This window comes from Tiliqua scincoides, chromosome 3, assembly GCF_035046505.1.
Source record: "Tiliqua scincoides isolate rTilSci1 chromosome 3, rTilSci1.hap2, whole genome shotgun sequence".
Taxonomy (NCBI): Eukaryota; Metazoa; Chordata; class Lepidosauria; order Squamata; family Scincidae; genus Tiliqua; species Tiliqua scincoides.
Genome location: NC_089823.1, coordinates 220,257,689 through 220,329,777, shown reverse-complemented (window position 1 = coordinate 220,329,777; position 72,089 = coordinate 220,257,689). Strand labels below are relative to the sequence as shown.

Genomic DNA, 72,089 nt, shown 5'->3' with positions numbered 1-72,089 from the left:
GGCAGCTTCGCACCCCTATCTTTCTGTGGAGGCTTCCCTTCAAGAGGAGCCTCCACAGGAGAAGGAATGGGGGGTACAAAACTACCAGTGCCTCCTCCATAACTAGGATGGAGCCTGAGGGGCAGTCATGCACCCCCTTTGGCGTAGCATCCGGGGCAGATGCCCCTCAGGCTCTGCCCCTGTGACACCTCTGGGAGTAGACACAGCCATCAGCTTTTCCCTTGAGTTACCTCTAGTTGTCTCACCAGCAAATCTCTGCTTCTCACCCCCCCCCCTCCCAAGTCTCACCATTGAAGAGAAGAAGAAAATGAGACTGAAAAGAAACTGGAAACACTAGCAGGAACAGATGAGAAGGCAAGATGGAGCCCACTATCTTTAAACGTTAGAAGCTTGAAATAATATGTTTTGGAACATGTTTATTGCAAACAAAATTACCAGAGACTGATGAACAACAATGCCTTTTGACATTGTGCCAGCATTGAGCATAGGAATCTTCTTTGACTGTGGTGCCAGGGCTATCAGGGCTGGTCCATTCATGAAGCTGACGGGCAGCCTAATCCTGAGCTGCTGGGAAAGGGGGGATGCCAAGGCGCCAAAATGGCTGCCACGGCATCCTGAGTGCACCGGGCAGCCACCGGCAGCTCCTCAGGGGAAGGGGGCTTTCATCCCTTTCCCCTGCATAAGGAAAGTAGCCCCGCAATGGGGCTACTCAACTTTATACCTGCTATCAAGCAGGCGCAGAGTAATGGAGTTCCATGTTGAGCGAAGAGGCTCGACGCAGGACTCCGGATTTTGTGGAGCTGAGCTCCGCTGGTCCTGCCCCCTCCCTCCATGCCCCCTCGCCACACTCTCTCTGCCCGCCTCCCCACCTCCCCATGCCCTAGAATGACTCCTCCCCGCCTCCCCCATGCCCCAACTCACCTCTAGACTGCTTAGCAGTCCAGGCTGCTGCCAAGTGGTAAATCACAAACCTCCAACCAGCACTGTCCCAATGTGGGCTTGTGCCGGGCCAACTCTGGCGCTTGGTCAGTGCTAACCCTTGCAAATGTGCTTTACGGCACATTTGCATCATTGTACGCTGGCAGTAAGCCGGCACGCTGAGCTCAGGATTGGGCTCTTAGCCACTGCATCCAGTGCTCTGCTCCCAGGGAGGAAGGCATTCCTGGGCGGGGGGAGGGCAGGCAGGTGGGGAGCAGGAGGTGGGGCTGGGATCCAGCACTTATGCTAGATTCCAACCCCTGTTCCCGGGGAGTTCGGAGCAGCTTTAAGCAGCTTTAGGAGGTAGCGCAAGTCCAAGGAGACCAATAGGGGCAAAGGTGCTTTCGGGGTCCCTCTGCACCCCAAGACGCCAGACTTACTGGGGGAGGAGGCCCAGGGAGGAGAGCCACAGGGTGAGATGGCCTGGGGGCACCTGGAGGTCCCTTCCTCCGTGATGCCCGCTACGCCGGGCCTTAGCCTGAGAGAAGCGGCGCCCTCAATGATGTCACCAAGAGATGGCACAAGCTGCTGGGGCCAAGAGATGGAGGAGGAGCCACCCTGAACTGGGTGGCACAGCAACCACCAGGGGAGGGACCAGTCAGCGGGGTTGCCCTATGGCAGGAAGGGGGCCAGAACCCATAGCCAGGATCCTAAGGCAAGTCTTTGGGCAAGGGAGACATAGCCAGGTAAGGTCCAGGGCTGGGCCCCTTTAAAAGGGAGGCATCTTCAACCCAGCAGGAAGAGGAGGGGCCAGGGAAGGGAGGCAGTCCCATAAGAGGCGAGAAGCCTTTGGTGACAGGCAGAACAGAACTGGAGGCAAGGCAGGAGGCTGTGCAGCCAACAGCTCCTGCCCAGGACCCAAGACAGACCAGCCAAGGCAGGGAGAAGGACCAAGGTGCTTTAACCCCATTCCCCTGACCAAGTCTGAGGCATCTCGCTGGGGTGCCCTGACTGCACACCCCCACTACAGGCGCCTTACCAGAGGTAAGGTAAAAAGTTTTCCCTTGCCTCTGGCTGAGCCTATCCTGCACTGGATACAGCACAAACCTCTTGGCTTGCCTGTTCCAGCACAGGGTAGAATTGCACCCTAAGAATGTTAGACGGCTTTCCCTGTTTCATACCTATATAAGTCAAAGTAGATCATTACTTTAACTTACCATATTCATCAGGATAGAAAAATGAGGAGGAAAAGGAAAGTTCATTTTTAAACAAACAAAAATCTGATCAATTACATCATCTAACATGGTGCAATTCCCAGAAGCTGTATGCAAATAAGGTATTTCTTAAAAAGCATATTTCCACAATTAATTCTATATGGAATCCACTAATAAGGGAAGTTTACAAGATGGGAGGAATACAATTCAAGTGTATTCTCAGCAGCTTGAGGCACCTTGACCAGACACCATATATCAGAAGGACTCCCGGTCAAAGAGCCAAGAAAACATTATCTTAATCTTCGGGGTTATGTTTTATTGCTCTTCTCGCTCAGTTTGACACACTTATCTCCACCACTGATTGCTGGGGGCGAGGATTCTCAAGCACCACGCACATTTGTACAGAATAATAAAAATGCTAGCGTTCAACTAATTTATCCACTTCTTCCTCTCATCCTCAAGCCGTGTTGAAACATAAAGGGAGTCAGGGGTGTTAATCTTCTGAGATTATGTCCAAGGGGATTTTTTTTTTTTACAAAGAAATTCGTATCTGGCATCAACTTGCATATAAAACAAAAAACAGAGTAAATTTCCAATTCTCAGGGCTGTGGAAACACTTTTCCCACAGATCGTGGCCCGCATCATATGGGTACAGATCATGGTCCACATCAGTAAGGAGATTCTGAGACACACATTGAGGTACCCCATCCACAAAGGTGTCTGCATTCATGTCAGCTGAGGTGATGTCATCTCCACCTCTGTACTCACACCATCTAGGATGGCAGCCTGTAGCCAAGCAAATGTGAGTCAGTCAGATAGTCAAGCAATGAAGAAGCTGCTATAGATTATACTATACTATGCTGGTATTGCAGCTACGTGGTTCTTCTGAGGAATAAAACCTGGTCTTTCAAACATAAAGAAGAAGCACAGCATAGGGATGACACATGAGTGAAGGTGCCGTATCCTAACTGCTGAGTGGCAGTGGTGTAGTAGCAGTGCAGTAAGTACTACAGGTGCTGCAATGCACCCTGTAAGCAGCCCAACCCACTTGCCTTTGGAGCCATTCTGGGTAGCAATGGCAGTGTGCAGGTGCTCTCCAAACCAAATGGCATCTCCTATGGCTTCAATTGCAAGTGGGAGGGGCTACTTATGCTGCGTGCTACTTGTGCTACTTGTGCTGTGTGCTATGACGCCTGTAGTACTTACCATGTGTCCCTCCCCATAGCTAAGAGGGCCAGTTTGAGACGAAGCCTGGTGCCTCACAAGGGATGAGCCAAAGTTATCATATCTTTTCTATTGTGGCTGAAAATTACCACCCATTTTTAGCATTTATTAGGAAATATTCATGAAAGGTATCTGTATTTTGAACCAACCATAAAGCAAACATCGTCACAGTCTCATAATTATGTCATCATGTAACAATTAAAAATTTTCATATTCTCCCACACTTTTGGCAACTTGTGATAAGGTCTAAAGTACACACATGAGATTAAATGCACCTAAATGCCTTTCTTTGTGTGAAAGAGAACTGAAGTGGTCTTTTAGCTCTGAAAACTAACTGTGGGGAAAGGACCTGATCCAGCTAGGGAACATGCAATGTAGTGAAAAAGGAGTTGACACTTTCCACCTCCAAACAGCTGCTTTGGGGAAAGCAATTTAGGATGTGAAAATGGCTCTGGCAGAAAGTGATGTAAAAATGGCTTAGAGAAAATTTTTCACTTCCTTCTCACTTCACACCACACTCCCAGGTCAGATCAGAGTCCCGTGTGACTAATTTTTTAGAGAGGAACAGGCCGCTTCTGGTCCATTTCTGCATTAAGCCTGTCTTCTAAAGACAGATTTAGTGTCAGGTGGAATTTGACCCTAAGATTTGAAAATTGCAGTCAGTTTGTTCTCCAGGTGTGGGGGTTTTAGTGCTTTTTGCTTTTGGTCCATTTTTGCTTGGCTTTTCTCCATGCCATTTCATATTAGATATCTGGTTTTAGCTTGTTAAGCCACCTTGGTAAACCTGCTGGGTTCAAAACACAGAAAGGAAATAGTTTAAATATATACATTTATTTTAAGGTTACAAAAATGTTTCCATCCTAAAAATTCCAAAAGGAGCTCAGATTCAATGATAAGGTCTTCCCCTTTTTGAAACACCCTTTTTTGGGCTAAACTTACCACTTGTAAGAGTTCTTCTTGATGAACCTGAGAAAGGAGATGAAAGAAAGCTCCACTGAGCAGGGTGTCTGATTGAACTAAAGGTTAATGATAGTGACAAATGGCATGTGCTGGAGAAGCACACTCTGTTGAAAGTACATGATAAAATCAAGCAGCTGATTAAGGTAACCACAGCAGTCAACATTTCCGTCAGCACAGGTGGCCATAGTCGTCTCTGTGTAATGTCTGTGGCTCCAGCAAGCAGAAGAATTTGTCTGAAATCAAACCTGAACACAATTCTCCTGATGTTAAACACAAGGCAAGAAACACAGGCAGAGTCATTTAATTCAATGTCAAATATGTCATTTTAACCCTGAGCTGAATAGAATCACAAGTTTTGAGTGAAAGTTTTATAAAGATCTTAGCAATGAAATAAGGGCGGAGTACGTTTGCTAATTTGCAGTGGTATGGAGAAGAGAGAGATGGATATGCATCTGCTCCATCCTACATTGCACAAACATGCAGGCATATGTGTCTACTGGCACATACACAAAACACAAACACACATGCAGACACACAGAACATACAGAGTTGGCTGTGCACAAAACATACACATGGTTTATGTAGGGAAGCAGGACAAAGGAACTGAACTCCTTTGCCTGGCCATTGTGGTTTGTGGCCCAGAGATCTGTCGCATGGGACAGCCATCAGACAAGGTTAACCAGATTTCCACCCAGTGTTGACATTACCTCCCAGTGGGGATGTAACGAGAGCTGTTATATGAGAGATGGCCAGCAACATAGCCAGTCAAACGCTTCCCTGATTTGGTGTCAGCTAGGAAATGGAGGAATTCAAAAGGTCAAGGGACAGGCATGACAAGAGATATGAGGGAGAAAGTTGTAGCAACGGAAGAGGATGGAGCAAAGAAAAAGGAGAAGACAGAAAGAGAAGGACAAACAAGGAGATGTGGAAGTTGAACAGATGCTGGACTGGACGTAGAAGGGAGCAAAGCTGTAGCCAGGGAAGGGGCAGAGGGCATATTGGAAGATGATGGAGAATGAATCTGGGAAAGGTCATCCATGTAAGCTCCATTGAAGACTTCCTCTAACCAACAGCAAGGGAGCAAACAGCAGCTGAGTAGAGTAACCAGTTGTGAATTGAGATCCCCCACACTACTCCCTTTCTCTTCTGTACCCTCCCTCCTATAGATAAATTCCAAGCCGCAGAAATTAGCACCACTGTGTCTCTATGAATCCCATATGCCAAGCCATGGTGTTTCCCACACCTTTAGATGTGGGCTTCCACCCTTGGGATGAACAAGAGAGGAGTGGGGTGCCCACACCCTTCCAACCACATACATACATACATAGATACAAATAGTGCCAGGTATGGGGCAATCCTTCCCTTTGTCCTTCCTCTTCATTTCTATGCACCTACATTCACATACAGAGATTCATGGGAATCCTCCTGTCCACCTATTCATTCCCCTAAACCTGGGGTCTGCAACCTGTGTTTTTAGAGCTGCACGCGGCTCTTTCAGTGGTCTGCTGCAGCTCCCAAGTGGGGGCTGAAAGCGGGGCGCCTTCCCCGCGGCCGCCACCCAGCCAGCCCAGTCCCGAGGGCGCCTCTCTCCGGCGCGATGTGCTGCGGGTGCTGGTTGCTGGTGAGTGTGGGGTCGGGGCACCGCCCACGCCCACAGCAGCTCCTATGGCAGGCAAGGGCAGCGGCGCTCTCCCGCACCTGCTCTCCGCGCCCCACTGCGAGCAGGCGCTGCGGGACAGGGCCGCTGGTGGCGGGCGTGGGGGGCGCATTGCAGGGACCCCTGTGGCCAGGCAGCGAGAGCTGGCAGCACTGGCACGACCGCGCATGGGCTCAGCGGGGAAGGGCATCAAAGGAAGGGGCAGTGGCGCTCTCCCGCACCTGCTCTCCGCGCCCCACTGTGAGCAGGCGCCCGCAGGCACACCACTGCGAGCAGGCGCAGGGGGCAGCCAGGCACCTCTTCCCTGCGCCCTTCCTTCCTTCTCCCTGCAGCGGCAGGGGGCTGAACGCGCGGGGGACGCTTTGCAGGGACCCCTGTGGCCGGGCAGGGAGAGCTGGTGGCACATGGGCTCAGCGGGGAAGGGCGTGGGAAGTGGCAAAGGGGGTGACAGAGCGCCTCCTAATTACTATGTAAAAATACAAAGGCATTTCTGAGGCAGATAAACTGCGCTCCGAAGCCTCCTCCGACCCCTCCCTGCAACTTGGAGTGCTCAGCCCGAGGTGCGCGTGCACCTCCCCTGCGCCCAGGCTGGGCTCTTCTCACCCTGGCGCCGTTCCCCCCCCCTCCGGCACAGAGCAGGGAGGGGGATCCTTTGGCTCCATCCCTCTGAGTCTGGCAGGCTTCATTACGCTCTTTGCCTTAATGTTGCCCCCCCCCCCCACTGCAGAAGAGATGGGGTGACCGACCCTGGAGCTCCCTGGAGTGCGCCTGCAGGGAGTGCACACTTTCCTGGGAGTAAACCCCATTGAAATGAATGGGACTTACTTCTGAGTAGGCATGCTTAGGATTGGGAGCCGACTCCGGAATCAGCCCCTCTGGCCTTCGTGCGATTTCTCTCCTGGTCAGTGTGCCTGAGCATGGAAGTCAGTCCCTCTGAAACCGACAGGGCAGACTTCCCAAAAGAAGTCTGAGGGTGGAGGATGCGATCCTAATACTACACACACTGACTAGGGAGGAAGCCCCATGGAAATCAGAGAGGCACTTACTTCTGAGTAAGCCTGCATAAGTCTTCCCATTGCTTTGACTCCACTTTGGAGTCAAATGAAATCCCATTGATTTTAACACACTATAGTTTTTTTATACATAGCATAAAGATTAAAAAAAAACTATATATGCAGTGTTATCTTCATTTTAGATGTCAAGAGGCTTTTGTGGCTCCCGAGGTTTTCTTTTCTCTGGAAAACGGGTCCAAATGGCTCTTTGAATGTTTAAGGTTGCCGACCCCTGCCCTAAACTTTCACTCCTCCATCCCCTATCTTACCATTTTAGATGTGAAAAAGGTAAATAGAGAGATACTTCTCAAGGCCTTGAGGTTTATGACTGGATGGAGAAGTTATAATGGTAAAATAAATCAAAAGAAGATTTTAGCAGATCTTGACAATAGTTAAAAACTCAGAAGCAAAACACCTTGGGCAGAAGAAAAAGAACCAAAAGAACTCAACATGAACAAAAAGGCAAAATTAAAACTGGAACTTAAAACATGTTGACTATGGCTGCAATCCTGTCCACACTTACCTGGGAGTAAGGCCCATTGAATTCAGTGAGACTTACTTCTGAGTAGATACGGACAAGATTGCTCTGTAAGTATTGTCAAACATCATAATATATCTTCTGTCAAAGAAAATGATTGCACTGCTCAGATCATAAGCGAGAGCTGGTTTATACAGTCATATTCATCACTTGAGTTCTCATCATTTGACAACTTGATTTATTTAAAAAAATCGTTTCATTCCTACATTTTGTGCCAAAGAAAACACTTTCAATCAAGCAGCCATCTTACTTTATTATAGAATTCTCTGAAGGAGTACAATTTGCTTATGTACAACAGCAATATTGTACATGGTTAGATTTTTTTTTAGTACATTGATTACATGATACAATTTCTACTTTCATGCCATTATATTACCCTGGACCTTGGATTGATAAGCAAGCTCTCTGAAATCTATTAATGTGTTTGGAAAAAAATACTCAGAGTATTTGTAGCTATTAAGTGCAGGTGCTTCTAGGTAAAATCCTACAGTCCTACAATCCTACAGATGAATCTGTATGATTCATCTCCGAAGGGGGTCATGATTGACTCAGGGGGTCATGATTGCATAAGAAGTGCAAGACTTGACCATGTCTGCATTAATCTAAAACTGAAATTGATATCACAGTGTAATTTTAATTAGCTAATTACCACAGAATTAAAATGTGAATTCTCTTTGGAGATTTCATCCGGCCCATTGCAAAATGCATTTCTGTCAGGCTTTCCTATGTGACAGTGAAAATTATCTCAGAGCAAATGCCACGTACTTTAGGGCACTTCTATTAATAAGTGTCTGTAAAATAAATATGAACTAGGATACGAAATATGCTTCTGTAAATTAACAACTGACAGAGGAAATAGTTCTTGGTAAGTCTTTGAAAGCCTCATGTCCTACTTATAGCAAGGTTTCAGATACTCCATCTGGGTATAAGAGAAAGCCAGAAAATATGCTATCATCTTCAGCACTCACATAAACTCCGTTCCAGTCTCGTGTGACTTCCAGCCAAACCTGATCCCCCAGGTTTAATTTCAAAATGGTGAGGAACGAAGCCTGGTCTATCTCTTGACCATAAAGGGTCTCTCGGGTTTTGACCACTTTCTTGTTTTGGGCCACAATACTAATTCGGGCAGGCCGCCCTCGTATAGTCATGTGATAGGAGAAGATATAAGCCCCAGCAATGCTGCAATTGAACTTTCCTGTCAAAGGGTTATAATCTTCCTGGTCGTTGTACAGAATCTTGTCAAACTTAATAGGCATGTTGGGGGGTGGGAAAGGCTTGGATAAGCCAACACTGAAAGCTGACCTTGGCATACTTGGGGTCTCCCCTTTTGAGCCTTTGGGACCTTTGGCACCTTTTTTCCCAGGAGACCCTCGGATTCCTTTCAAACCAACAATTCCTTTTGGCCCAATAGGTCCCATAATTCCAGGTGGTCCTGGGTGACCTTTTTCACCTCTAATACCAGGGTCCCCCTTTTCTCCCTTTAACCCATCCATACCATGGATACCTTCTACTCCCATGTCTCCTTTGATGCCCTTTTCCCCTTTTAGCCCAATTTCACCCCTTTCTCCTCTTTCCCCTTTCTCACCAGGATCTCCACAGGAGCCCTTTTCACCAAAGTCCCCCTTTTCTCCTTTTTCTCCATTTTCCCCATCAACGCCTGGTAATCCCAGCTCCCCTTTGTCTCCCTTCTCGCCTTTGGTGCCATTCTCACATGTTTCCCCCTTGGCACCCTTTTGCCCCTTGGCTCCAGGCAGACCATAGTTTCCTTTGTCTCCTTTAAATCCAGTTTCACCTAAAAATGGAAAAGACAGGAAGACTAGGTCACAAGAAAAAGTAATCCTTCAACATAAATGTAGCTTAATTCATACATGATAGAACCCAAAAAAAAATCCCCTCCCGTAAAGAAGAAGCAGGCACTTTCCCTTCCTAACACCCTGCAGCTCCTCCCTCACCCCTCCACTGTACAGTTACACACTGTAGTAATTAAAAATGTTTATTGATGGTATCGCAATGCAACTTGTTATGCAATTGTGACATGTGGCAATGGAGGAAGGTTATCTGAAAAGGAGGGCTTTAAAATGTGACTATGAACAGTCTCATCTCCCTGATTCCTCTCAGGTTTAATGCAGTGTACCTTGTTCTCCTGGTTTGCCGGGATACCCTGGGATTCCATTTGTTCCTTGGTCACCATGTTCTCCTTTATCTCCTAAGACATTGTCAACATAATACATGTCATTAGTGTTGCTGGTAGCATTGCTACACATTCATTGACATCTACCACTCTTCATGATTTCCTTTTGAGTTAAAACAAGTGCAAAACTTAATACAAATCAGCAATTGGCATTAGCTTTCATGAGTACAACTGTTTGCTAAGCCATTTTGGCCTGTAGAAGAAAAGGACTCAATTTGAGTCTTTTCACAAAGTTAGAACTAAGAGAACCTTTTCGTTCTTCATTACCATGAGTTTGGTTCATAATGATAGCAGAAGCAAATATTCCAGGTTCCTGTTAAACAAGTGATTTTCAACAACTCTGCCACAGCACAATGGTGTGCCGTGAATCATCCTGCCATGGGAGTTTGGGGAGGGTCATTTATCAATAGGGCCTTTGGGGGATGTGATTCCCCCCATCGGCAGGGTGGTATGCCTTGTCAATTGTCAAAAAACTGATGGTGTGCCTTGACAATTTTAGCACCTTGTCAGTGTACTGTGAGATGAAAAATGTTGAAAATCACTGCTCTAAACCATTCATCTTTAATGTCTGGATTTTGTGATACATCATGTCTACTATTTATGTGTAATATACAACAATACTTTCAGACAAGCAGTCTGCAAGGACTTGGATATACAGTTGGCAACCTTCAGTCTCGGAAGACTATGGTATCGTGCTGAAAATCCCAAACAAGGTTGGCGCAAGAACACAGCCCTGCTTCACTCCATTTCGGATGTCAAAGGGGTCTGATGTGGAGCCATCTAAGACAACAGTGCCTTTCATGTTCTTGTGGAAAGATCTGATGATGCTGGGTGGATAGACAAGGAGTTGGATAGTGCCCACTGGCTCAGCTTCTGCCCCATCACTGCACATTTAGCCAAAGGTCTACATGAAATCTGCACATATTGGCTCTGCATGTGGAATCACCTTCAGCCTGAATATGTGATATTCAGGAGCAGAGAGCATGAGAAGGATCTCAAATCCTTCACTGACCCCCTCTTCACTGAATGCAGGAAGAATTATTGTTTCCTCCTTTGGTCCCCTGGAAAACATTGTAATAAAAACAAATCCTCATTCATGTTTGAAATGATGCACTTTGTCACTGTCCTTGCCTTTTTCTCCTTTGAATCCTTTGGGGCCTAGTAGACCAGGAATTCCTGGAGGACCTGGAAGGCCTTTCTCTCCCATTTCTCCTTTAGGTCCTATAAAAACAGTCATTTGAAAAATCCATTAAGCAATAATATTGTCATGTCACATGAATGAAGAGAGTAACAAATGAACTGTGAATGATACAGTCCCTAAAAAATAAAGCCACAGCAAGTCATATGGCCACACTACTAAGCAGTAGACTTGCAGACAGGACCTTGTAGTGTTTACCTCCCCCAATGCTTGATCATTACTAATTGTCATTACTGCTGTTGTCATATTAGCAAAGTTTTATGATCCAAAGGGCTTCATAGACAGTTTCAGGAACATTAAATTCAGTAAGCAGTGGTAAGAGATCCTCAAATTCCTGATACTAGAGATAATTAGTAGAATAGAATTGCTGCCTTTGTGCTCTGCTTGCAAACGTCCTAGATAATTTTATATCTATGCACATGCATACTCATATACATTTTCTTTTCTATCCCATCAAGAATACATGCTGACTACATGCTGTTGGAAACAGATTCTGGACTAGTTGGACCTGCAGTATGGTCTTCCTTGGGTCTAGGTTTTGCCTAACAAAGACATCCCCACTCCTTCTTCCCCAGAAATCAAGCTGTGATGAAAATAAAGCTCTTACATTAGTACTAATGAGCAGTTTGATTCTCCTTCATTTTTTTTAATACCACTGAGGTGTGCAGATTCTTCTTCACATTCTTCTTCAAAGTATGCATAACAAAGTACACATTGAATCTCTTTATATGCAAGGGTTCCATTCCCAGAACTCATGTGGATGGCAAAAATCTTGCACTAAAGCAAATCCATTTAAAAAACAATGTCCCTTTGCAAATTGATTTAAAAACAGCCTTGCTGACCTTTTGAAATGCACACAGAGGCAATCAGTCTCTCTCTAGGCACTTAGAAGTACTTAGCTTTGAGCCAGTGACCCCTCCCTTCCCCTGGAGCCCAGCACAAGGAAAGAATGGAGGAGGTGATAACAACTTGCATTCTTTCGTGCCCTCAGGGGAAAGGGAGGGGGTCGCTTGCCTTGGAGTGAAGCTGTTCTAAGTGCCTGGAGAGAGAATGACTGATGGATTGTCTACCAGCTGCCCTCTCCCCCATTAACGAGGCTATTGTTAAACGCCTTTTTTCTTTTGATTTAAAGGACCCTTCTTGTAGCACTGAGATAAAACTATGGGTAAAAAATCCATGGGTAATTAGGTTATACCTGTATTGCCAGAAACATTCAATAATATTGTTAACAAGGGGAAGTATTTATTTTTCCATACCTGGCAATCCAGGCTCACCCGGATCCCCTTTCTCCCCTGGTGTTGCAGCACAGCAGTCACAGCAGTTAAAGAAGAAGTCAGCCGTGTCCAGGGTATAGTTTTCAAAAGGGAAGAGGGTGGTGGCTGTTCGGAAGGCATAGTTTGGAGTGGACAAATCCAGCGTTGTGTCACTGGTTTCAGCGACTTCACTGAAGTGGTTTTCCTCTGTTGGCAGAGCTACAGATGTGTCGAAACGCTCAGTGCCTTCCACATCAATGGCTTTTACCTTAGTAATCTTGGGTAAAGGTGTACTTTTGCCCTCTGTGCTTAGATCAGCAACAATGCCGGTTATGATGAAGATAGCACAACGCCAACACTTGCTCCACATTTTTGCAGCTGCGGGAAATGATTAATACAACAGTGAATGTGTAGAGAAGGGGTGTCATACTTGCTTCATACAGCAGGCTGAATACTATTAATGGCGCCTGCTGAGGACCAGAAATGATGTCATTAAACAGGAAGTGATGTCATAAAGCAGGAAGTGACCAGAAATATGCACTTAGTTTTCACCTAGGAACTCATTAGCTGCAAATGACAAGAGGATAAAATATGTAAAACTTGATCAGCCATAAAGTAACCTCAAGTCAGCAACTTGATGGTGCCTTAAAGAAGGCAAATGCTACTCTGTAATGTATTAGAGGCAACAATTTTCAGTACTGTTAGGGTAATCATTAGAGGTAGGTCCTGTATTGTGCCTTTATGCATGGGTCTGAAGATAGTCATAAGAACATAAGAACATAAGAACATAAGAACAGCCCCACTGGATCAGGCCATAGGCCCATCTAGTCCAGCTTCCTGTATCTCACAGCGGCCCACCAAATGCCCCAGGGAGCACACCAGATAACAAGAGACCTCATCCTGGTGCTCTCCCCTACATCTGGCATTCTGACTTAACCCATTCCTAAAATCAGGAGGTTGCGCATACACATCATGGCTTGTACCCCATAATGGATTTTTCCTCCAGAAACTCGTCCAATCCCCTTTTAAAGGCGTCTAGGCTAGACGCCAGCACCACATCCTGTGGCAAGGAGTTCCACAGACCGACCACGCGCTGAGTAAAGAAATATTTTCTTTTGTCTGTCCTAACCCGCCCAACACTCAATTTTAGTGGATGTCCCCTGGTTCTGGTATTATGTGAGAGTGTAAAGAGCATCTCCCTATCTACTCTGTCCATCCCCTGCATAATTTTGTATGTCTCAATCATGTCCCCCCTCAAGCGTCTCTTTTCTAGGCTGAAGAGGCCCAAACGCCGTAGCCTTTCCTCATAAGGAAGGTGCCCCAGCCCCGTAATCAGCTTAGTCGCTCTCTTTTGCACCTTTTCCATTTCCACTATGTCTTTTTTGAGATGCGGCGACCAGAACTGGACACAATACTCCAGGTGTGGCCTTACCATCGATTTGTACAACGGCATTATAATATTAGCCGTTTTGTTCTCAATACCTTTCCTAATGATCCCAAGCATAGAATTGGCCTTCTTCACTGCCGCCGCACATTGGGTCGACACTTTCATCGACCTGTCCACCACCACCCCAAGATCTCTCTCCTGATCTGTCACAGACAGCTCAGAACCCATCAGCCTATATCTAAAGTTTTGATTTTTTGCCCCAATGTGCATGACTTTACACTTACTGACATTGAAGCGCATCTGCCATTTTGCTGCCCATTCTGCCAGTCTGGAGAGATCCTTCTGGAGCTCCTCACAATCACTTCTGGTCTTCACCACTCGGAAAAGTTTGGTGTCGTCTGCAAACTTAGCCACTTCACTGCTCAACCCTGTCTCCAGGTCATTTATGAAGAGGTTGAAAAGCACCGGTCCCAGGACAGATCCTTGGGGCACACCGCTTTTCACCTCTCTCCATTGTGAAAATTGCCCATTGACACCCACTCTCTGCTTCCTGGCCTCCAACCAGTTCTCAATCCACGAGAGGACCTGTCCTCTAATTCCCTGACTGTGGAGTTTTTTCAGTAGCCTTTGGTGAGGGACCGTGTCAAACGCCTTCTGAAAGTCCAGATATATAATGTCCACGGGTTCTCCCGCATCCACATGCCTGTTGACCTTTTCAAAGAATTCTATAAGGTTTGTGAGGCAAGACTTACCCTTACAGAAGCCATGCTGACTCTCCCTCAGCAAGGCCTGTTCATCTATGTGTTTTGAGATCCTATCTTTGATGAGGCATTCCACCATCTTACCCGGTATGGATGTTAGGCTGACCGGCCTATAGTTTCCCGGGTCCCCCCTCTTTCCCTTTTTAAAAATAGGCGTGACATTTGCTATCCTCCAATCTTCTGGTACCGTGGCCGTTTTGAGGGACAAGTTGCATACCTTAGTCAAGAGATCTGCAACTTCATTCTTCAATTCCTTAATAACCCTTGGGTGTATGCCATCAGGGCCCGGTGACTTATTGATCTTTAATTTATCAATGAGGTCTGAAACATCTTCTCTTTTAACCTCTATCTGACTTAACTCCTCGGTTAGGAGGGGCCGTTCGGGCAGCGGTATCTGCCCGAGGTCTTCTGCCGTGAAGACAGATGCAAAGAACTCATTTAATTTCTCTGCCATCTCTAAGTCTCCTTTTATCTCCCCTTTCCCTCCCTCACCATCCAGAGGGCCAACCGCTTCTCTGGCGGGTTTCCTGCTTCTAACATATTTGAAGAAGCTTTTATTATTCCCCTTAATGTTGCTGGCCATGCGTTCCTCATAGTCTCGCTTGGCCTCCCCTATCACCTTCTTACATTTCTTTTGCCACAGTTTATGTTCCTTTTTATTCTCTTCATTAGGGCAAGACTTCCATTTACGGTCCTTGAAGTTGTGTAAATTGAAGTTGTGTAAAGTCCTTGAAGTTGTGTAAATTCAACTCCTTAATCTGGACTATTAAATGATGCTGTAGCCACAATATTTGTTTTTAAAAGTTGTCTTTCTGTTATTTAAAAAAAATGCATATCTAGGATGCAGGTTGCACATACTGTCTCTACAGCAATTCCATCACCCTTCATTTCCCTACATGCTGGGAGATGCATTTGTTCAATAGATTACTGGAAGAGGTGAATGGATGCATTGGGAGAAACACTTTCTCAACATACTTTGATGCTGCAGTCCTATACATGCTTAGTTGAGAGTTGACCCATTGAAAGTAGCACCCAAGGGAGCATTTCAGTCTCCGCAAACTGGACATTCCGTGTAAAGGCGCCATTCTTCAATAGGAGAGATTTCAAAACATTCACAAGTGCATTTATTCAAGATGCATCACAAAGTTGCTAAATTATAAGTCATTCGCACATCTGAACCAGTCGACCTAATACTGAATGCACAGACACAAGCACACAAGCTGCTACGTGCCTCTAGTTTTAACCTCCCTCATTTGTGAGCCATTCTCAACTGACTGAACTCAGGGGAACGTAACTTCCTAGTGAGTTAACACAGTGATGTTTTTATACAGGCTATTTAGCTTCATCTTCAGAAGACAAAAAACATTCTTACTAAATGGTTGAAAGCAGAATAAAAATGGATATCCGTGAATTAAGCCATTTTTACTATCTCAAAGCACAATTGTTCCACATCTGGGAGTGGGAATTAAAAAACATTTTCAAATTCAAAAGAAGTCTATGATATTTTTAGATTTATTTATGTTAGGTGGCCCACCAAACTGAACACAACTTAACAACCATATGGCCAGTGGCGCAGCTAATGATCATGTAGCCTAGTGCCAAGCTCAAAATCATATCCCGGAAGTGATGTCACAACCAGAAGTGGTGTCATGCCCGGGTTTTTTAAAACGTGAAAATCAGAAGGAAACCTGCCTCCTCCCCAGCAGATCACCACCCGCTTGCTCTGCCACCTCCCCGCCAGCCAGTGACATAGCTAAGGCATCTATCTGCTACCTAGGGTCAAAGAAGATTTTTAGCCCCACCACCAAGACAAAATCAAATTTAATTAAGTAAATAAATAAAAAGTGTGCCCCGATTGGTGTAAAACTCTGTGCTGGGGTGAAGAGAGACAGTTAATCTCCCCCTGCTAAATAGAAAAGGAGCACCACTTGAAAAGTGTCTTTTTACCCTTTTAGCATGGGTAACTGTATTATGATTCATGGAAATGAGATATAAGCACCTTATTGGTTGCATGCTGTATCATAGTAACATCTCAGTGGCTCTCAGAACAATCAGTCTTATAGGTCAGTTTTGAGTTGAGAAAATCCACTTTTTGTTCCATAAGGCAGTTGGTTTTCATTTTCTGGTTAACTGGCCATAACTTTTGATAGAATACAGATATTCCAGTGTGGTTTGCTTCATTGCATTCTCTATTAAATTACCTTCCAATGATATATAACATGATGGTATTATTCATACATACCAAGATTTAACTATTTTGGTCACTAGTGAAAACCTCAGCTTGTTGCCCCCCTAAAACTTGATGCCCAGTGAAACTGTTACCCCCTGCACTCCCTTAGCTATGCCATTGCATATGGCAGTCAATCAGGAGTTCATTAAACCCAGGCTGTCTGGGCTGTTAAGCACCTCACAGGCTACCATATTTGACTGGTGGACTGTTTTTGGCTTGGTGGATCACAAGTTCTGCAGGACCTGGGTCTGATTTGAAGGTCTGTGCAGCAGTAACCTTGGTGATGCTAAATAGGTCTAGGTCTGGTCAATGCCTGAGAAGTCTAGGATGCTGCTCTCAGTTCCATCATGGAGGATGTTTGGGATATGGATATTAAGATTCACAGCGCGATCCTGAGTGAAAGCTAAACCCAGTGAAAAGAGAATGAGATTGTACCTACATTTCTCATTAGCTAGAGAAGCTACTGATATTCTAGCTCCATAGTTCAGGACCATTAACCAATGTCTTTGTCCTAAACAAATGCCACACTGCTATACTATCCTGAATTCAACTCATGTCATTCTCATGTCATGTCATGGAGAATTCATGTCATTCTCCAGATGCCCATTATTGCAGATTGCCTTTCATTATATGATGGCTTGCTATGAGATACATTTTAGACTTCAAAGGGCCCAGCCCTATCTAACTTTCCCGCACCAATGTAGCTGCAATGGAACACCAAGGTAAGAGAACAAACATTGAGGAGGTCTCTGCAACTGCCCACCCATCCAAGGATGCAGTGCATGCCCCGTTGCCATGGCAGCATCAGTTCTGGAAACTTGGATAGGATTGGGCCCAAAAAGAGGTAGCTGAAAATTAAAAGGAACCTCCCCTGTGACAATGAGTTGAGCTCCATTTGAATGTGCTGCAACAAGTTGTGTGGAACCACCTGGTGTTCAACATATGAAGAACATTCCTTTGGTCATGGGAAGTGGTACACAGTCCATGAAACTATCCTTTTCCGAAGCCTATAAAACCATCTGGAAGATTTTCCTTGTGCTTCTCTTAGCACTCTTCCTGAAATAATTATCTCTCTTAGCAAATGTATGTGAAATTTTATGAAAATGGAGAATAACGTTGGTCCACAGAAGACTGCGGTTTCCTAATGCATTTTCTCCCTGAGCAATGATTGCCTAATTTTCCTTCCATTTATTCCTTCCTATTAAAACCTTTCAATGTGTGTAATTGTGCCTGACTTGATAGCAATTAAAGAATTATCTCTGATAGAAGTTCAGCTTTGCTGTCCTCTGAATGAGCTCCTCTGAATGACCTCAGGTAGCTTGGAACATACTTACTCACTCAGCCTGATGCACCAGACTTTTCTTCAAGTTTGATTAAAGTAATTATTAGAAAAATTTCCATAGACAAAATTTTATTGAGGTTGCAGTCCTATCCAAACTTACTTGGGAGCAGGAATGGGAACTCGAGTCAGGTGACTCAAGTTCGAGTCACAAAAACACATGCTTTTTGCTGACTCATGCGGACTCAAGTCACCTGCGTCGATGACTCGGGCATTGACTCGAGTTTGAGGCCACTGACAGCGCTCGGTCCCCACACATGCAGACTTGAGTATATCTGTGTCTGGGTACGCTTGCTTACATTTTTTGTGGCAAGATAGACTTCATGGGGCCATCATTCAAACCGGGTGAGCAGCAGCGAAGCTCCAACCAGGAGACAAGGAAGGGTTAATGTTTTGGTTTTGCTTCGAGCGGGGAGGGAAGGGGAGACAGGAGCAGGCTTTCTTGTCCATCTCTGAAGGAACAGATGATCCCATTTTTCACCTCATGCATTTGCTCTACATTGAGCAATAATCACAGGCCTACAAAATTGAGAGTCAGAAAAGTTTTTCCCAAACTTTATGGTGGTTTGATATGAATTTGGGGTGCCGATTCAAAAAATGGCATCCATTTTGCCCCATCACATCTAGTTTTGGAGATATAGTATAGCCTCATTAGTGAATGGTTCAAGCAGCTTCCTCATGAGGAAGCCATGGTGTAGGCTCCCTCATGAGGAAGCTGCCTGAACCATTCACTAATGAGGCTATACTATATCTCCAAAACTAGACATGATAGGGCAAAACGGATTCCATTTCTGGAATCAGCACCCCTAATATACCCAGGAATTGGTGTAATGTTTAAGGAAGCAAAATGTGTGTTGGCCTGTGTAATCTGTGCATACAACTAACCTGATACCTTGCACCAATCTCCTCAAGACCTGCTTTTTTTCTCCTTTGCTTACCTCGTCTGATGGGCCTGGTCCTTTTGCTGGCATGCAGAACACAGCTGCTGTTGCATCAGCGGCCCTGCATCTTGCATGCCAGCATGTGATAGAATGGGGCTGTTGTTCCCACCAAACACAATTTCTGTGTCCCACTGATTTCTGCAGAGTCTACTTCTAAAAAAACTAAATGGGTTTAGTTTCAGAGTTTGACACAATGTGCCCAAAGGATGGAGGGATAATTCATTTGTTCACGTCTGTGGCAGTAATGTCCTCTTCCCACAGTGAATTTGCCACCTTTCTTTCATGAGGATATTCTTCTCTCTGAACTCTCCCTCATGGGCAATTGCTAAAATTACCTCATCAGAGAGAATGCTGCCTGCTCTCTGATGTGCAAATGTGGGTAATTTGCATGTGAGGACAATTCCAGACCAAAAGGGTTCCCTGACTTCCATGTGAAACTGCAATGATATAGTTACCATGTGAGGATGTTAACACCTTTGAAAGGAATGGAGGAATTGATCCTGGATTCACAGGGCATCTGTAGCCACACCACACACAACAGAGAGCTGGTACCTCACGCTGAGGGTCCATATTCAGGTTTTAGGGCAGTAGCTGCCCAGGGAGTTGCGGAAACCAGCCAGGGGAGCCACAGAATCCTCAAAAAAACCAAAAACCTGCCACCTAATACAATGTAGAAGATTGTAGCCCTAATGTGGAGCCATGGCCAATGGCCCAGTAGGTTAAGTTTGGGAACCACTGTTTTAGGGGTACACATGACTTGTTTTAAGTGTACCCATAAAAATGTAAAGAGTGATATGATGAGCAAACTATGCACAAATATACACAAACTAGCATTCTAGTATACCTTTTATATTTATCTGGGATATTTTTTAATTCCTTTTTCCATTTTTCTATGCATTTGTTTTAAATTATTGCAGCCCACTTTAAGAGTTTTTGATGAAATGAGCTAGATCTTTAAATGCAGTATAATAAGTTTCAAAGCAGAAATAATTGGCAAGAGCAGAGCAGAAAACGCTCTAATGAAGAAACTGAAAGTTGATTGTTGCAGTTGTTCTAATCTTAATGGGGTGTGGCTCTAGGGGCGTGCGGCTCGTGACAAGTTCACTAACAGGCTCACTAAGGCCATTGTCCGTCACCCTTTAGGCCTCCTCACTATAGCATTTCTTGCATTTATTTCCAGCCTTGTTCAGGCACATTCATTTTAAAAAGTGCTAGCCCAATGTGTCAACAATTAAACGCCTCTTTGGATTAAAAAAAAAGAAGTATTAAGGCCCTACCAGAAAGTTTCCAGAGAGGGAACCATTCTTAATTCCAAAGGCAAGGAGCCATCACTGAGAAGGCCCTATTTTTAGCCGCTACCACCTCACCTCTACTGGTGGCGGCACAGTCAGAAGGCTCCCTCTGATGACTGAAGAATGCGGGTAGGATTAAATGGAAGGAGGCGGCCCCTCAAATACCCTGGTCCTGAATTGTATAGACCTTTAAAAGTCAAAACTAACACTTTGAATTGGGCCCGGAAATGAACCGGCAGCAAGTGTAGCCACCAAACAGTGGCCCAACTGAGTCTAACTGATGAGCCCCAGCAACCACATGGAAGGCCGCATTCTGCACTAGTTGCAAGTTTTGGAGCATCTTCAGTCCTTCAAGCATACAGGTTTACATGCAGGGGCTCCCTAAAGGTTTTCAAACTAATGTAATTTTGTTAAGGGCTGAGTCTACTCTCCCCACCAGGGTTTCATTCTACATGAATGTACAGATGAAGAGATCTGCTTGTTAAGGTGGACCCCAGTGGCATACCTGAATGAACACAGGAAGCCGCTTTATCCTGAATCAAATCATTGGTCTATCTCACTCAGTAAAGTCTGCAATAACAGGCTGTAGTTCTCCAAGGCTTAAGACAAGTATCTTTCCAGGGCAGGAATTTTTAACTTTTTAACACTTACAGACACCCCCCCCCCCCAATGGATTACCCTGTAGGCTATATATCCTTTCCCAGTGCTACTTGAAGACACTAGGGAAGGAGCTCTTAATGTTATTATTATTACAGCCCCTCAATGGATTGTGCAGTATGTCTCTATGCCCCTTCACCAGACTGCGGAAATCATTATCATCACCAGTCCTATTAGGTACCAGTATGACTTCAAAAGATGTCAATGGCTTGGTTTTACTTTACATTTGGGTAAGAACTGAACGCCTCTGTCTGAATCAATTATGGTGATAGTTAATAATCTAATCCAGCATTTCTCAAACTGTGGGTCGGGACCCATCAGGCAGATCATGAGCCAATTTCAGGTGGGCAGGGTAACCAGCTAAAATGGAGGACAGAGTGCCTGTACCTTTAAACTTTGTATAGAACAGGCAATCTTGGCAGGTGCAGCTTTTTAAACCCTTCCATGTTGAGCTGTACCAGCCAAGATTTCCTCTTCTCTACAATGGTTAAAGATACAAACTCTCTGTCCTCCATTCTATCTGGTCACCCTGCAACTGGGTCGCATAGAACTGAGCTCAGCTGCCATTGAAAATACAGAACTGAAAATGCAGGGTAAGAGCTGTTGGGCAAGGTGGGCTCCCAGGGGGGAGACAGGCATGGTGCTATGCCCTGAATAGGTGAGGAGATGGGAGGGAAGAAGGGTGGTTGGAGAAGGATCCAAATCTGTGTTCTGCTTTGACTTCTGAGCTGGAATGAATTCCAAGCTACGCAAAATAACAGCACAAGCATGCTGTGTAATGGGACTTTTGGCTGACTGCAGCTTAGGTTTGAAGCCTAAATTAATGATGTCACTTCCAGCCATGTCGTCACTTCCAGGTTAATGACATCACTTCAGGTGGGTCCTGATATTCTAAAATATGGGTTGCAGTGCTAAAAGGTTTGAGAACAACTGATTGAATCTAACTTTTTTTTTAATTATTCAGAGATTGAGTCCCATATCCCCATCATTTGGTTCCCATACGCCTAAGTGGTATGGTTATCCCCGGTTTAGAATGCTTGCACGAAGGGCTGAACAAGAGACTTTCTTCATGGAAAACAGAAGGGTCCCTTGTGGGGGAGAGGGGGGAAGGCAAGATAAAAATACTGTAAATAAATGAATAAATAAACCAGGCTTTCTACCTCCAGGCTGCAGCCCCAGCAACATTTGATGTGCAGTGCATGAAAGAATCTGAAGGTGTGCACATGGAGAAGGCAATCTGCTTAATTGGTATAGATCAGTACTCATCAAAAGTTTTCTTGTATCTAAAGTTTCTTGTCACCATTTTGTTTAAAGGGTAAAAAGAAAAAGCAGGGACTGCTTGCCAGACTCTGACCTAACAAATCCAGATGAGTATAGAGATTGAGTGAGTCTGACAAGAGTATATAGTTACTGTGGAGAACAAAATTTGGGCCTGTTGATGAAAATAAAGCTGAGAATGGCATCATTCCCCAAGCTAGTAGTCCTGTATATTTGATCGTTTGTAGTCATGCGATTAATTAGCTATGGAAGAGTTTTCCTTATCAGGTGTAGGAGAGAGCAGGGCTTGGGTAGCAGAGCAGAGCATGGAAATATATTTTAACTGTCCCCAGGCAGCTGCTTAGGTGTAGGCCAGTTTCATTAGAGATAAGGGAAGGATGTGCACAAGGAAGCATGTAGGGTACAGAAATGTTCAATTAGTTGAGGATGGACCTAAAGTGCTTTAATGGTGCAGAGAGGGGTCCTGCTGTCTTTTGATGCATGTAGGAAAAATAGAGGCAATGCAATTGAATGCTAGCCTCTGCTTCATCATCAGACGTTAGAAACCATGGAAAGCAGCTCCATGGTTATAGCAGCTCCAAGGTAAGGAACAACATTCCCTTACCCTGAAGGGGTCTCCCAACTGCAGGATGCAGCACATGCCCCATTGGCGCAGCTGTGCCAGTGCTGGAAAGCTGGTTAGGATTTGGACTCCACTTACATGATGCTAACATAGCAGGTTATACACTAGTCCAGCGATTTTTCAAACTCTCTAGGAGAGCTTACACCGCTGTAAGTTCTTGTGGGGGCAGGGATAAGGCAGCAAGGGCAGGGGAATGCAGTGATGCGATCCCCAGGATTATGTCGCTCAGGGGGGCTGCAGGGACTGGGATGCAATCCCTGCAGACACTCGCATAGGTCTCCCCACACCCCAGGACAGCTGCTGCAGGGACTAGTGAGTGCATCCCAGGCCCTGCAGCCCTCCTGAGCAGTGCAATCCTGGGGATTGAATCCCTGCCTCCTCCCTGCCTCCACCCCTTAAGGGAAAAGAGGCCAGGGCCTTCAGGCTGGAGCATCACAATGCCCCAGTTTGAAAATCACTGTGCTAGTCCCTGGCAGGGCTCAAAAGACAAGGTTTCCCTTATTCTAAGGGACAAGGGGGGGGGGAGTATGGAGATTGGACTGGTTTTAAAGCATGAGCAGTTAATTCTGAATAGAGGACAAAGTTTACAAATAGAGGGCTTGGTAAACTTTCTGATTTTGTTATAGGCCTCCACCGCATCCTAACCCTTGTCCCAAGGTTGCTGGCCTTACATGGAGCTACTCGGTTCTGTGCCAACTAAATAGTTGGTCCAGATCCGAGTAGCCCCATTGGGCAGGCTTGAGCTTGACATGGTGTAAGGGTGCAAATGTTCCCTAAGGGCACAGTCCTAACCAACTTTCCAACACTGGCATAGCTGTGCCACTGGGGCATGTGCTGCATTCTACAGTTGGGGGGCAGTCATGGAGGCCTCCTCAAGGAAGGGTATGTTTGTTCCCTCACCGTGGAGCTGCATTAACCTTATGTCAGTGCTGGAAAATTAGTTGAGATTAGCCTTAGCCGAAGGAACCCTCCTACCTGCTCAGTGGCAGCACTGGATACTTCAGAGGTCTTGCAGCTCCACTGCACCAGTGCTGCATAGGATTGGGCTGTCCATTTAATTGTAAGTGTGGCCAAACTGAGGTTTCTTTGCTTGAGTAGAAAGTCCACTACTCCTTTAAAAGGTTGTTCTTGAGGATATTTTCTTGGTACTATTGGCTGTCAACAAGAAATAGAAAACTAGTAGTGTACTTGTCTTCTGGAAGGTTCTTTCAACCATTGCCCAAATGCAATTCACTATCATCATGAATGCACAGGTGTCCTGCCTGCTTACTTCATAGAATGCTTCATCTCCAATATGATGAGGGGACCTTGTGCCAAGAAGTGGACTTTAAAAAGGCACACATCTCAAGAGCACCAGTGGCAAAGTCAGCCAAGAGCCAGACAACAGAGAGGCTGTTTTTAAGATGCTGGCAACAGGTTGAGGCAAGATGTGAAAGGTTATGTGGTCACTTCCCTTTTCAGAAGAGCTCTGGTATGTTCTACTCCAAATGGCTGAGGACAATCTGTGGCATTGTACAAGCCCTGTAACTCAGACAATTAGCAAGGTAATGGCCTGTGAGGTTTAGTGGAGCAGAACACCAACTTAAACACTCAGAAAGAATCTTTGGAAATGCCTGTTACTATCAAAATGCTACATGCCAGGAAATGGAACAGGAGAGTGTTTACAGCAGCCATGCCAAGGCTAACAAAAAGAAGAGAGAAACCTAGAAGCCCCTGGATAGTTGGTTCATTCATGGAGACATCACAGAAACACAGTCGGGGAAACATATAAAATATCTGCAGAGTCAGACATCATCTAAGAAGTGCCAAGGAGCACCTTTCTACGAGGGCAAAGTCCTGGGAACATCGAGGGCACTGTCACGATGCAATTCAAAACAGAGCATGCTTTTCAGCAGAAGTTGCTTTTTTCAAAGGTTGTTTTGGAATGTTATCATACAGAAAAAAATTCTGAAAGAAAATTGTTTGGAAGGGATGCGCAGGGTCAGTCTGAAACACTGCTGGTTCAACACAGCTACTGAGACACCATCGGCTGCCTTGCCGTATCACCCAAAATCTGTCATCCAAGGTGTCCACCTGACTCTCCCACATGAGAGAGCCAGCTTCTGATTCATCAGACCTCATTATCGAAGCAACCGGAGCTAGAGATTTCCTGATGTGATTAAATCCAGAAATGTTAGAGTGTGCAAGCTCAAGAATTCACTACCTTCATTTTCTTGTGAGAGGTTATTTAAACAGAGGCATATTTAGGGTGCAGGCACCCATGACCCCTGGCCACCACTTGAAGGGGGGTGGCACTGAGTAGCTCCAAGAAGCACCCACTCCAGGTTGCTGCACCCTGTTCTCACGAGGGCTCACAAGAACAGGAAGCAGTGACTCAGGAAAGCTCAGAGGGGGTCGGGTCTCCCCAGCTGCGTCTTTGAGTCTGTGCATGCTCCAGTCACTTCTTGAGTCAGGAAGTGAATGCAGCGCATGCACACTCACTCACAACAGCTGTGGCAATTTTCAAGAGGCTCCTCCTCTTCACCAAACATGAAGAGGAGGAGGCCACTTCCTCTGGGACAACCCAGAAGTGCTCATGTGACATCATGACATTGTGTGATGTCATGAAGTCAAGACATTGCCATCCCGGGTGCTGCAGCCCCTGGATGTGCCACTGTATTTAGATACATTTCTTGCCTGATCCCAAGCTCTTAGAATCACTTACAAGAATTTGAGTAAACTGACCAAGATGGGTTTACAGAACCAAATGCCTCTACAAGAATGATATGTCATTGAATGATCCTAGAGAGAGAGAATGAGAAGAGCAAGCAAATTTCTCAGTAAGATCCTTCATGTACTTTTTTAAAGTTTTTATTCTTAAAATACCCCATCTCCTACATATGAAAATAAGATTGTGAACCCTCCAAACTCGGGGAATAGCCCGTCTACCTGATGCAAAATTGTGACTATTTTTATTGCAATGCCTGAGCCCACTAGGTACACCTTGCAATAAAACTAAATGAATTGCTTGATTTTCATGGGCACTCTTCATGGATCCTTCCAGACAAAGAGTTTAATAAATGGTAGGCACACAACTCAGCAGACCAAGGGCCCAATTTTATCTTTTCCCCTGCCAATGCAGTCACACTGCTGGAGTGTGCACTGCATCCAATAAAGGGGTGCAGTCCCAGAAATCTCCTCTGGATAAGGGGACATTTGTTCCCTTACCCAAGGGTAAGCCTCCCATGCTGAAATGAATCTAATCAGACCTGTGCCAGCAATTTCCCTGGCAAAAGTCTGAGTGAGCCCAGGAAGGTGGACCAAGGCCTGGAGTAGGTATAGGATTTGTAGCTGAGGACAAATCAAAGTGAAGCAAAGGGAGTGGGGGAGGAAGGTGGGAGTAGATCAGGCTGCTCAGAATAGCAAAGAATCCTGACCTGGAAGCATTTATAGGGATTAGGGAGTATCACCTGTAATACTCAACCTTATCAGTGTAAGCAGGCATAAAAGTATAGTTCCCACCTTGGTAAGAGGCTGGTGGCACACAGGACAACTGTTCCCTCAATATCTGTCAGCTCACCAGTCCAGATCACTGCTGGCTCCAGTCCATTCAGTAGTACAAGGATTATAAACTGATCCTAAATCTCTATACTGCCTCTCTGTCACTTTCCCAACTGAAGGTTCTACTATAGGAATGGACACTGTAGGGACCAGAGTTTGATTTGAGCCTCTAGTCCATGTGTTCTGGACCACCAGCTCAGCAGCGATGTGCAGGAAAATGTCCATGCACCTATCAAGCCATGACCCCACCATTACTGTTGCAATGACTAATTTAGATTTCTCTCCTACTTGTATATTTATTTCTGTGCCTTTATACCAGGAACACTGTATGGAGAACTCGTGCAAGGAAAGTGCCCTACAGGTAGACCACAGCTGCGATACAAGGACATCTGCAAGAGGGATCTGAAGGCCTTAGGAGTGGACCTCAACAGGTGGGAAACCCTGGCGTCTGAGCGGCCCACTTGGAGGCAGGCTGTGCAGTATGGCCTTTCCCAGTTTGAAGAGACACTTGGCCAACAGTTTGAGGCTAAGAGGCAAAGAAGGAAGGCCCATAGCCAGGGAGACAGACCAGGGACAGACTGCACTTGCTCCCAGTGTGGAAGGGATTGTCACTCCTGAATTGGCCTTTTCAGCCACACTAGACGCTGTGCCAGAACCACCTTTCAGAGCGCGATACCATAGTCTTTCGAGACTGAAGGTTGCCAACACACATACCAGGAACAGCTTCCCCCTTGCCTTCAACCTCCTTCACTTCTGCAAAAGCTTGCCTGAACTACTTTATGATATTCAACAGCCATCTCCTGCATTGTCAGCTATCAATGAATACTCCCACACCACCACCCAACTTGCCTCCTGCAGAGTCAGTCTGTTGGTCCCTCTGGACTTACATTGTCTAGTTGACCACTAGCAGCTCTCCAAGGTCTGAGACTGAGATCATTCCCAGTGGTGCAACCCGAGATCATTTCTTGGGAGATGCCTGGAACCTTATGGACTCCTTAGCTATAAGTCACTCATTCCACCTTGCTACTTCTTATCAAAAGTGGTGGCCCCTCTTTCTACAATCCACACTTTTAATGGGTCCATATTGGGATACCTCATTTACGAATATGCATGGTCTTTCTAGATCCACATCCAGTCCACCTGCACATTTCCCAGTTCCACAAAGAGATCTGTGTGCACCTACCTTTGTTAACACTGGGAGCAACAGATTTGTCAGTTAGAAATAGCAGTGTGTAAATTTGTATAGTTAAATTACGTATGGCATAAGAAGCAAACAAAACTACCCAGAACATTTGAACAAAGGTGCAGTCACATTCTTCCTTGGAAAGAAGTTCAACTTTGTTCCATGAGACTTGCTTCCATGCTTCCATTCCAGGATTACAGTCTTACAGCATTATCCTATGCATGTCTAACCTAGAAGTACGTTCCATTCGGTTATATAGAATTTTTCCCCAGATAAGTTGGTATAGGATTGCAGCCATACTATAGTCATGTTTATAGTTACGCCTTGGGTGCCCTTCAGGGAGAAAGGCGGAGTATAAATCAAATAAATAAATAAATGTTTAAGTCCCATTAAATTAATGGAACTTTGGTGAATTGTAATTAACATATTTCGTTGATGCCCTATAACTCTTTAGATTGGTGCCATCTTTCTTTGTTTCTTCATTACATTTTTTAATCACTGTGCAATTTGAGGGGGAAAAGCTTTATAGTATGCTGTCTTGAAGAACCTCTATTTCACAGAAGGCCTTTCTTTAGAAATACATTCTTTTGCAAAATATCTAATTTTCCTCCAGTTACCTTACAGTTCAGCATTAATCTCATTCCTCTAACTCTGCTTTTACACCTTTTATTATTTATTTTGCTTACAAATAAAATAATTTCTAAACTCTAGTTGCCAGAATTTGTTTAGTATGGAAGGTTACATAAAAAAAAAAGTCCCTGTATGTGCTTCTTTCTTCTTTGCTCTGAGAACCCCCATTTTTGAGCTGCTCTCCAGGAAAAGAAATAGACGGTCTCTTGCAGCCATGGACTGGTTTTCTATATAATTGCTTCCATGAATCAAATTATACTGACAGCATCATTTGAAGCCCAAACATTTCTTGAAAAAGCCCTTATTCAAGATAAAGAAGCACTTGTTATTCTCTCCTACCTTTTGAGTGTTCCCCTTATCAGGAGTTTCCACCCTGCACAGCACATTGGTGAAGCCAATCTTATTTTCTGGCAGGCAGTAATCTATTTTATTTCTTTAATTGCTTTAATCATAGCCAATGAGAGGGTGCGGTTGGCAGAGAAGAAATGGGATTGGTGCCTTCTCCAGAAAGTCGCCACTATGACACTGTAATTGGAGTAAATGCAAATCAAATGCCATCTGCAGGTCAGGAGTCTGCTGTCCAACTGGATCTTTGACAACTGGTATCTGGGTACTTGTTACCTGCCCTCACAGACAACAGGGGTTTCCTTCAATGGTCATGTTTTAAGCAGCTGCTAGCGATGCACTTTGCAAGTGCTTTTTGGTTTGTGCTCACCTTCACACCAGTGACATGCAGTGAAGTGAATGGCTGGGGAGGCACTTGATGTGGCGCCGCAAGACATTCTGGGGGCTACCCAGAAGCCGCAGTGCCTGCACAATCACAGTGGAGACTGGTTGGTTGGTTGGCAAACTTCAGTCTCTAAAGACTATGGTATAAGCCTACAGCACCCGGTATTCCCTCTCCCTATACAGTAACAACTGTATGGAGCACATGTGCAATCACAGGGAATCACATTGCACATGCACTCCACCCAGTTTCTGAGTATTAGCATGTAGCCCTGACTTCTGAGCATGAGCAAGAATATGATCATGCTAGAACAGTGTTTCTCAACCAGTGGTACTCGTACCACCAGTAGCACTTGAGGTGGTATTGGGTAGTACTTGTGGGACCCACAGATCTGCTTCACCAGCAATGCAACAGGACAAGCAGCAATAAGAGGCTCCGCTTGGTGGGCAAAACTCCAGTGTATGCTTTTTGCATGCTCGGAAAAACCATCCTGTCTGCCCTGAGCCTCTTACTGGTGTTTGTCATGTTGTGTCTGGCCTCCCAATTCAGAAGTAACTGGTGATGATATCATTACCAGTTACTTCCAGTGGTACTTCCAATAGGTGGACCATGCAAAGTGTTATGGAAGGGGAACAACATTGAGACACACTGTGCTAAACTGTTTTATATCACAAACAGCTAAAGACACCTACCACTCCATGTGATTGACCTCCGCACATTAGGCCCATTTATTTATTTATTTATTTATTTATTTATTTATTTATATGCCACCTTTCTCATAAACTCAAGGCAGTTTATACCGGCAGGTTGACCATAAAAACCTTTTTTTTTTTTTCAAATGGAATTTTTATTTCAAGTTATTCTATGAGAGAAACTTTCAGAGTGTGATCATCCTGGCTGCACAGCTCTTGCACGTTCCACAGGCAGCTGCAAATCACGTCCCAGGGTGGTTCTCATGATGTTATCCATTCTTTCCAGCTGACTCCTCCACATTCCACTGTTCTTGCCAGCGGCTTCCCATTACCCACCCAAGGCAAGACCCAAGCTGATCCTGCTTCGCTTTCCAGGCAAGGTGACAGCTCAACATCCAAACCTCATCTTGATAAAGTAAATTGGGGTCACCCATGGCTCCCAGCTACCTGAATCCCCCCACACACACAAAATTTTACTACCCCCCTGCACAAAATGCAGTCCTCCACTCCCACCCCCCTCAAGTGGATGAGCAGGGAGAGTAAGCAAGCTGTTCATTTGAAACAGAAGTGGCATGGAGTAGGCAGGCTGAGTGCCAAAGAAAAGGCAAGGGGGCACTCTCCAATTTTTGTTTGTCCCTGCCCACTTGGTCCTTCATAAGCACCAGGTGGGCAGGAAGAAACCATCTGGGACCATGGCACCTTTTCTCCCCCTTCTCCTTCCAGCAACGAAGGGAGAGGATTGCAGGGCCCACTAGAGCAGCAAGCTGGAGAGGGTGACAGATGGTCAGACTGGGGGCTCATCCTTTCATTGCCCCCTCCACTTCATGGGCAGGCAGGCCTTGCAGTCAACAGTAATTAGGAATTTTGTTGCTGTTGACCACTTTAGGGTGCAGGTGGCAAGCTGCATGTTTGAATATGTCTACACACAAAAAAACTGTCTCTGTGCCTACAAAGAAAATAACAAGGTTAGGAGAAGTCTGACCCCTTCTCATGCTAGTTTTCTATGTGCAAAGAGCCTTTTTTATGGGGAGACATTAAACATGCAATCCTCCTCTCCATCTCAAACATACCCCTGCAGCCTGAGCAGTGGTGCAATCCCAGGAGAAGCTGATCACTAACATTTTAGCATGAACTGGACCTGCATTTTTAAGCAGTTGCTTTCTGACCCGTTTCCCTATTCCCACAAAGGGTGTGCATTGGCAGAGAGGTCCGGAGCTCAACCTAGCCCTCCATGCTCTTTCAACCAGGCGCTGCTCAAACCGACTTGATGTCATCTTGGTCCTGGCCTTGTTTTCCTCCCTCTTTCTCATGTAAATGTCTGCTTTCAGTGTGGAAGCAACTTTAAAGGTCACCCATTTTTAGCATCCTCCCTTAAAGCATTATCCCACTTGAAGCACTTTCATTATTTTTATTCAGTTACACCTGGAAAGCTTCCAAATAAGACAGCATACGAAATCTTCTTCATTGATTTTCTCTCCTCCCCTGAAGTTTGGCTCTCTGTTCCCACATATGCTGGGGGGTGTACGTGCCATGATGAAGTCATAGCTACATTCCAGGCTGAATGCAATACTTGGTGGTGTAATTTAGGATTGGGCTACTCTACCTTCATAGGTTGTGTGATTTGATGTAAATAAGCGGAATTGCATCTTCTGGGCACAGTTACAGGCTCCTGACCCAGGAATCAGGGTCAAGTTTCATATAAAAAATTATACAGAGATAGGTAAGTGAGTTCCAGACAATGGCATCACTAGGGAGGTGCATCACTAGGGAGGCATCACTGCAACCCTTGGGGTTGAAGGGGGTGGATCCTATGCTCATTTTTCCAGCCTAGCCCTCCCAACCTTCCTATCCTTGGGCTTATGCCAGCAAAATAGCTGGCATGGGTCAGAGACGACTCATTGGCAACCAGGCAGAAGGGAAGTAAGTAAAACATAGGTTTGCTTACTTCTCACTGACTGTTTGACACCCCCCCCCCATTGCTTGCAGTGCATGTTCCATTATCACAGCTGCATGGCGGAAGTTAGTGGGGGATAGATATTGGAAATATCTACAAAATATTTTAGGGTATGCAATTTTAGTTTCAAACAGCAATATATAATCCATATGTACATATGACATGACAAACTCAACTGTAAAGATATCACCTTTATGGTGATGTTGTTAAGCTATTGGTCTCTTCACAGTTTGTAGATGCACATTAATTGGGGGGGGGGGGGCCTACCAAAGGTTGACTGCCTCCTGCAAATGGCTAAATATGCTCAACCCAGAGTAACTGCATAAACAAATGCACAAAGGCCAGGCTCCTGCCACAATGAACAATGCCAGTGATGCATGGACAAGAATTTCCTTTTAATGTTCATTGAGTTTGAATGTTTCCAATTACACTCTATTGTAAGTAGCAGTAAACAGTATGAATCCAATACAGTGCACATTTATTGTTCACAATGATAAATTTACTGCATTAAGAGAAGGGTGAATCTACATTTGATAATAGCCCTGCATCCCAAAAATTAGAAACGAAACGAAAAATAATAACAGGCAAAAAAAATTGCAATGTTGTTACAAAAGAACAATTTGCGCTTACATTTTGTAAGGAAATTGCTTGCTTGGGTTCAAACAATCGCATCCTAATTATAACACACACTTTTGAATCAAGAAGTTTAAATTTTACTTATGCATAAGCAAAGTTACCTCCCCATTTAACCGCCTCACAATTTCTCGATTTCATTCCTTCCTTGGCTATTGTTATTCTTCCAAGCAATATAGTTCTTCTGAATCACTTTATACTTCTTCAGTTTAGAAGAAGGGGAGATTTGTAATTTGAAAAGGGGAGAACAGCAGCAGTTCTCAAACTTTTAGCACCGGGACCCACTTTATACCCTGTTTCCCCGAAAATGATCAGGGCTGCGGGAGGTGGAAGGGGTCCTCGGGTGTGGGCGGGTGGACAACATGACCGGGAACACTGCACTCCCACGCGCGCCACCTAGAAAGCACCTCCTGTGCTGCCTTGGGCAGAGGACGCTGAGGAGGAGCTGAGGTGGGAAGCAGCAAGGGAGGCAACCCTGCCTACCGGGCTCTGGGGCTCTCTACACTTTCCAGGGAGTGTTCCATTAACTATAAAGGGACTGACTTTGAGTAGGCAGGCAAGCAGGCATCCTCCTGAGTGCTGAGGGGACACCCTCTCCACACCTTCCAGGGAGTAAGTCCCATTAACTATTAAGGGACTAACTTCTGGAAAAAAAATAAGACCTGCCCTGAAGATAAGACCTAGTGTGACCTAGTTTTTTGAACCCCAAAAAATATGACAGTGTCTTATTTTTGGGGAAACACGGCAGAATGAGAATCTGTCAGGACCCACTGGAAGTGATGTCATGAGTGGAAGTGACATCTTCAAGCAGGAAATTTTTTTTAACAATCCTAGGCTGCAACCCTACCCACACTTACCCAGGAGTAAGTCCCATTTACTATCATTGTTAAAAGCATATTTATTTATTTATACAGGTATTTATATACCGCCTTTCTTTGGTCGTCAGATTTCTCTTCAGACTTTAATCCAAGGCGGTTTACATAGGCAGGCTGTTCTAAACCCCTGTAGGGATTTTTACAATTGAATAGTTCTAGTCTTTCATAGAACTCCTAGTTCCAGCTGGATTCCTTCCCGGTCTGGCCTCTCTCTGGCCCTTCGCCTCCCACACTCCACTTGACGGCAACTCCTCTCAGCTCATCAGTAAATCAGCATGTCATCAGTTCTCGGGTACTTCTGGTTGTTTCGAACTGGCAGCCTCAGATGGCTCTCTCACTGTACAGGATGAGTGCTTTTCCAATATCAACAGCCAATAAACCCATCTCTTCCCAATTTGTATGTTTGGAAATCCCAGGCTGAAACTGTTAAGTGTGACCGTGTCATTTCTTCAACATAGTGATTAGCAAATTTTTTCAATCTCAGTTCAAAATGAACTCGGCTAAAATGAGCTAATTTGGGCTTGAGTCAATTCTGGCCAAACCTGAACTAGCTTGTTTTAAACTTGCCCATTCCAATCTCTGGGTCTCACCATCCTCCCAATAATGCCACCTGGGACATAATGAGAACACTCCATGCCCAACCCTATCATAAACCCTCCCCCTGCCCCTTGCCTCTCCCAAGTTTATGTGGTGACAGGAACAGCAAGAATGGCTCCAGTGAAACATTGTTTTAGCACTGAATGCTTCAGGAGCAGCTCATACACGATGTGACATCAAGATATGTTTTAATCAAAGCAAATCAATTTTAACATATAACATGTTTTAGGTGTGTGAGAGTGTGTTTGTGTGTAAATAACAAATGTAAAACAATTAACTCGAAAATACATACATGTAAATAAAAAAGAACTAGTACTTTAACCCATTTTTGCTTGGCCCACAGGTGTACATATTTGGACCCTGTTGTGTATCTCCAACATTGGGCAGAAACAGCTTAAACAGAAAGTAAATATATGTTGGTCCAAAAGTTCACTGAACAGGTACACATTGTTGAAAATAAAAGTTCTATGTTGTTCTTCTACAAAGAACCTGATTTTGGGCAAAATCCTAATCCACTTTCCAGCACTGACATAAGGACAATGAAGCTCCAAGGTAAGGGAACAAACACTCCCTTACTTTGAGGAGACCTCATTGAGTGCCACCCAACTGCAGGATGCAGCACCCATCCCACTAGCACAGCTATGTCTGTGCTGGAAAGCTGGTCAGAATTTGGGCCTTAGTTCTTCAATTCAGATAAGTGAATGAAACATTTTAAGGGCAGAAAAGACATGGAATGCAGAAGGTGGTTGTTGAATCAGATCCAAATTATTTTTTATTTAGAAATTTTATGGATCAATACTATTACACTCTAAAAGACATTCTATATACCATTAATCAAACATTTCTTCATCCAAGAAAGAGTTAAACACAAAATTTAAAACATAATTGATCAAAAGCACAATGCACAAGAGAGTGAATCAGGGACCAATCCTATCCAATTTTCCAGCACCAGTGAAGCCGCAATGCAGCCCCAAGGTAAAGGAACACATGTCCCATACCTTAAGGGGGCCTCTGGGACTGCTACCTCACCACAAGATGCAGTGCATGCCCCATTGGCACAGCTGCACCAACACTAGAAAATTGGGTATGATTGGGCCCTAGGAAATGTATCTATTAGGCAAAGCAGGGGGCTTAGGAAAGTATAGATGAAGCAGGGGATAAGGAGAGAGAATGGGGTCGACCTAGGAGGACCTAAGAAAGGAAAGGGGGATTACATTCAGAAAGAGAGAGATCAGGAACATGTGGATTTGGCAAGGCACAGGAAGCAGATGTTGCAGAAGAAGGAGGACAAAGGAAGGAGGGATGGAGAAAGCAGGGAGTCATGAGAAAGAGGTGGGGCAAAACCCTCTAGGAATAGGTAAGGAAAGTGACAACTGGCACCCACCCACTCAGTTGCAAGCTGCAGCCTCATGCCACAACCTGTAAGAGATTCACTTATTGCATACAGACCAAAGCAGAAAGTAAATGCACTATTGGGGCTGTGGTTCTGCAAGATATAATTAGGCAAGAAGTTGAAGACAGCCCAAGAAAGAGGCCCCGGTTGAAAAGTTAGAGGTGACTGAGTCTGGGGGGTAGAAGCCTAGCTATGTGAGCAGCAGCCTGTCTGTTAGAAACCTAGCAGGGATTGGCCAGCTGAAGTTGTAGGACTGGTGTTCATCTGCTAATGATCATAATGATTACTAAGAACTGTTAGAATAAATTGTTAGGCAACAGCAAAGTAAATTCAGGCAATGGTGACAATGTTCAGCTTCAACACTTCAATTTATATTTTTATGCCTGCTTAGCCGCAGACTGTCAGGATCTGCATACAAAGGAAAACTCTGCACTCAAAAGTGCCACAAGAACAGCCCAGCATGATTCTGCTAAAAAGCAACAAGGCTTCTGCACAGTCCCAAAAGAAACAGTCTGTTACAGTGTTTCTCAAACTGTGGGTCGTGAGCCAATTTCAGGTAGTTCCCCATTCATTTCAATATTTTATTTTTAATATATTAGACGATGCTACCATGGTATGTGACTGAATCTGGGGAAATGTTACAGTTCTGCACTTTTAATAGGCTACTATATATATGCTTTTAACAATGTTAGTAAATGGGACATTCATAGGTAAGTGTGGGTAGGACTGCAGCCTAGATTTGTTAAAAATGTTCCTGCTTGAAGTTGTCACTTCTGGTCATGACATCACTTCCGGTGGGTCCTGACAGATTCTCATTCTAAAAAGTGCTATAAGTCTGAGAACCACTGGTCTATTGGGTAGCTTGATTTACTCTCCATAAGATGGCCGCCTGCATTTCCTCAGTAGTACCTTACATTTCAGCAGACCAGTCGATTGAAAAATCCTTCTCTGTGAATTCAGATCAAAGCACCACATGTTTAGCTTATGAAGGAGAAGGCTACTTTAAAAGATGAGTTGCTAAACCTGAGTTTGCAGGACCTTGTATCTGAGACCCACCTGCCAATTCAAATTTGGCAAGCTGATTGCAATTAACATGCAAACAAGATGCACAGTTTGCACAGCTTAGCTCAGCCCTTGGAGGATTTGCCTATCTTGATAAAATATTGCTATAGACACACAGTGATACTGGAACTGAGCAGAGCAAAGGCAAAGCTGGGAGGTCACTGCCAAAACTAGCACAAAATAAATTAGCCTGAACATTAGGCTGTAGGGCAGACGACAATCAATAATCAGTAGGGCTCGAAACCTAGTGTAAAATATCCTGATTCATTAAGGACCTGGGCTGATAGAAAGTTTTGCATTTGCGAGGCTAATGATGTCAATGTAACCCTGCCATTCAATATTCTAACGACCCATTTGTTATTGTACAGTGGAGGAAAAAAGTGTGCAGATATTAGATGTCACATAATTAGTGCCCTTACCATCCGAAACAGAAAACAGAAAAACTAAAACAGAATTTGCGTCAAATCCTGACAAACTTTGGGTGCTTAATCATTTACATGTGTCATCATTGTTATCATTATTTTATCTGTTCATTTGTTTATTTGTTCATTCATTTAGTCAGGGTATAAGAGAAACCCTGAAAATACAGAATCAGTGGTTTCATCAGCCATCAGGCCATTCTGAGATGCACTCAAAATCTGAAGCCAAATCTCATCTTCTTCTGAAAGATGAACTAACATCGATCCGGACACCTGAGAAACACCCTGGGGAGGCTGCCTGACGCTAGACACCTGCAGGACTCTTTCACCATTGTGGAAAAGAGCAGCCCGCAGTGATTTGCTGGAAACACTCAGGTGATAACTAAAAGAATAGATGCCTCCAGTGTTGGCAGTGAATATGCCGGATTCAGCATGGTAGGCTTCGTTCTCATTCAGGAAAACTTTCTCAAATCTTACTGGGGATCCTGGCAATGGGAAGCTTCTCTTTTTCTGAAGACCAACGGAAAAGGCTATGGGTTCCACTGGTTGGCAATCCCCCTTCTGCCCCTTTTCGCCCCTCCGGCCAGGAAGTCCCATCGGTCCCTGCTCTCCAGGCAGACCCACTTCCCCCTGTATCCCTGGATCTCCTTTTATACCAGCAGCCCCTGGAATCCCTGTTGGCCCAGCTGAGCCACTTTCTCCCTTCTCACCAGCTTGGCCTCTTTCACCTTTCTCTCCAGGATCTCCTTTCAACCCAAGGTCACCTTTTGGACCAGAGTCTCCACGCTCCCCTTTCTCTCCTTTCAGTCCCTGCTCGCCTTTGGGACCCATGCTCCCAATTTCACCTTTATCACCTTTGTCGCCTCTTGGACAAGAAGAATTAGACCCGCCAGGTTCTTGGGTCTGGCTTGGGAATGCTGGTTCACCTACATCAGCTGCCATTCTGGCATCCCCCCTTTCCATGTGTCTGCTTTGTCCAATATTTGGCATAAATCGCCGATGTCCTGTTTGTCGGGCAAGTCTCAGCACATCTAGAAGGGACAGAAGGAGATCATTGTGTATCACCTCCAGAACAGAATGAAATATCCCAATCAACAATATAGCAAGATACGCTCAAGAATAAACCTGCCACATTTTCTATCTCCAACATCCACTCAACAGGCCAAGAATAATGGAATAATGCAGGGTGTATATTGAGAGAAGGGTTGGAAAGAACTGCTAGCATAGAAGTAGTACTGGATACAGCAGTGTTCCATATTTCTACTTTGGCACTTTATTATTATTATTATTATTATTATTATTATTATTATTGTTGTTGTTGTTGTTGTTGTTGTTGTTGTTGTTGTTGTTGTTGTTATTATCAGTATTTATATACCACTTTTCAACTAAAGTTCACAAAGCGGTTTACAGAGAAAAATCAAATAACTAAATGGCACCCTGTCCCAAAAGGGCTCACAATCTAAAAAGATGCAAATGAATACCAGCAGTCAGCCACTAGAACAGACAGTGCTGGGGTGAGGTGGGCCAGTTACTCTCCCCCTGCTAAAAAAAATACTAAACAATGGGGGGGGGGCAAAAGCTCTCTACAAAAAGATTATGGCATAGCACATAGGAAAAAGTACATGACTTCTTCACATGACACAAAATGAATTTATGGAATTCGCTGCCACACACAGGTGATCATTATCTTAGATGGTTTTAAAGGGGGATTAGACAAATTCATGGAGAAGAGGTCTGCCATTGACCTCCAACAGTGATGACTGTGTGGCACTTCCCCTGAGACTGATTTCGGACTATGTCCAAGGACTTAATTTTGGGCCATCCCATGATCTGACTCCTGAACAGATAGCCTGACAAGCACCAAATAGATTTCCATTCGTATGCATCAGCACGATCTATTTAAGAAGCTACAGCTTTAGATTCAAAGCGCACTTCAAGAGAAAGGTTGCACTACTTGCACAGAGGAGACAGCCGGTTCTCTCTACTCCCCTTGGCCATCCCTAGAAACTAAGAAGAGCCCCGCTAGATCAGGCCAAAGGCCCATCTAGTCCACAGCTTCCTGTATCTCACAGTGGCCCACCAAATGCTTCAGGGACACACTAGACAACAGACACAACCTGCGCCCTGGTGCCGTCCCCTGCATCTGGCAATCAAAGGCAGCCTGCCTCTACCTTGCACATCCTTACCATGACTTGACTTATAACTGGTTGCAGGAAACCAGAGAACTCCCTTGAGTGGCTATTCAGAGGTGCAGAGGGTTAAAGAAGGGAGGGAAATCAGCCCGGCACCATGCCCTGCACAAGCAGTAGTGCCTCCTGCACACCCAGCAGGATCTTTGGATCCAAGCCTTTGTTTGTAGGGCAGCCATTTGCACTTTTTGTGACTCTGTAGAGAACCAAGCCCAGTGATGGCATAGCCCAACCATCCTGCTTTCTGTCTGAACTGCAATAATCTGGCACTCCACAGGACAATTTTCGCCTAACATTTTCCACTTTCATCATCCTATGAATAATTCTTAAATTGCTTGTGATCAGTGTTTAAGCCTCACCCCTTAAAGCTCTAAAATATATGTTTTCCAATCTCACAATTAAACGTATGCATGAAAAAACTGTAAGAGCATCATGATAGTCATTATCACCCTCTGGGTCAATGACTGTAACCATAGGAGTTCCTGAGATCATATTTAAAGTATCATTAAAATGTGCTTATTTACATGATGCTCTGGTGTGACTCCAAATGAGCCATTACAGCTCATTGTGGTGAATTACATATCGCTCTTGAAAGGACTGCACTTTTCTTAATTACTGCACTGGAGGTGTCTAACACATTCATATTCCACACTGAACTAAGCACCGCCAAAGGCTGTGAAACCAGGACAACGTGACTCCACCAGCATTTTCACACAAGGCTTAAATCCCTTTTGAACCTCCCCAGTGCCATTTACATTCATAACATTCATGAAGAAGAGAAAGCAGAAGGGAGGTATTTGTGATGCAAACGAGCATTCTGGCCAATTTTACAATCTCGTCACAAGCCCAACTGAAGAGCAAGTTGCTTTCAGCCTTGTGTAAGAATATAAGAACATAAGAAGAGCCCCACTGGATCAGGCAAAGGCCCCTCTAGTTTCCTGTATCTCACAGTGGCCCACCAAATGCTTCAGGGAGCACACAAGACAACAGACACAACCTGTGTCCTGGTGCCCTCCCCTGCATCTGGCAATTAGAGGCAGCCTGCCTCTAAAACCAAGAGCTTCCACATACCTGCTATGACTCGTAACCCATAATGAACTTTTCCTCCAGAAATTTGTCCAATCCCCTCTTAAAGGCATCTAGGCAAGATGCCATCACTACTCCCTGTGGCAAGGAGTTCCACCGACTAATTACATGCTGAGTAAAGAAATATTTTCTTCTACATCTCCCAACACTCAGCTTTAGTGGATGTCCCCTGGTGTGTGAAACCAAACCCTGCAGCCCAGCCCTACCAAACACTGCAGCGATGGATATGGTGGGAATGAGGGGTGCAAGGACTGATGTCACAGCACAGCTTGAGGTGTCACAAGCTTGCTTCCCACCTACATAGTAGAAGAGATTTACACAACCGTAACAGCCATGGCCTTCATCACCAGAAGCATAAGGACAGTTGTGAGGAAAGCTGTTATACTATTTATCTCACCCCTCATTAATCACTAGTAGAATTCTTGACTTCACAAGAGTCCTCAGCCTCTTGTTTCTCAACCTCCTGCCAGTAATGACTATGGATGTGGCTGGAAAAACAGGGAACATTGTCAAATCACACCTGGTATGACTCTTTATACAAAAAACTACTACTTATTGCACTCACAGTCTCCTCTCCTTACTTCAGTGTATGATATCATGCAGCGTGCTCATGTGCACAAGTCACCTCCAGCTACTCAGTAAATACCTTTTCGACAATGGTCTGGCTCACACTCTGAACTGCAAAGGACAATCTGCGTGGAAAGTTAAGAGGTTCTGCCTCACAATGCAATATTTGACTAGACCAGCAGTTCCCAAAATAGTGGGTTTTGGCTTACCAGGGGGACCAGAAGTGGGACATCCCCCTTAAGGGAAATTGCCCAGAAATGGGTGCCTTAATGGCACTGCAGCAATCATGGCGCCATGGGGACCCAGGGTCATTAAGACATACCTGGGGGAGTCATGAAGCCTCCTTCATGTGTGTGCCCCAATGGCACTGCAGCGATCGTGGCTACACAGGGACCCAGGGTCATTAAAACATACCTGGGGGAGTCATGAAGCCTCCTGGAGGGTCGTGGAGGCTCACAGCCCCCTCTGTGAGCCTCCTTGCTGCTGAAGCGAGCTCCTATCAGCAGTGGGAGTTCAAGGCTGCAGTGGGGAAGCTCACAGCGGGGGCTGCGAGCCTCCAGGACCCTCCAGGAGGTTTCATGACTCCCCCAGGTATGTTTTAATGACCCTGGGTCCCTGTGTAGCCACGCTGCAGTGCCATTGGGGCACACATACCCCCAAGTCCAACCCACCCCCACCAAGACTTAGAGTGGTCCCAACCCCCTTTTGATTCCTTCCAATTCTTTTATCTTCCTATGATTTAACCTCCTGTTTTTCAAAATGTTTAGCTTGAGGGAACTTTGTCCCTATTGATTGGTTGGTCATGGAACCCAATGTGTTGCAACAGATTCTGCGGAAATGTTCTAGTACAAAAGTCAGTTCATGCAGGGCATCAGTCAGATCTGTTGGGCATCATCATTGCCTTGTGGGCACTGCTATACCCAGTACTTCCCTGCAGCTGCACTTTTTAAGAAACCCCAAGGTTTCCTTGGAACCCAGTTTGAAAACTACTGATTTACTCCAACTGCCTCATGCTGAAGCTGCATCTTGGCCTAGTAAATGCACTGCAACAAGGATACAATAGGTTCAGAATCTTTGACTTATTATAAAGTTGCAAATATTATACTAGCACATGCTCCCTGATCATGAGACTTAGCTCCCAGTGCAGTGGGTCAGGGATACGACACAACAAGCTGGGAGCAATGGGGCAAAAGGACCTTGTGTGCTTTGTTTAAAACCCACAGCCACACTTGCATTCAAAGTTCGGTGCACCGCTGGTTTGTTCAGTCGCAAGAGACACAATTTGTTCATTTACCACCACTGAGTATCTTTTTACTTCATTGCACAGAGAATGTGGATTTGGGGGGTTTTCAGTATGATACTGATCCGGTTGTTTTTAATTAGGAAATAAATGAATGGTGTTCATTAAAAAAGATTTCGGCAACCCAAAGGCATTAATGTGATAAAATTACCCGCATTCTCTTTTTCACCTTGGTCTCTCTTTTGTCCTTCTGCTCCTGGAATTTTACAGAAGCGGTGTCTCTCTGTGTCAGTGCTGTTCTCCTTTGGGGTATTTGAGAAGGCAGGAGCTAAGCGGTCATCAAATGCAAGGTCTTTGTTCGCCTCGGCAAATGGCATCACACCATTGCTACTGTTTTGATTCCCGGCACCACCTATTCCTGGATAGGTTTGCCCCGTGTTTGCAGGAGTGAACAATTCTGAAGTTGTCTGTTGTTTGGATCCAACGGTAGTAGGTGTTGGTTCCGGAAGGTTCTTATTTTCCACTCCATCCACCCCGTTAGAGAAAGAGATTGCTGGGGATGTCACAACAATCTGGGAACTTGCTCGACTCCCACCATCTGTGACCGGATCAGTTTCATTTGTCTCCAGGTCCTGATCAGGGGGAACAGTGGAGGCTTGTTTAGGGTCTTCAGTTTCACTCACGCTGCTGAGTGACTCCATTGTGAAAAGAGGGTAGGGAGCAAAGCTGAAGATGGCTGTCATTCTCACAGGACCCCAGATGAGACTAGAGAGCAGCACTTGGATGACGAGTACAGAAAGCATGTCTGAATGGTGAACAAAATGAAAACACTAGCACAAACATGATCAAGATAAAAGGAGATTATAAACTGCAGATGATCACAAATGCTGTTCAGTCAGAAATATACTGATCTGGGGGCGCCACCACAAGCCAAACCAGACAAAGGTGCAAAGGAATTGTGATCAGATCTCCTGGCCTTTTTGCTGTACTTAAAAGCAGCCCTAAAGGGGTTCCAAATTTCATGACAGAAACCAGTGCTTTTCCAAGAATGAAATGGAGTGAGAGGGAGGAATATTTACATTTTCAAGTGGGAAAGAATTGATGGGTGAAACCACCCACCCACCCCCCCCCCCAAGAGACTGTGGTCTCAGGTGCTGCAGTGCTGTAGAAAAAAAAAAGAAAGAAACACTGAAAAATATAACCATGATTTGTCGTATTAGATTTAACATGCTTTAAAATCATCATCATGCAAATTTAAGTTCACAAATTTAAAATATATTCATGACTGTTGTATTAGATGCAACATGTTTTAATATCATCGTCATGCAAATTTAAGTTAGCTACATTTACATCCTTATTGGTTTATTACAGGGGTGCCCAAACCCCAACCCTGGGGCCACATGCGGCCCTCGAGGCCTCTCAATGCAGCCCTCAGGGAGCCCTTAGTCTCCAATGAGCCTCTGGCCCTCTGGAGACTTGTTGGAGCCCGCACTGGCCCGACACAGCTGCTCTCAGCATGAGGGCAACTGTTTGACCACTCGCATGAGCTATGGGATAAGGGCTCCCTCCACTGCTTGTTGTTTCATGTCTGTGATGCAGTAGCAGCAGGAAAGGAAAGGCCAGCCTTGCTTTGTGCAAGGCCTTTTATAGGCCTTGAGCTACCGCAAGACCTTCATTCATTCATATAAGTTCCACCTCTACTATATTCATTTATGTAAACTTATGTAAATTTATTAAAATTTTAAATGTAAATTAATTCTTCTTTTCCCCGGCCCCCAACACTGTGTCAGAGAGATTATGTGGCCCTCCTGCCAAAAACTTTGGACACCCCTGGTCTATTATAACATCGCACAAGTCTTTTAATGAACTTCTCAAAAGCAGTGTATTAATCTTCAGTGGATTATTTTGTATCTAGTAATCCTGGTCCTTAGTTCTGTATGTACTACACTTATGGCCCGATCCTATTGAGGGTCTATGGTACCAGATCTTACAACCCACTGTTCAAGCAGCATGTATGCTGTACTGCGGTCATGCACTTCAGAGGCCCTGCGCACATGTCAGCAGTTCCTGGACACCGCACAAGAGCGGGTAAGGTGGAGGGGGTAGTTCAGAGGAGGATCAGAGTGGGAACCAGGCCAAACCAAGGGCAGAAGGGGGAGGATCTCAGCAACTGCAGTGCATACCAAGATCCTACTCCCCTTGTCTTGGCCAACACACCCTCTAAAGCTTTTCCAACTTACAATGACTAAATAACTGGTGTAGGTCCAAGGAGACCCAATGGTGGCCAGGCAGCTTATGGAGAGTTAAAAATTATTTTTACTTATTTCTCTTGGGCAGCCTGGTCTCCCCACCACCACCACCACCATAGCATGCAGCATACACTCTTCTCGGTGGGGCTGCATTTTATGACTGGCAGGGGATAGCATGGGCTGCCCGGCTACAATCCTATGCACACTTCCCTGGGAGCATACAATGGAACTTAGCAGACATTCACAGGATTGTGTTGTTACAGCACAGTCCTAAGCATGTTTACTTAAAAGTAAATATCAGTGCGTTCAGTGGAGCTTACCCCTATCTGAGAGTGCATAAGATAGCAACCTTATACACCTTCCTCCTACCAGTGCATTCAAGGAAGATCAGTTTAAAATATTACAACTTAATAGACATGCTGCAAAAGGGGAAAGGTACAGAAAGTGTCGAAGAAAATTCAGGTACCATTCCATTACACATTTACTCCATTAAGAGTCAGTGATGTATCTAGGGCAGGGGTCTCTAAACCCCGGCCCAGGGGCCAGATGCAGCCCACAGAGTGCCTCTATCCGGCCCGCGGCCAACCTCTGATTCCCTGAGAGCCTCTGGCCCAGCTGATCAACACAACCAGAGTTGTGCTTGTGGGGTGGGGGAATGGGAGTCCATTTAAGTGTGTGTGCTTTATTTCTTGGGCTGTGTTGGTGCTTGGAGAAATCCTGGACATTTGAGCCCATTCATTCATTCATCTAAGTTCCATCTCTAATGTATTTATTTAAATTTTATATTTAATTTCTTTTTTCGGCCCTCAACACCATGCCAGATATTTGATGCGGCCCTTCGGCCAAAAAGTTTAGAGACCCCTGATCTAGGGTATAGCAACTATGGATATGTGCCCTGGGCACATATTTGGGGTATCCATCTATAGATACACACACACACACACACACACACACACACACACACACACACACAAGTGCTCCAATTCTATTTTAAAGTTACCTAACAGTGGTCATCCATCACCCCATCTTGTGGCAGTGAAATTCAAACAACGCATAATGCTTATGGAATTCAGTGCGCCAAGATATGGTGACGATGACCACAGCTTAGATCGCTTTAATAAAATTCAACATATTCTTGGAAGATAGTTCTACAAATCACTCCCACTATTTGCCACAAAAGCTAAACAGACCTTCCATGTTCACAGGTACTATATCTCTGAACACCAGGTACTGATGACAAACAAGCAAGGAGCACTTTCTCCTTTATGAGCTACCTTGTCTGCATCTGGATTGTCACTTCTGGAAACAGAATGCTGGACTAAATGTCTTTGGTCCAATTCACCAGACTCATAATTTGGAAACAAAATCATTCTGAAATACAGAAAATGTAACCAGTAGGCATGAGCAGTAAATACAAATACATAATGAGGTTTCTTTTTTTTACCTGAAAGGGCTGGAGTCTTCAGATATACGTAGAATAGCCTTTTTTCACCACATCCATGACACTGAAAAGTCAAGCTGACTTAAATACTAAAACCACGGACAAAGACCACGTATTTTGTACAATAAAGAAAAGCACATAGGAGGAGCTCAACCACTCCCTGATATAAATAAGCACTTCCTGGAAAAGACCGCAGAGGACTGGGTTTTTTTCTACAGTATTCCCATAAATACAACTTATTCTTAATGGTTTCAATTGTTACGTACGAACTGAGACATTAGTTCTCTAAACCAATCATTACTCCCAATACCTGTTATTCAGAGTAATGACAGATGAAATGACTTCTCCAGAAAGGCTTTTATTTTTTTAATAACTTGATTTTTTTTTTTTAATTAGAAAACAAGATATACAATTTCCAGAAATGTTATTGCTGTCGAGAGGGAAAGGAGGGGAGAAGAGATTTACTGAATTTTGAGAATATCATCTAGGATTCATAAACTGATTAAGGAAAAGTAAGTGATCTCTGAATGTTTTATAACTCAGTACAAAAGGACAATCTCATGGCTAAAAGTGAGGCTTCTTGAGAACTCAAGATACATAGGCAAACATTCCCGATTCCGGATTCTATTTCTGGATATCCATGGGCTCTTCCTCAGTTTGCTACAAAAAACACTTTATCACATTCATATACTGCCCTTCCTCCAAAGTGCTTGTGGAGGTATACACAGCTCCTCCTTTTTATTCTCACTACTAGACTGACCAGATGTCATAACCGCAAAAGAGGACAAGGCACCCCAAAATGTAGGGCATTCAAGAAAAATGTAGGACATGACAAAATAAAAGTTAAAAACTCTCAGATATTGACTTCATGTGGTTATTTTAAACACTATATTACATATAGTTTTAACTTTAATAATATTACATATAATTTACTACATATAATTTATCAATTACAAGCCGACTATGTACTGCCGCAGAGGCTCACTCACAGGCAAAAGGAGGACATTTAAGTTCTTTTCCAGGACCCGTGACTCAAAAAGAGGACATGCCTTGGGAAAAGAGGACATCTGATCCCCCTGCTCACAACAACCCTGTGAGATAGAATAGGCTGATAGGGTGTTTTTCCCCATCTTCCCCAGATTGCTGTCCGCTGCTTCTAATCCTACCCCCTGGACTCCTCACCCCTTCCTGTTTCTAAAAGAAACTTAAGACTCCGGGAATCTCCTGCACTTCCTCAGACAAAGAGATTTACATCTACCTCCCCATCTTCCCTTTAAAAAGAGGTTTCTGCCCCAAGAATTCATGTGTCCTTTGCAGCAGTTACTTCAATTGTTAATGCAGGTTTAGCTCATCGCAGGTATCCCCATGTCCACTAGAGAGCAATAATAGATCATCTATTTTTTCTTCTTTGCTCCACATTCTTGCAGAAAACATCTCTTCTGTGGCACAGACAACTATGAACACTGTCTTTCCTGAAAGACAGGCATTATTTTTGGAGGTAGGAAGCAGTTAAGTGATTGATAAACAGGTAAAGCAGTGGCATCACTGGGGTTTGTGTCACCCAGTGCAGAAGGCCAGCGTCTCACCTCCATGTACCTCCTTCCATGTAGTGAGAGGGGCAGCGCCCCAGGCAGTGGATGTGTTGATGCACCATTGTCCCCACTCCTACTGGTTATTCGGCTATAAGTTTTTATAGAATAGAGATATTTCAACATGGTTTGTTTCATTGCATTCTGCATGAAATTATGCTTCGAATGATGTATAACATAATGGTAATATTCTAAAATACCAAGATTTAAAAAATTTTGGCCAGTAGTGGTGTCACCCCCCTGCGCATGTCACCTTGTGCAGCCGGCACCCCCCAAGCAGCACCACTGAGATAGAGTACCATCTGAACCAGCTCACATGTTCAGAGAAATGGGAGTTATCCTTGTACAGGGCTACAGTGAGAGGGAACAACACGGGAGGATTCAAGTAACAAGGAGCTTTAGATAACTGGAGTGAAATTGGTTTCTCTGTTTTGTGCACTCATTATTGCCTTGGAGCAGAAGCAAACTACAGTAATAATCTTTGCCTAGTAACACAGTACTCCCACAACAGAACCTGCAATTATCACCATAACTAGACGATAAAGAAACAATACTTTTCAGTTTGAAAACCAAACTAATTTCCTCGTATATTCCTACCCTGAAAAAGCCTTTGAATGAACTGGAAAATTGCCATGAATCCTCACTGAAAAATTTAGCAATAATAGGAGTGGAGTTAAAATAATACCTTTTCCTTACACTCAGAATGGCCCTTTCACAATCAGACGTCTACAGAATCCCATGCAGTTTAAGCTTGTTTTGTAACTGATCTGCATGTAGGTAGAATAATAAATAAGGATTTTATTATATAAGTAATAATGATAATGATATGGAGTTGGCAACCTTCAGTCTCGAAAGACTATGGTATCGCACTCTGATGGTGGTTCTGGAACAGCGTCTAGTATGGCTGAAAAGGCCAATTCGGGAGTGACAATCCCTTCCACACTGGGAGCAAGTGCAGTCTGTCCCTGGTCTGTCTCCCTGGCTATGGGCCTTCCTTCTTTGCCTCTTTGCCTCAGACTGTTGGCCAAGTATCTCTTCAAACTGGGAAAGGCCATGCTGCACAGCCTGCCTCCAAGCGGGCCTCTCAGAGGCCAGTGTTTCCCACCTGTTGAGGTCCACTCCTAAGGCCTTCAGATCCCTCTTGCAGATGTCCTTGTATCGCAGCTGTGGTCTACCTGTAGGGCGCTAGCAAGGCCTTGCTTGCAGCTATCACTACCCACTCTGACAAAGATCTCCAGCAGCTCATGGATCGTTTTAGCAAGGCCTGCCAAGATTTTGGACTGACAATCAGCCTGAAGAAAATACAGGTCATGGTTCAGGATGTGGACTCACCTCCCTTCATTACAATCTCTGCGCATGAACTGGAGGTTGTCCATGACTTTGTGTACCTTGGCTCAACGATCTCCGACACTCTTTCTCTCGATACCGAGCTAAAAAAGCGCATCGGTAAAGCAGCTACCACGTTTTCCAGACTGATGGAACATACCAAGATCCAGGTCTATAGAGCTTGTGCCCTGAGTACACTTCTGTACTGCAGCGAGTCATGGACTCTTCGCTCACAACAGGAGAGGAAACTGAACGCTTTCCACATGCGCTGTCTCCGATGCATCCTCGGCATCACCTGGCAGGATAATGATATAGTTAATAATAAATAACATTATATAGTGTTTTTAGTGGTTCAAAGCATATGTGGTCTCAATGATCATTACTGGTTAAAGTAGGCAGGAATAATGATCCCCATATCACAAATGGAGTTTGAGGCTGTAAACCCACAACTTGCCTAACAGCCCAATCCTATCCTTATACCAGTATATGTCCACATACTGTGCTGGCACAACAGCAACCTCAGTGGTGCAGAACTAGGTCTCCCAACAGGTGTGCCATACGCACTGGCACAACACTGGACAAACACCATGCCAAGGTAGCTCAGATGATAGTGCAATTTCCACCAATGGAAACGCCAGAGCAGAGAGGAGATTGAGGCACAACATGAGAGGAATGAGGAAGACAACGTGTGCCGTTATCATAAGCCCCCTAAAGAAGACAGGCACACCTCAATGCCTGAAAAACCCTACACCAACAACATAAGGAACAATAGTGGAGGAAAAACCACCAGTAAACTGCACCTCCTGCCACCCTCTTGCCCTATCTAATTTCCTACAATGAAAATGGACTACATTTGGAGGCCAGTCACAGCACACCAATTCCAGTATATAAGCCTTTGCCAGGGAGACTACAGCCCAGATGATAAGATGCACAGCATGGAACTTTGCCTTTCTCCTGCTGAGGATTGGTGATGAGTGAGCAGCTTTGTGGAGTAGCTGGTGTGGATTCTAGACCTGCCTCCCCCTCTTCTTTTATCTCCGGCCAGTTATGCAAAGGGGGGCAGGGAATGCAAACCAGTCCTGGTTAGGGCAAGTGCCTTGGCTGTCTTAAACCATTTTGCTTGGCTCCCAGCCAACGTTTCCTGTAAGCTATGTGAGCACTCATGTAAAATGGCTTCTCAGTGTGGAAATACAAATTCTAGAACAGGGTTTCTCAAACTATGGGTCAGGACCCACTAGGTGCGTCACAAGCCAATTTCAGGTTGGTCTCCATTCATTTCAATACTTTATTTTTAATATATTAGACTTGATGCTACCATGGTATGTGACCACATTTGGGAAAATGTAACAGACCTGTACTACTATGTATATGCTTTTAACAATGATAGTAAATGGGACTTACTCCTGGGTAAGTGTGGGTAAGATTACAGCCTAGGATTGTTAAAAATTGTTCTGCTTGATGATGTCACTTCTGGTCATGACATCACTACAGGTGAGTCCTAACAGATTCTCATTCTAAAAAGTGGGTCCCGATGCTAAAAGTTGTAAAAGCTAAAAGTTTGAGAACCACTGTTCTAGAGTATAAACCTGAACAAACTCATACCCCTATTTCAGTGCTCACAATCTCCCATCTTTCATAAGCATGTAATGAAAATGCAAAAAGGGCCCTTTCTGAATGTTCGTGAAACAGTGTGGTTAAAGGGTAACATGTAGGACTGTGTGGAATCCATGCTAAACCAAACAGAACTCTTTGTCCCAGAGATAAATGGCTCCTAAGGGACAAAATACACATTATGTAGAATGTGTTACAGCTTCCTGCTCACGTGCCATTTTAAAATACCGTACACCTTCATTCTCCTTAAATGAAGGTTGGGTTCTGTATGTGCTGAAGGCAGTCGTGCTATTAAATGTTGAACAATGAAACTCATCCAGCAGGTGGAAGCATTACGCTATCAGAAGTAATCTTCCCTAAGGAAACAGCATAACCCTTGATAAGCAAGCACTATGGCACCATGCTTACTATTCCATATGCACAATGCTGATCTATTTTAATACCACCTAATCCATTCAATCTGGCACCACAAAGACTAATTTGCATTATGAGTCACAATTTCCACTAATCTGTACAATGGGTTTTGTCCTGCTCCATTACAGCGCAAGGCAGATTGACTTAGCAGGTGCCCATAGATCATGTCCACAACATTTTTGAAATCTCATACAATAACATTCTCTTGTTTCCTTTTTTTTCTCACTAGAGAAAACGATTCCAATGAAACAAAAATTAGCTATTAGCTAGAAGTGTTTTACATCTTTACAACCTGTGAAGATTGCAAAAGCAGGACTGGCCCATTCATGAGGCTAACAGTGAGGGAAGTGGCTTATATCTGCACACCCACCTCCATTGCTCCTCTTCCTCTCAGTCCCTGGATTTGAAAAGAGGAGAATAGAGCAGAAGAGGAAGAGTGGGGGAAAAGTGAACTAGACTTGGAGTCCTTCTAGCCCAGCACTTCCTTTCTCTCTTTTTGAATCCATAGAACAGCACTTTAAACTGCCTGGTAAGGGGGCAGTAGACCTCCAAGAGGAATTTTATCAGGGGGTGCAATGTTTCTTTTGGACTCTCTCCCAAAGGAGAAGTGGCGAAACAGAATGGAGTGAGGGTGGGGACAGTCAAAAATGTTCCAGGGCCCAGGTCTAGTCATATGGTAGACCTGACCCCCTGGTCAGCCCAGCCTCCATCTTTCACTCTCCATGAAGCCAGTTGAGATCCCAAGAAATTTCTAAGTATATCAAAACTTCCTTCTACAGCAGCTGTGTCCCTGAGCTCCTATACACTCCTTCGTGGTAAACAGATCCACAAACCCAGGAGCTACAGTAGCAGGCCAGTTTCCTCCCAGATTTGACCCTGTGTCATGTATGCATTCCTTGGCCTGGTGCATATGGCTTGCAGCTGCAGTCATTGCCACACTGCCCACAGTAGCAGCCCCAGCATGCTTTGTGGGAGGCTGGCTTGAAGCCAGCATGGCATCAGCAGTGGCAGAGGCCATGCAGCAAGGGCTGTAGGGAACCCATGTGGGCAGTGAGCCTGGTTGAGATAGGAAAATGTAAGATCCTGCGAAATTTCTGGGGGCCCTCTTTTAGCTCCCATGCCCCTTTTTTTGACCTTTTGTCCAAGTAAAATTGACCCCCTGCACCCCTCTCTCATGGTCTCTGGGGGACAGCACTTGGTACATTGCATCAAGTACCTGGAGAATCTGGCTCTATATAGGAGGGTAAAAGGCAGAGGGTCTTTCCAGAGGAAGAATGATTACCAGGATGAATAATCCAAAGGAAGGATGATTACCTGAGTAAGGATAGAAAGGAGGTCTAAATTCCTGAGATTTAGTATGTTGTTATTTTTCAATGCATATTTGGGTCATGTTTGAATGGGTGCACTGAGATGGTTAAACAGCATGGGCTATCTTTGAGCTGCAGCTTCCAACACATTTGCTAGATAACACATCATAAGTACTTCTGGGTTGGAGATCTTCCAGCATTTCAGTTCATTCAAGTAAGACAATGAACACAGAACAAGTTGAAAGGTACATGAAAGAGAGAAGAGAATGGATTAGAACAGAAATTAGGGACATAAGCAAAGAAACGTTGTCTAAAACCTTATATGTTAAGTGAGCTTATCACAATAATAATGGCTATTACTTTAAATTGGAAAAAGATCATAGTAAAAAGTTAGATAAAATGTTGTCAGGTCATACCTGTGAAGGAATGAACCTAGCTCTGTGCATTACATTCACTGAAATGGGTTCTGAATTGTCTGTGACAGATCAGGAGAGAGATCTTGGGGTGGTGGTGGGCAAGTCAATGAAAGTGTAGACCCAATGTGCGGTGGCAGTGAAGAAGGCCAATTCTATGCTTGGGATCATTAGGAAAGGTATTGAGAACAAAACGGCTAATATTACTATGCCGTTGTACAAATTGATGGTAAGGCCACACCTGGAGTATTGTGTCCAGTTCTGGTCACCACATCTCAAAAAAGACATAGTGGAAATGGAAAAGGTGCAAAAGAGAGTGACTAAGATGATTACTGAGCTGGGGCACCTTCCTTATGAGGAAAGGCTATGGCGTTTGGGCCTCTTCAGCCTAGAAAACAGGCGCCTGAGGGGGGACATGATTGAGACATACAAAATTATGCACGGGAAGGACAGAGTGGATAGAGAGATGCTCTTTACACTCTCACATAACACCAGAACCAGGGGACATCCACTAAAACTGAGTGTTGGGAGAGTTAGGACAGACAAAAGAAAATATTTCTTTACTCAGCGTGTGGTTGGTCTGTGGAACTCTTTGCCACAGGATGTGGTGATGGCGACTGGCCTGGACGCCTTTAAAAGGGGATTGGACAAGTTTCTGGAGGAAAAATCCATTACGGGGTACAAGCCATGATGTGTATGCGCAACCTCCTGATTTTAGAAATGGGTTATGTCAGAATGCCAGATGCAAGGGAGGGCACCAGAATGAGGTCTCTTGTTATCTGGTGTGCTCCCTGGGGCATTTGGTGGACCACTGTGAGATACAGGAAGCTGGACTAGATGGGCCTATGGCCTGATCCAGTGGGGCTGTTCTTATGTTCTTATGAAAATTATTTGTAAATTAAGCATTTGTAAATTAAGAATGAAAATTAGCATTCATCTGGGTTGAGTGATAAGGAGGACTTGGAGTCTTTTAAAGAAAGGTGATGAGTGTCCCACATGACACCCATCTGGGGTTTCTGTGCATCCCAATTTATTATTGGCTGTACGGGATCCTTTTGCAAATCAGTACCTTGCACTCCGGGCAGACTCCCAAGGGAAGGGAATTACCCATCCACAGAGTACTAAGCCAGCTGTCCCACACATAGGTTAGTTCTTCATAGAATTGGTAGCTGTGGCAGTTCTGGCTGTTTGCATTTACTGTTACAACTGCTACTGGGAATGGCTGCTATCCCATACGAACTGGAGTGGCCAATGGAATAGCCTGGTGTTGCCCCTCATGGGACAATCTCTTTGTGTTAGACACTTCTCCCCTACGTGAGTACAGACCCACTAACTTATAGTGCCAAGGACCCTGAAGACGCACGGCCGATGCCCCCTGTACTCGTTGTGCAGTTCCAGCATTTGTATTCTAGAAACCCAGAGGATAAGGCTGTCTCCTATTCTTCAGCCTCTGTCCCAGATCCAACCCTCATCCCTAGTTTGGAAATGGAATCATCATTCAAGTTGGTGCTAGCCCCAGAAATCCTTTCTAACAGAGAAGCTGCACGGTCTTGGCTGACTTCTAGGATCACCAGAATGAACTGCATGACTTGTGTTTTTAGAGCATATCTTGTCTGGATTGACTATTACATTACAAACATGGTGCCTTAACCTACCCCAAATACTCCTTCACTTCTTGGTAAACAAGATTCCATGTTTTGCAATAAAGGAAAGTGGTAAAGACTGTAAAAAAAATTAAGGGGCAATATTTCTTGAATCACTAAGAGACAGAGCAAATCTTCTCTTTGCTCTTTGGCTGCAATCCTAACCTCACTTTCCTGGGAGTAAGTCCCACTGAACACAATACGACTTACTTCTGAGTAGATCTGGTTAGGATTGTGCCCTTCATCACCCAAATGACACTGATTCAATTGTTCTAGAAGTGATCTTATGCACATCTAATGGCCATGTCTCACTATACAAGAACTTTGAGAAAGGGACTTACAGTATGATCCTATGCACACTTACCTAGAAATAAGCCCCACTGAATACAGTCAAACTTAGTTCTAAGTCAACCTGCATAGGCTTAGGGGGTAAAGCTGAAGTTCCTAAAGAATTTAAAATGTTTGTCTCTACTGAAATTCTTTAAGCATAATACTAGATCAAGATTAGAGACAGACAATATATATTACTTACAGCCCAATCCTAACTCACTTTCCAGTGCTGATGCAGCAGCAGTGCAGCCCTGAGGTAAGGGAACAACCTTGAGAAGGCCTCTGTGACTGCCTTCCACTGAAGGATGCAGGGCATGCCCTATTGGCACAGGTGTATCAGCACTGGAAAGCGGGTTAGGATTGGGCTATTAGAAGTTTAACTGATAAACTTATTTGAGAAAGCTTCAGCCAGTGTTTGATTTCACAGGAGCTCAGTTTGCAAGACACAGGAGCTCAGGTTGCAGCCCAATCCTACCTAAATCTGCCCTCTGTCTATACCAGGGGTGTTCAAAGTTTTTGGCAGGAGGGCCACATTGTCTCTCTGACACTGTCAGGGGCCGGGGGAAAAAAGAATTAATTTACATTTCAAATTTGAATAAATTTACATAAGTTTACATAAATGAATATATTAAAGATGAACTTCTATGAATGAATGAAGGTCTTGCAATAGCTCAAGGCCTATAAAAGGCCTTGCACAAAGCCAGGCTGGCCTTTCCTTTTCTGCCGCTACTGCATCACAGATGTGAAACAGCAAGCAGTGGAGGGAGCCCTCATCCCACAGCTCACCGAGAAGTCAAACAGTTGCCCTCACACTGAGAGCAGTTGCATCGGGCCAGTGTGGGCTCCAACAAATCTCCAGAGGGCCAGAGGCTCATTGGAGACTGGGAGCTCCCTGAGGGCCACATTGAGAGGCCTCAAGGACCACAAGTGGCCCCAGGGCTGGGGTTTGGGCACCCCCGGTCTATACAACCAACCAATCAATCACCAGGGCATGAACTGCATCCTGTGAAGGACAGTCCTGGAAGTCTCATCTTGGTAAGGCTTGCCCAGAGGCAAGCACTTGCTGCCCTGCTGGGTCTACTCAGGCCTGTACCAGCAATTTAGCTAGTGCAGGTTCTAGTGGACCTCAAAAGGTGGTTTGAGGCAAGGAAGGGATATAGGATGTTGATGGTGCCACTGCTGCTATTTCTGCCCCATCCCTATCCCAGCTTCTGCTCTATTCCTCCCCCTCTTGACTCCATTTCACCCACCCTGCCTCTCTCCCACCCCCCTGTACTGATTCACCAGCACCAGTGGTTGTTGCAAGGCTGCTGGCATGCAACTGCGCAAAATAGCATGTCAACTTTTGTGACTACACTAGTTCCAGCAGTTCAAGGACTGAGGCCCTAGCTAACAAAGCCACGAAGAATTAACATTTACTGGGCATATTAAAAGTTGAGGTTGCCAGTCCCATGCCTATTCAAAATAGCAACATGTCTATAGCAAAATAATTTCTCAGGTAACCCTGTCTGCCTACCTGATAACCTAAAACTGACACTATAATTTTCCATTTCATTCTGAGTCCAACAACAAACTTCTCATGAATTAATAGATGGACATAACCTAAAGGTTGAGTCTTGTTATTCGAGAGGGTTCCATTCCCAGATCTCACATGGATGGCAAAAATCACATTAAAGCAAATCCATTTAAAAAACAATGTTCCTTTGCTAGGCAATTTAAAAACAGCCTTGCTGGCCTTTGTGATGTAAGACAGAGTCATTAGGTAGACAATCCATCAGTTTCTCTCCAGGTGCTTAGAAAGGCTTCACTCCGAGTCAGTGACCCCTCCCTTCAACCCCCGAATGCAGCCCTGGAAAAGAATGCAAAGTTATTATCTTTCTTTCACATGCTTAGGGGAAAGGGAGGGGGTCACTTGCCTTGGAGTAAAGCTGTTCTAAGTGGCTGTTCTAAGTGGCTGGAGAGGGAATGATTGATGGATTGTCAGCTGCCCTCTCTCGAATTAACAAGGCCATTGTTAAACAACTTTTCCCCTTTAATTTAAAGGGCCCTTCTCATCACAAAACTGCAGGTAAAAATATCCATGAATAATTAGGTTATAACTGTATTTGTTTCTAGATTAGAGTGTATTTGGGCATCACCATTTCTTCTAGTTTATTCTTAATTGTGACAATCACCTATGATTTTGTTACAAATCAACAGACCAAAAGCTTCTGCTTTAACATGCCATTCATATTTTTAGAGTGTTCATGGGATAAATACTTGTCAAAATGAGTTTGAAATAAGATGCTTGCTTCATCATTGAAACCAGAATAAATGGACATAGGAAAAGGAATAGAAAATTGTTAGACTTAACAGGGAAACTTACTGAACACCTAATGGAAAAATACCAAGGAAAAAGAAGGTGGATTATAAGTCACTATGACAGATAATGAACAAAGGCTCTGAAAAATCTGTTATGTAACAGCACAAAAACATGAATAAAATATAGAATGGAAAATGTCTAATGTTATTGTGAAAACTGGTTACCCACAGGCAGTAGGTTTAACTGCTGAGCTTTAATGCCACTTTTTTCAATATAAACTGTGTCTAAATAACTGGGGGGGGAACCCCACAGGTGATTCTTTGTTCTCTTACAGAGCTAGTCTGTTTTCAAAATATCTATAACATGGTACCACAGGAGACTAAAGGTGGAACAAGTCGCCTTTACACAGTACTATAGAACTCTTACAATAGTTTGTTTCAAAATGGTTGCTACCCTGAGTCTTTAGTTCTCTATTAAGCCCCTTTCAGACATGATGGTCAGTGTGTACACAAGGGGGGAGCAATGAGAGCACCCTGGCAAACCCCATTCTGATCATAAGGCTAGTGTTTGTATGCAGCAACAAACAGTGTACCCAGGGAGAGATCATCCCTGGGCCCCACTCAGAATTCCACATTGTGGGGAAGATCTCTTCCAGGGTACACCATTGGTAGCTGCAGAAAAACACTGTGCTCACAGCTGGCAGGAGTGAGGCTTCACAAGTGTATCAGCATATGGGCAGCCTATTTCAACACAATGTCACTGCCCTCCTACCTCATGTTTTTCTGCATCAGGAGTGTCCAACATAAGACCTGTGGGATGGATATGGCCAGTGGTAACTCTTTATCCAGCCCATGTGATAATTGGGCTCCCGCAAGTGCTGCCCTTTCAGCAACGTCACTTCTGCCAAGGCTCTGCGAGGGACCAACAGAAGGAGACCTCAGAAGGTAAGGAACACTACAGGCAAAGGAGTAGATCAAGGAGGTGAGAGAAGGAGATGCTGCTGAGGTGATGGGATAGCTTAATTATCATGAGGGCTGCCCTTTCATCTGTACTACTTCTGCTGAGGAATCACTTCGTAGAGTTCCTTTCAGCTGCTGAGCTGCAAAGGACCCTTGGCAGAAGTGGCACTGCTAAAAGGGTGGTACACATGATAAATTGGGCTCTCTCATATCTTGAAAATATGGTCAATATTTGCATGTTTTCTTTTCTGTCATTTGCAGCTAATGAGCTCCTACAAAGTGCTTACTTCTGGTCATTTCCTCTCTTCCCGTTTTCCTTGTTGATCCTTTCCCAATTCTTCTTAGCGATTATTCCCCCCCATCACCAATTTGGTGGCAGAATTTTTAGTGGTAGTCTCTGTGGCAAAGGCCAGAAGCTAATACCCGGTAAAGTGTATCTATTTGCTATGTTATATTTATTATCGTCTGTGGACTTCCAATATGCCAATAAAGGTTTGCCAAAGTAAGTACTTCTGGTCATTATCTGCTTAACGACATCACTTTCTGCTTAATGATGTCACTTCTGGTCCTCAGCAGGCACCATGAATGCTATTCAACCTACTATACAGAACAAATTTGACACCCCGGGTCTACATTCTGGCCTTTATGTCTGAAAGGGGCTCTACTGTTCTCAGTCAGTCAGTCAGTAAGAACTTCATTAGCATAAATCTACTGTTCTCAAAACTGCTTTCCTTCATGCACCCACACACAGAACACTTTGGTTATGAGTCGTTACTTTCTTTTGCCAGTAGGATTTCAAAAATGCTGGCTTTCTCAGAAGACCACAAGTAGACCTAACCCAGTAGGGGCCATTGCAGAACCTGATACATGAGGGACAGAGCCATGAGGAAGCTGTCAGATCAGGGACAATGCTAGGATTGGGCAAGAATCTCACAAGTTATGGCAGTGTGAGGTCTGACAACATGTAGATGAAGCCCAGCAGAATTTGGTTTTTCTAGCATTTCTAGCCCCCCCCCCCCCAAAAAAAACCTGATTTATCAGTTTCACTGGTTGGGCCGGTAAATATTGAGTTATTGATAACAGGGCCAGTTTTAAGTTGATTCCACTGATTGTGCCTAATTGGGGGTCTTGTACTGGGGTGGCACGCAGAACTCCCATTGCTGCAGTCAACACCTCACTCATCAGGAGGCCAGCTGTGGTGAACAGAGCATCTCCATTTGTGGACCCCCTGCTAGCCCCTGTGTCCGTTTGGCACAAAATGGACTTCCCAGAAGCAGTTGGCAATGATGTCATCATCACCACCACCTACATCCGGGTGCCATGCATAGCAGTAGGCACCACTAGCCCTGGGCGCACCTGCCGCTCATCCAGGTAACTGGGGGGGGCCATGGGAGAGGGAGACAGTCCCCCAAAAACCTGTGCCACTTCGGGCCCTGCAGATCCTAAGGCCGGCCCTGTTTGGTAACTCTGTCAGTGATATTTGTGGATCCATAGAAGTTTAGAATTATTGGGTGTGCAAAAGATAAGTTCTCCTCTCAAATAAAACAATATTACAGCTGTGAAAGCCATCTCCGCAGGGGGAAGCAAGCACCTGCTAAAAGATATACAGGTTCAGCCTATTTATACACGGATTTGACTCAACACGGATGGCCCCTGCAAATGAGAAGGGATGTGCTGATCCCTGGAGAAGGGGGAAAATGCACCCCTTTAAAATCAGTTTTAAAAACTGAACAGTCCTTTAACAATAGCCTCCTTAATGAGAGAGGGAGGGAGGGAGGGAGGGAAGCTGGCTGACAATCCATCAGTCCGGCGCTCTCCAGCGGACCCCTCCTTTCCCCCTGACCACGTGAAAGAAAGGTGATCACTTTGCATTGGTGAAGGGAGGGACTGAGTGAAGCGCCTTTCTAAGTGCTTGGAGGATGACTGATTGATGGATTGTCTTCTTAATGACTCTTATCTTACATCACAAAGATCAACAAGGCTATTTTTCAGTCACTGGAGCAAAGAAACTTTGTTTTTTAAATTGATTTGCTATAGTGCATTTTTTGCCATCCACTTGAGTGCTTGGAACGGAGCCCACGCGAATAATGAGGCTCCACCTGTACAAGCTCCACCTTGTCCCGTATCCTAATTCATATTTGAGTGGTTCAGATAGAGGAGAATGTTCTCCACACACACCCAGCCTTAGTTTTATAGTCTGCATCATCACTGCACTGAAGGCCACTAAAACAACACCCTGGTTTGGTAGGGAGGGACTTTCCTGAACTTCCTCCCTCTGGGAAAAATAGAAGCCACCATGTAATTGTAGGGAAAGAGCCCAACTAGACATGACAAAGGTGATCTGCAAGAAGACTCTCCCATTGTTTGATATGTTCTTAGCAGCTGGAAAGACTCCACATCACAAATAAAATGCTGAGAGGGCATTAATGTCCATTTCCCCTACTTTAATTCCCCCCTGTACTTGTACTGTTTGTACTGTACCGTTTGTCCCAGAAAAACAGCATCCATAATCTGCAATGTGGGGTAGGGCTGATTTAGGAGAATACAAATTCAAACCTTTGCAAGCAAATTCCAGCTAGGCGGATATGCCTAAGAATTACCACCCATCTCAAATTAATTTCAAATCCGGTAGATGTATGTTTGTTCACTTGGTGTGACTCTTAGGAACCAGCAAAAGCAATATCTTTCGGGCGCCCTGAGCTAATCTTACACATACTGATAAAGGTTGGGTTTCATTTTGCTGCAGTAATTTCTGGTAGGACTAATGTTTGCACTTTCACTGAGTGCTGTAGTAACTTATATTGCTGTGGTAGTGGGTATGCCAGTTTCTCTGGACACTGTAAGAAATACCAGGAAGCTATGAAAGTATGGAATAAAGCATACACTGAATATGATTTAACAAGATGCACGTAAATGGGGGAAAGAGCATCAAAGTTCACTCTTTGTTCTTTGTATACTAAAAGCTATAACTTCCTAGACCATTCCCTTATGTTTAAATACACACATCCATGTAATTACAACTTGCTCATGCTAGATCCCTAGAAGCAACTAGTTTTGCAGGAGGGCTATGGGAGGAGAAGGATGATGGGTCAGCAAGTCTCCATTGCAAGACTCCATTACACAAATCTCTTGCCTATGGGTCAGCATCAAGTATGCGATCCCATAAACCAGATGCTGTACCAGGGGCTAGAATGTAGCCAATATATCATTGGTTTCTGAAAAGGAATCTAGGAGGATTCAGATAGTCTGATAGCTTAATCCTTTCTTGATAAATTGCTGGAATGTATTATTAAAGATAAAATTGGTAAGCTAAAAGAAGAATGATGGCCCAATCCTATGATCCTGCTGCATTGCCAGAACTGGTGGCACAGCACACTTAACGACAGTCACAAAGTGTGATCACCTCATAGAGTGCACCCAGGACACTGCCGCAAACTGCCATGATCAGTGGCAGCCAGGTGACAGTAAACTTTGTGGGAGCCCTGGCATTGGTAAGTCGATGCAACAGTGGTGGTAGTCAGATGGGACAATGGGACAGGGACTGATTATTAGCAGCCATTTTGGAGGACTCTTAAAATAGACCAACCAGAAATAAGAAAATGGGGATTTGGATTTGGAATCCGTAAAAAAAAATCAGCAGGTAAAGTTTAAAATTAGAGACAGGGTTATAAAAATCTGGTATATAGAGATAATATGGCTCCAACCATGTCCCCTTTATCTTCAGCCCACTTGCTCAAGAATTAAGATCCATTAGAATACAGAGTTCATTTATTAGATGTAGGAAGGTGGAACTAATAAGGAAAGAAGACTGGTTAAGTCATAGCACAGCTAAGCAAAATTGACTCAAAATCCAACAGGAAACAAACCACTCTTTTTCCACTTATGCCTAGCTACATTTGTTTTTGTTGATAACTCAATGAAAACACAAAATGCCACATTTTGCATTTTAATAAAGATATATAATGCCACATTTTTCAAAACACCTCTATCCATAGTTTCTCAAACTGTGGGTCATTAGGTGGGTTGCAAGCCAATTTCAGGTGGGTCCCCATTCATTTCAATATTTTATTCTTAATATATTAGACTTGATGCTACCATGGATTGTGACTGCATTTGGGGAAATGTGACAAACCTGTACTTTTCACAACCTACTATGTATATTCTTTTAACAATGATTGTCAATGGGACTTACTCCTGGGTAAGTGTGGTAGGATTACAGCCTAGGATTGTTAAAAATATTCCTGCTTGATGTTGTCACTTCCGGTCATGACATCACTTCCAGTGGGCCCTGACAGATTCTCATTCTAAAAAGTGGGTCCCAGTGCTAAGTTTGAGAACCACTGCCATAGTTAATAAGAGCAGCAGAAATGTGAATTCAGTTGTGAATAAAAACACAAAACACCACATTTTGCATTTTAATTCAACATTAAAAAAATATTTTCAAACACCTCAGTTTATCAGTGATATGCCAATCAGTGACATGCCAAGGGAGGGTAGGGGGGGCCGTTCCTCCCTGGGTGCCAGCAATAAGGGGGTGTCTGCATAACATGCCTGTCACCCTGGCTGCTGGCTTGAACATGAGCTCAGGGCTACCTATCACTTCAAATATCAGGTAGACCTGCCCTCACCCTGGGTATCACAAGGTAGAGACCACATCTACGCTTCACTCTGAATGGCTAGTAGCCCTGGCCTCCACCATGTAAGGTCCATGCAATATCAGGTCTAACCATGGTTTCAAGCAGCAAAGTGCAGGGCAGTGGGAATGATCCGTCCATGTCAATACACTAGGTGCACCACTGACCCCAATCCTATTGGGCTGCTGCATCACCAATATGTGTGCATGGGTATGGCTGTTGCAAATTGCGATGTGCCACACTGATCAGCCTGGTCACTGCTGCAAATGGATAATGGTGGCAGCTGGATGACAAAAGCGATCATGGAAACCCCAATGCTGGTATGTTGGTGCAGTGGGCAGACACTGGGCAGGCAGAAAGGGAAAGAGACCAGGTGGGGATGTGGAGGAAATTGCCAGAATCAATAATATAGTCAGCTCTATAATCCCAGGAACACCACTGGTCTATTTACTATGACATATGCAGGCCTTTTTACATTTCCAGCACAAGCTAAAGATGCCACAATTAACCTTTGCAATCTGCTTGGGTGTATGCCACCTAAGCAATATCTTCAGATGATGAATTAATTGCCTTCATTTTTTAACATGTGGGGTGGCGTATCTTTTTACACCACCTGCAGCCGGTCTAGAGAACGGATAGCATAAGAGAATGCCAACTTTGCCTGAACCCCCAAACACTGAGCAATACCTGAAGCTACCCTAACATACCAAAGGGATCAAGTAGGTAGAGAGCAAATGTGTGCTAGAAGAGACATGTGCTAAAGCAAATGTCTCTTCTAGAAAGAAAGAAAACATAAGACTAAAAATGAAAAAAACATGCTCATTTTCTCCATAGAAACATTGTTAAGTGAGCCTCTATAGCAGTGATTTTCAACCTTTTTTTGTCTCATGGCACACTGACAAGGTACTAAAATTGTCAAGGCACACCATCAGTTTTTTGACAATTGACAAGGCATACCATGCTGCTGGTGGGGGGCTCACATCCCCCAATGGCCCTACTAATAAATGACCCTCCCCCAAATTCCCCCAAATTCCAATGGCACAGCTGCAGAGCATTCGTGGCACACCAGTGTGCCATGGCACGGTGGTTGAAAATGGCTGCTCTATAGAATAATAATAATAATAACAGGTATTTATATACCGCCTTTCTTGGTCTTTATTCAAGACTTTATAGAGTGCTGAATATGGTCACAAAAATTTACAGATTCCCAAATGTTCAACAGTTCAAGTGTAATCTATGTATGCTAAAGGCAAAGAGCAGCTAAACACAAAACAGTATGTAGGTGACCCACATGCACTGGAGAAGATCACACCCTTTCCAGGGGTGTAATTACTATTCTTGATAAAGCAGTTTAAGTCAACTGATAAGTAACAGAATGTACAATAAGGATAGAGCTGCAAATCTGTCTGCGTAAATGTATCAATGTACCCTCTCAATGTGTACCCACATGTCGCTTAGCTACCAGCTCAGAGGTAGGCCCTTCCCAATACAGTCATTCTTTCCTCATTGACTGGAGGAAAACAGTATATAGGTGTTTATGAAAACTTCAGCAACTTCATATTGAGTGCTTCTCTGAGGTTATTTGCTAATCACAGGATTAGCAAATCACATTTGCTATCACAGGATTGAAACACACAGGGTACTTTCCATTCTAGTGTGAACCTGGAACCTAAATACAATGATGCTAATTTTCTGTGGTGATTTTCTATATTTAAAAGATTTCAGAGAGACTTAGGAATGTGTTTTTCCCTATTACTATACCTAGATGCTGACAGGGGTGGGAGGTAGAATCAGGTTTCAAAACCTATTCTGGCTGTTGCCATTCTCCCCCCGCCCTGTTTCACTCTCATTCTACCTACTCTGTTTTGCCCCATCCCCCTTTGGAAGGCATCCAATAGAAACTTTGAACCCCCTGATAAAATTCCTCTCAGAGGCCCTGGGCTGGTGTACACCTACAAGTGTGCAGTGTGAATGAGACAATTAAAACTCTTCACATGTAATTATTGTTTACACATAGAAATAGAACAGAGAGGTAGATCTGGTTTTTGACTCACCCTGAAAGTGTAAAGAGGCTTTCATCATGTTCTGACACATGCGAAGAGTTTTAATTGTTGCATTCACACCACAACAACCCCAACAACCTTGCAGCCAGTTTGTATAGAGTGGCCTGGATCTCTCCAGGCTTGACTTGCACACAGCCAATTACAAAACACAGAGGGGGGAACAGGACAGGGTCGTTTCAGTCCCCGTTTCTGCCTCTTTGTCCAGGTTGAAGGATGATCAGCATAATCTGATCATCAGATTATGATCTACAGGGAAGAGTTTCTTCCCTGTGGATCATAATAAGAGTTTCTTCCCTGTGGAAGAAAACTACAGGGAAGAGTTTCCAGTAATTTGGGTTTTCTAAAAGGCCAGAACAGCAGATAAGAGATTCTAATCACTAAGCTCATTAGAAGAGTCTAATCACTAGGCCAGTGGTTCTCACTCATTTAGCACTGGGACACATTTTTTGGAATGAGAATCAGTCAGGACCCACTGGAAGTGATGTCATTACTGGAAGTAACATCATCAGGCATAAAAATTTTTGACTATCCTAGGTTGCAATCATATATTGGTGTCACTCAGGCATTTGCTTTTAGGGAGCAAGTAGTAAATAAGAGTAAGGGGGTAAGGGGGGATAAAGGGTGGGATCGCATTTACATTAACGTAAGCAAACAAAGGCGGGTTAATTGTATTCTGTTTAGGTGCTTCGGATTAGCTGGGGCCGTGGACCAGAAAGGCCAATGGGTGCATAGTGGGAGGGATCACAGCATCCTGTTTAGGAAATATATTCTGCTGAGATCTGTAACCAGATGTGGTTTCTCTCCTGCCTGTGTGCTGAAGTCCACCAGCCTTTGCAAACGCTGCAATTAAACCTTTATTCTGATCAATTAGAATTTGCCCGAAATCTCTGATGCCCAAAGTCTCTGAGCAAAGATGGGAGAACGGAAATGTCTGGTGACTAGGGAAAACATTGACACAGTGGGCATAACAGAAACCTGGTGGAATGCAGAAAATCAGTGGGATACCGCAATCCCGGGCTATAAACTCTACAGGAGAGACAGGGAGGGGCATATTGCAGGTGGGGTGGTCGTTTATGTTAAGGAAGGGATAGAATCCAGCAAAATAGAGATTGAAGGCAAGTCCAACTCCACCATAGAATCTCTGTGGGTTAAATTACCAGGCCTGAGGAGCAATGTAATACTGGGGGCGTACTATCATCCTCCAGACCAGAAACCGGAAGGGAACCTGAGGAAACAGATCGGGGAGGTGACAAGGAGGGACAGGGTTGTAATCATGGGGGACTTCAAATATCCTCATATAGAATGAGTCAATTTGTGTTCTGGTCACAAAAAGGAGACCAGATTTCTTGATATACTAAATAACTGTGCCTTAGAGCAGTTAGTCATGGAGCCCACCAGAGGACAGGTGACTCTGGATTTAATATTGTGTGGTACTCAGGACCTGGTTAGAGATGTCAATATTACTGAGCCATTGGGGAACAGTGATCATGCTGCGATCCGTTTCGACATACACGTGGGGTGAAGAATACCAGGCAAATCTCTCACAAAAACCCTTGACTTCCGACAAGTGGACTTCCCCCAAATGAGGAGGCTGGTTAGGAGGAGGTTGAAAGGGAAGGTAAAAAGAGTCCAATCTCTCCAGAGTGCATGGAGGCCACTTAAAACAATAGTAATAGAGGCCCAACAGAAGTGTATACCGCAAAGGAAGAAGGGCTCCACTAAGTCCAGGAGGGTGCCCACATGGCTAACAAGCCAAATTAGAGAGGCCGTAAAGGGCAAGGAAGCTTCCTTCCATAAATGGAAATCTTGCCCTAATGAGGAGGCAACGATGAGAAGGGCGACGATGTCCATCTGCAGTCTGCTCAGCTCCATGTCGATGACAGCTGTTTTGCATGCGTCGTCTATTTCTTTGAATGAGAATAAAAAGGAACATAAACTGTGGCAAAAGAAATGTAAGGAGGTGATACGGGAGGTCAAGAGAGACTACAAGGAATACATGGCCAGCAACATTAAGGGGAATAATAAAAGCTTCTTCAAATATGTTAGAAGCAGGAAACCCGCCAGAGAAGCAATTGGCCCTCTGGATGGTGAGGGAGGGAAAGGGGAGATAAAAGGAGACTTAGAGATGGCAGAGAAATTAAATGAGTTCTTTGCATCTGTCTTCACAGCAGAAGACCTCGGGCAGATACCGCTGCCCGAACGGCCCCTCCTGACCAAAGAATTAAGTCAGATCAAGGTTAAAAGAGAAGATGTTTCAGACCTAATTGATAAATTAAAGATCAATAAATCACCAGGCCCTGATGGCATCCACCCAAGAGTTATTAAGGAATTGAAGAATGAAGTTGCTGATCTCTTGACTAAAATATGCAACTTGTCCCTCAAAACGGCCACGGTGCCAGAGGATTGGGGGATAGCAAATGACACACCGATTTTTAAAAAAGGAAGGAAGGGGGACCCAGGAAACTATAGACCAGTCAGCCTAACATCTATACCAGGTAAGATGGTGGAATGCCTCATCAAAGATAGAATCTCAAAACACATAGACGAACAAGCCTTGCTGAGGGAGAATCACAAACCTTATAGAATTCTTTGAAAAGGTCAACAGGCATGTGGATGCGGAAGAACCCGTGGACATTATATATCTGGACTTTCAGAAGGCGTTCGACACGGTCCCTCAGCAAAGGCTACTGAAAAAATTCCACAGTCAGGAATTAGAGGGAAGGTCCTCTCATGGATTGAGAACTGGTTGAAGACCAGGAAACAGAGAGTGGGTGTCAATGGGCAATTTTCACAATGGAGAGAGGTGAAAAGCAGTGTGCCCCAAGGATCTGTCCTGGGACCGGTGCTTTTCAACCTCTTCATAAATGACCTGGAGACAGGGCTGAGCAGTGAGGTGGCAAAGTTTGCAGACGACACCAAACTTTTCTGAGTGGTGAAGACCAGAAGTGATTGTGAGGAGCTCCAGAAAGATCTCTCCAAACTGGCAGAATGGGCAGCAAAATGGCAGATGCATTTCAATGTAAGTAAGTGTAAGGTCATGCACATTGGGGCAAAAAATCAAAACTTCACATATGGGCTAATGGATTCTGAGCTGTCTGTGACAGATCAGGAGAGAGATCTTGGGGTGATGGTGGACAGGTCGATGAAAGTGTCGACCCAATGTGCGGCGGCAGTGAAGAAGGCCAATTCTATGCTTGGGATCATTAGGAAGGGTATTGAGAACAAAACGGCTAATATCATAATGCCGTTGTACAAATCGATGGTAAGGCCACACCTGGAGTATTGTGTCCAGTTCTGGTCGCCACATCTCAAAAAGGACATAGTGGAAATGGAAAAGGTGCAAATGAGAGCAACTAATGGCGCAATCCTAACCAGCAGTTATGCCGGCATAGGAGGCCCTGGAGGGTTGCAAACATGCCGTAAAGCACGTTTGTGCCTCCGTGGGTGGGAGCCGCGTTGGTGCATTCAGATGCACCGATGTGCGGAGGCAGGCTCCTGCACCGACGCAAGCGGCAAAGGTAGGCATGGGGGGGTGTAGGAGGGGGCATTTCTGGGTTGGGGGAGGGCGGGCGATGGGCAGTCCCAGGGGCGGGCACGCGGGGAGCCAGGGGCAGGGCTGGGACCCGGTGCTTATGCCGGATCCCAACCCCCGTCCCCAGAGAGAACGGAGCGGCTTCCAGCTGCTCTGCTCTCCTCTGACTTGCGCCACCTCAAGAGGGCACGCATGGGGGCACGCAGCCCTTACCCAGGGGTAAGGAAAAGAACTTCCCCTTGCCCGTGGCTGAGCTGCTGCATCCAACAAACCTGCGTTGGATGCAGCGCAAGCCTCCTGGCTTGCCTGCTCCAGCGCAAGTTTGGATTGCACCCTAAGATGATTACTGGGCTGGGGCACCTTCCTTATGAGGAAAGGCTACAGCGTTTGGGTTTCTTCAGCCTAGAAAAGAGACACCTGAGGGGGGACATGATTGAGACATACAAAATTATGCACGGGAAGGATAAAGTGGATAGAGAGATGCTCTTTACACTCTCACATAATACCAGAACCAGAGGACGTCCACTAAAATTGAGTGTTGGGAGGGTTAGGACAGACAAAAGAAAATATTTCTTTACTCAGCGTGTGGTTGGTCTGTGGAACTCCTTGCTGCAGGATGTGGTGACGGCATCTGGCCTGGATGCCTTTTATTATTATTATTATTATTATTATTATTATTATTATTATTAACAGTATTTATATACCGCTTTTCAACTAAAAGTTCACAAAGTGGTTTACAGAGAAAAAATCAAATAACTAAATGGCTCCCTGTCCCAAAAGGGCTCACAATCTAAAAAGATGAAAATGAATACCAGCAGACAGCCACTAGAACAGACAGTGCTGGGGTGAGGTGGGCCAGTTACTCTACCCCTGCTAAAAAAAAGGAGCACACGCTTGAAAAAGTGCCTCTTACCCAATTAGCAGGGGTCAGCAGGATGCCTTTAAAAGGGAATTGTACAAGTTTCTGGAGGAAAAATCCATTACGGGTTACAAGCCATGATGTGTATGTGCCACCTCCTGATTTTAGAAATGGGCTATGTCAGATGCAAGGGAGGGCACCAGGATGCAGGTCTCTTGTTATCAGGTGTGCTCCCTGGGGCATTTGGTGGGCCGCTGTGAGATACAGGAAGCTGGATTAGATGGGCCTATGGCCTGATCCACTGGGGTTGTTCTTATTTTCTTGATTGGCTGGAAAATCGGTTACTGAAACCCCCCTCCTGCCCCCAGCAGCAGCATGATCCTGGGGATTGCGTTGCTGGCTTCTCCCTTCCCCGCTCCTTAAACGACCATTGGCTAGTGCTTCTTAGGCTGGTGGGTTGAAACTACCAGTTTGGGAACTACTGAATTAAAGTATTGCTGTCTTGGGTTGTCTACTAAATATTTCAACAAGCTATTAACCACTGTTAAACTCATACCTTGGGCATCTCCACACACGAAGGACCTTCTGATCAGTCAACATTGCAATTCATAATCGTCATCAAAGGCAGAAACATCCAAATATCCAACATCAAACATCTCATCAAAATTTTCCTGCACCCCCTCATTTTTCATGAATTGTCACTTAAATTTAGCACAGAATCGGTTTCTGCTTCTCTGCATTTATTTGTAGGGCGCAGCAATCTTCTTTCAAATTTTAATATTTAGCGCTAAAGGGTGCCCCTCAACTCTCTTGGAGTAGGCCCCCTCAAAACTGTAGGCCCACGTCAACTGGCCACCCTAGTTCTCCCTCCCCCATTCTGGCCTGCCTACAAGTGTGCACTGTGAATGGGACAATTAAGGGCCCAATCCTATCCAATTTTCCAGCTCTGGTGCAGCCACAGTGCAGCCCCAAGATAAGGGGACAAATGTTCCCATACCTCAAGGAGGCATCTGTGACTGCTGCCCCACCACAAGATGCAGTGCGTGCCCCACTGGCACAGCTGCACCGGCACTGGAAAACTGGATAGGGTTGGGCCCTAAAACTCTTCACTTTTTTAGCGATGGTTATTTATATGTACAAGTAGAAGGGGGAGAGGCATCTGGTGTCTGGACCTGTCCCCAAAGCACACAGAAGCTCTCAGGACCTTATTGCACGTGAAGAGTTTTAATTGTCGCATCCACACTTGAAGGGGGGACCCAACAAGCCTGCATCATCCGGTTTGTACAGAGTGGCCTGGATCTCCCACGCTTGACTCTTAACGCAGCCAGCTGCAAAGCGCAGAGGGGGCAGGATGCTGCCTCTTTGGCCATGCAGAAGGACGGTGCTCAGCATCTCTCTCGCACACACAAGCAGAAGGTTGATGATCAGCATCTCACACACGCTCCAGGACGCTGATGCTCAGCATCACACGCACCCCCCTCCTTGGGGCGTCCCCGCCCTGGCAGCATCCCCTGTGAGGACCACAGGGAAGCCCTGGCGGGAGACGCGCACGCGCAGGCGCCCCACACACCCCCTTCGCATTGCACGCTGCTGGGCATCAGAGCGCACATGCGGCAGGCGGGGACGCGCTGCCGGACTTAAAGGCGGAGAGCAGAGGCGGCTGCACCTGGAAGGGCAGCGGCAGCAGCAGGATGGAGCAGAAAGCCTAGCAGTGAGTACCTGGGCGCCAGAAGGGGTTCCCTCCTCCCCAGGCGTGGGGGGGCTTCTCCCCTCTTCCTCTGCAGCGCACGGCCCCCCTGCAGTCCCGCTGGCCGATCGCGCAGCCTTCTGCCCCCTCGCCGCTCCAGGCGCGTCTTAGGGATGCCCAAGGAGGAGTGCCAGCCTTGCCTCGCTGCGGCAGCTGCCTGGCTGTCTCTCCCGGACCGGGAGCGATGCGGCGAGGAGGAGCTGCAGCCACCCTTGCCTGGCACCCCGGGAGGAGATCGGGTGCCCAGCCGTCCCAGGGAAGCTTTTTGGGCAGCAGCCTGCCAATAAACTGCGAGATGGGGGGGGGGCGAAAGCTGCTTTCTGGTTGTTGTTTTGTCTGCATAATGCCAGGTGCATCGTGCCACCTTCTCAGTGCCTCATTGGGTTGGCACAGATCCTTTCCAGACAGATGCCCCCTTTGCTATTTCCAAGACACCAAGATTGTAGGCATTTTGTCTTTTTTTTCCCCCTTTTTTTTTGGTCATTGCTTTGATTCAGTGGAGTCGCAAGAGTGGGGTGCAAAGCACTAAGTTTTGCGAGGAGCTTCCCCGCAGCGTGCAAACAGCCCCTCTCCTTGAGCCATTCCAATTTGGGAACCATTCCAATTTAGTGGGAGCAAAAGCTCCCACCTCCTGGAATGGCTCCAAAGGGGAGGAAGAGGGGCCTCTTGCACACTGGGGGGAGCCTCCCTGCAAAACTTAGTGCCACTAGCTGTGCCACACCTTTGATTTATTTGTAGAAGTTGCAGCACCACCCAAGTGGCAACACTGCCTCTGTGCACTCAGCCTCCCCTTCCTCATCTCCTCATCGCAAGGGTGATGCTCTTTGATGATGCATAGAGCTCATAGTTTGAACCCAGAAGAGTTTCAGTGCTAGGCAGTGGTCAAGGAAGAGGCTGTGACTATTGCAGCTGCCTCGGTGGACAGACAAAATCATTTGTATGTTCTCCTAACAATTACCAGTCACATCAAGCTGGTTGTGGAAGTGAGAGTATAGCCGCAAGGAGGTAGATTCTCCCCCCCCCCCCAATCGGTGAATCAGGCCAGCAAAATAGTCAAGAGCATCTTTTGTCAAATTTCTTTCTTCACTTGGGAGCACAGAGGTGAGAGTTTGCCTCTGTTGATCAGTAATTTAACAAGAACACACATGCCCAACTTTTTTTTCCTTCTTTCCCTGCAGTCTGACCCTGTGCACATTTGATTGGAAGTGAGCCTGACTGAGTTCGATGGCACTTACTCCTGAACCAGTGGATGTGGAACTGCATTCTTAAAACAGAACGAAATATAGCACAGGTGAGGCAACAGCCTTTTTACTGGGCCAGCTTTCAGATGGTCGAATGTGAGTGCTTGATATTTGCTGACTCTTTTCTTTGAGGATAGACAGGATCACAGGACCCTTTTTCCAACAAAGGATTGCCAAAAAGGGAACAGAGGAAGCTGCCTTAGATTGTGTAAGATCACTTCATCTATTGTTGGAATCCAAGGAATCTGGCTCAGTATTGTATATCATAAGAACACAAGAACAGCCCCGCTGGATCAGGCCATAAGCCCATCTAGTCCAGCTTCCTTTATCTCACAGCGGCCCACCAAATGCCCCAGGGAGCACACCAGATAACAAGAGACCTCATTCTGGTGCCCTCCCTTGCATCTGGCATTCTGACATAGCCCATTTCTAAAATCAGGAGGTTGCACATACACATCATGGCTTGTAACCCGTAATGGATTTTTCCTCCAGAAACTTGTCCAATCCCCTTTTAAAGGCGTCCAGGCCAGATGCCATCACCACATCCTGTGGCAAGGAATTCCACAGATCAGCCACATGCTGAGTAAAGAAATATGTTTATCACTTGATGTGTCTTTCATCCCAGGAAGGCACTTTTGTGTTCTCCAAAACAAAGGTGTGGCAAATTTGCCTACTTTAGTGGCAGCCCAATCTTATGCATGTCTACTAAGAAGTAAGTCCCATTAGAGTTAATGGGGCTTACTCCCAGGAAAGTGTGGATAGGATTGGGCTGACAATTGCTTTATCAGCTATCTTTATTTAGCTACCTGTTTTATTAGCAACCTGCTTTGCTGGAAGAAAAGTGTTTGCACAATACCTGGGAATAAAAATTTTGGTATTGGCAAAGGTATTTTACTGTCAATGTAGTAAAAAGATTTTTGACAAAGATGT

General features: G+C 44.9%; 2 protein-coding genes across 2 annotated transcripts; both read right to left on the bottom strand.

The window, feature by feature from the left end:
• Positions 1 to 8,456: 8,456 nt before the first annotated feature.
• LOC136645307 (otolin-1-like) lies at positions 8,457 to 12,575 on the bottom strand. Its single transcript, XM_066621540.1, has 4 exons — positions 12,209 to 12,575; positions 10,877 to 10,975; positions 9,698 to 9,760; positions 8,457 to 9,355 (listed from the first exon to the last, which is right to left on the bottom strand). The coding sequence occupies exons 1-4, from the start codon at positions 12,573 to 12,575 to the stop codon at positions 8,457 to 8,459; spliced, it is 1,428 nt and encodes a 475-aa protein (XP_066477637.1).
• Positions 12,576 to 36,552: 23,977 nt separating this feature from the next.
• Positions 36,553 to 42,302, bottom strand: LOC136645305 (complement C1q tumor necrosis factor-related protein 2-like). The gene is made up of 2 exons (XM_066621539.1): positions 41,711 to 42,302; positions 36,553 to 37,448 (listed from the first exon to the last, which is right to left on the bottom strand). Exons 1-2 carry the CDS (start codon positions 42,300 to 42,302, stop codon positions 36,553 to 36,555), a joined length of 1,488 nt encoding a protein of 495 aa, XP_066477636.1.
• Positions 42,303 to 72,089: the final 29,787 nt, after the last annotated feature.

Coding starts and splice junctions, on each gene's coding strand:
- LOC136645305 (XM_066621539.1), bottom strand. CDS start 42,302: ATGCTTTCTGTACTCGTCATCCAAGTGCTGCTCTCTAGTCTCATCTGG. Junction 37,449..41,710: donor AGGTGAAAAAGAGAATGCGG/GTAATTTTATCA, acceptor TGTCCCTTCTAG/ATGTGCTGAGACTTGCCCGA.
- LOC136645307 (XM_066621540.1), bottom strand. CDS start 12,575: ATGTGGAGCAAGTGTTGGCGTTGTGCTATCTTCATCATAACCGGCATT. Junction 10,976..12,208: donor GGGTGAGCCTGGATTGCCAG/GTATGGAAAAAT, acceptor CTGTTTTTATAG/GACCTAAAGGAGAAATGGGA. Junction 9,356..9,697: donor CGGCAAACCAGGAGAACAAG/GTACACTGCATT, acceptor TTCCATTTTTAG/GTGAAACTGGATTTAAAGGA.